A 63,326-nucleotide genomic window follows, 5' to 3' on the forward strand; every position below is an offset into this window, starting at 1 on the left:
AAGTTACGTATTGCTATGTGGAGGCTTAGAGACAGGGGGTACCGGTACAGAGTCAATGTGGGAGGCTATATACAGGGGGAAGGTACTGGTAACAGAGTCAATGCGTGGAGGCTATATAGCAGGGGGTACCAGTTTATTTAATTTATTTCACCTTTATTTAACCAGGTAACAGGTTGAGAACAAGTTCTCATTTACAATTGCGACCTGGCCAAGATAAAGCAAAGCAGTTCGACATACAACGACACAGAGTTACACATGGAGTAAAACAAACATACAGTCAATAATACAGTAAAAAAACAAGTCTATATACAATGTGAGCAAATTAGGTGAGAAGGGAGGTAATGGCAAAAAGGCCATGGTGGCAAAGTAAATACAATGTAGCAAGTAAAACACTGGAATGGTAGTTTTGCAATGGAAGAATGTGAAAGTAGAAATAAAATAATGGGGTGCAAAGGAGCAAAATAAATAAATAAATTAAATACAGTTGGGAAAGAGGTAGTTGTTTGGGCTAAATTATAGGTGGGCTATGTACAGGTGCAGTAATCTGTAAGATGCTCTGACAGTTGGTGCTTAAAGCTAGTGAGGGAGATAAGTGTTTCCAATTTAAGAGATTTTGTAGTTCGTTCCAGTCATTGGCAGCAGAGAACTGGAAGGAGAGGCGGCAAAGAAAGAATTGGTTTTGGGGGTGACTAGAGAGATATACCTGCTGGAGCGTGTGCTACAGGTGGGAGTTGCTATATGGTGACCAGCGAGAGATAAGGGGGACTTTACCTAGCAGGGTCTTGTAGATGACATGGAGCCAGTGGGTTTGGCGACGAGTATGAAGCGAGGGCCAGCAACGAGTGTACAGGTCGCAATGGTGGGTAGTATATGGGGATTTGGTGACAAAACGGATTGCACTGTGATAGACTGCATCCAATTTGTTGAGTAGGGTATTGGAGGCTATTTTGTAAATGACATCGCCAAAGTCGAGGATTGGTAGGATGGTCAATTTTACAAGGGTATGTTTGGCAGCATGAGTGAAGGATGCTTTGTTGCGAAATAGGAAGCCAATTCTAGATTTAACTTTGGATTGGAGATGTTTGATATGGGTCTGGAAGGAGAGTTTACAGTCTAACCAGACACCTAAGTATTTGTAGTTGTCCACGTATTCTAAGTCAGAGCCGTCCAGAGTAGTGATGTTGGACAGGCGGGTAGGTGCAGGTAGCGATCGGTTGAAGAGCATGCATTTAGTTTTACTTGTATTTAAGAGCAATTGGAGGCCACGGAAGGAGAGTTGTATGGCATTGAAGCTTGCCTGGAGGGTTGTTAACACAGTGTCCAAAGAAGGGCCGGGAAGTATACAGAATGGTGTCGTCTGCGTAGAGGTGGATCAGAGACTCACCAGCAGCAAGAGCGACCTCATTGATGTATACAGAGAAGAGAGTCGGTCCAAGAATTGAACCCTGTGGCACCCCCATAGAGACTGCCAGAGGTCCGGACAGCAGACCCTCCGATTTGACACACTGAACTCTATCAGAGAAGTAGTTGGTGAACCAGGCGAGGCAATCATTTGAGAAACCAAGGCTGTCGAGTCTGCCGATGAGGATGCGGTGGTTGACAGAGTCGAAAGCCTTGGCCAGATCAATGAATACGGCTGCACAGTAATGTTTCTTATCGATGGCGGTTAAGATATCGTTTAGGACCTTGAGCGTGGCTGAGGTGCACCCATGACCAGCTCTGAAACCAGATTGCATAGCAGAGAAGGTATGGTGAGATTCGAAATGGTCGGTAATCTGTTTGTTGACTTGGCTTTCAAGACCTTAGAAAGGCATGGTAGGATAGATATAGGTCTGTAACAGTTTGGGTCAAGAGTGTCCCCCCTTTGAAGAGGGGGATGACCGCAGCTGCTTTCCAATCTTTGGGAATCTCAGATGACACGAAAGAGAGGTTGAACAGGCTAGTAATAGGGGTGGCAACAATTTCGGCAGATAATTTTAGAAAGAAAGGGTCCAGATTGTCTAGCCCGGCTGATTTGTAGGGGTCCAGATTTTTCAGCTCTTTCAGAACTTCAGCTGAATGGATTTGGGAGAAGGAGAAATGGGGAAGGCTTGGGCGAGTTGCTGTTGGGGGTGCAGTGCTGTTGACCGGGGTAGGAGTTGCCAGGTGGAAAGCATGGCCAGCCGTAGAAAAATGCTTTTTGAAATTCTCAATTATGGTGGATTTATCAGTGGTGACAGTGTTTCCTATCTTCAGTGCAGTGGGCAGCTGGGAGGAGGTGTTCTTATTCTCCATGGACTTTACAGTGTCCCAGAACTTTTTTGAGTTAGTGTTGCAGGAAGCAAATTTCTGTTTGAAAAAGCTAGCCTTGGCTTTTCTAACTGCCTGTGTATAACGGTTTCTAGCTTCCCTGAACAGCTGCATATCACGGGGGCTGTTCGATGCTAATGCAGAACGCCATAGGATGTTTTTGTGTTGGTTAAGGGCAGTCAGGTCTGGGGAGAACCAAGGGCTATATCTGTTCCTGGTTCTAATTTTCTTGAATGGGGCATGTTTATTTAAGATTGTTAGGAAGGCATTTTTAAAAAATATCCAGGCATCCTCTACTGACGGGATGAGATCAATATCCTTCCAGGACACCCCGGCCAGGTCGATTAGAAAGGCCTGCTCGCTGAAGTGTTTCAGGGAGCGTTTTACAGTGATGAGTGGAGGTCGTTTGACCGCTGACCCATTACGGATGCAGGCAATGAGGCAGTGATCGCTGAGATCTTGGTTGAAGACAGCAGAGGTGTATTTAGAGGGGAAGTTGGTTAGGATGATATCTATGAGGGTGCCCGTGTTTAAGGCTTTGGGGGGGTACCTGGTAGGTTCATTGATAATTTGTGTGAGATTGAGGGCATCAAGTTTAGATTGTAGGATGGCTGGGGTGTTAAGCATGTTCCAGTTTAGGTCGCCTAGCAGCACGAGCTCTGAAGATAGATGGGGGGCAATCACATTTAACATTTACATTTAAGTCATTTAGCAGACGCTCTTATCCAGAGCGACTTACAAATTGGTGCTTTCACCTTATGACATCCAGTGGAACAGCCACTTTACAATAGTGCATCTAGGTCTTTTAAGGGGGAGGGGGAGAAGGATTACTTTATCCTATCCTAGGTATTCCTTAAAGAGGTGGGGTTTCAGATGTCTCCGGAAGGTGATGATTGACTCCGCTGTCCTGGCGTCGTGAGGGAGTTTGTTCCACCATTGGGGGCCAGAGCAGCGAACAGTTTTGACTGGGCTGAGCGGGAACTGTACTTCCTCAGTGGTAGGGAGGCGAGGTAGGCCAGAGGTGGATGAACGCAGTGCCCTTGTTTGGGTGTAGGGCCTGATCAGAGCCTGGAGGTACTGAGGTGCCGTTCCCCCTCACAGCTCCGTAAGCAAGCACCATGGTCTTGTAGCGGATGCGGCTTCAACTGGAAGCCAGTGGAGAGAGCGGTGGAGCGGGGTGACGTGAGACTTGGGAAGGTTGAACACCAGACGGGGCTGATAAAATTCTGGATGAGTTGTAGGGTTTAATGGCACAGGCAGGGGAGCCCAGCCAACAGCGAGTTGCAAACCAGACGGGAGATGACAAGTGCCTGGATTAGGACCTGCGCCGCTTCCTGTGTGAGGCAGGGTCGTACTCTGCGGATGTTGTAGAGCATGAACCTACAGGAACGGGCCACCGCCTTGATGTTATTTGAGAACGACAGGGTGTTGTCCAGGATCACGCCAAGGTTCTTAGCGCTCTGGGACGAGGACACAATGGAGTTGTCAACCGTGATGGCGAGATCATGGAACGGGCAGCCTTCCCGGGAGGAAGAGCAGCTCCGTCTTGCCGAGGTTCAGCTTGAGGTGATGATCCGTCATCCACACTGATATGTCTGCCAGACATGCAGAGATGCGATTCGCCACCTGGTCGTCAGAAGGGGGAAAGGAGAAGATTAATTGTGTGTCGTCTGCATAGCAATGATAGGAGAGACCATGTGAGGTTATGACAGAGCCAAGTGACTTGGTGTATAGTGAGAATAGGGAGAGGGCCTAGAACAGAGCCCTGGGGACACCAGTGGTGAGAGCACGTGGTGAGGAGACGGATTCTCGCCACGCCACCTGGTAGGAGCGACCTGTCAGGTAGGACGCAATCCAAGCGTGGGCCGCGCCGGAGATGCCCAACTCGGAGAGGGTGGAGAGGAGGATCTGATGGTTCACAGTATCGAAGGCAGCCGATAGGTCTAGAAGGATGAGAGCAGAGGAGAGAGAGTTAGCTTTAGCAGTGCGGAGCGCCTCCGTGATACAGAGAAGAGCAGTCTCAGTTGAATGACTAGTCTTGAAACCTGACTGATTTGGATCAAGAAGATCATTCTGAGAGAGATAGCGAGAGCTGGCCAAGGGCGGCATTCAAGAGTTTTGGAGAGAAAAGAAAGAAGGGATACTGGTCTGTAGTTGTTGACATCGGAGGGATCGAGTGTAGGTTTTTTCAGAAGGGGTGCAACTCTCGCTCTCTGAAGACGGAGGGACGTAGCCAGCGGTCAGGGATGAGTTGATGAGCGAGGTGAGGTAAGGGAGAAGGTCACCCGGAGATGGTCTGGAGAAGAGAGGAGGGGGATAGGGTCAAGCGGGCAGGTTGTTGGGCGGCCGGCCGTCACAAGACGCGATGTCATCTGGAGAGAGAGGGGAGAAAGAGGTCAGAGCACAGGGTAGGGCAGTGTGAGCAGAACCAGCGGTGTCGTTTGACTTAGCAAACGAGGATCGGATGTCGTCGACCTTCTTTTCAAAATGGTTGACGAAGTCATCTGCAGAGAGGGAGGAGGGGGAGGGGGAGGAGGATTCAAGAGGAGGAGAAGGTGACAAAGAGCTTCCTAGGGTTAGAGGCAGATGCTTGGAATTTAGAGTGGTAGAAAGTGGCTTTAGCAGCAGAGACAGAGGAGGAAAATGTAGAGAGGAGGGAGTGAAAGGATGCCAGGTCCGCAGGGGAGGCGGTTTTCCTCCATTTCCGCTCGGCTGCCCGGAGCCTGTTCTGTGAGCTCGCAATGAGTCGGTCGAGCCACGGAGCGGGAGGGAGGACCGAGCCGGCCTGGAGGATAGGGGACATAGAGAGTCAAAGGATGCAGAAAGGGAGGAGAGGAGGGTTGAGGAGGCAGAATCAGGAGATAGGTTGGAGAAGGTTTGAGCAGAGGGAAGAGATGATAGGATGGAAGAGGAGAGAGTAGCGGGGAGAGAGAGCGAAGGTTGGGACGGCGCGATACCATCCGAGTAGGGGCAGTGTGGGAAGTGTTGGATGAGAGCGAGAGGGGAAAAGGATACAAGGTAGTGGTCGGAGACTTGGAGGGGAGTTGCAATGAGGTTAGTGGAGGAACAGCATCTAGTAAAGATGAGGTCGAGAGCGTATTGCCTGCCTTGTGAGTAGGGGGAAGGTGAGAGGGTGAGGTCAAAAGAGGAGAGGAGTGAAAGAAGGAGGCAGAGAGGAATGAGTCAAAGGTAGACGTGGGAGGTTAAAGTCGCCCAGAACTGTGAGAGGTGAGCCGTCCTCAGGAAAGGAGCTTATCAAGGCATCAAGCTCATTGATGAACTCTCCGAGGAACCTGGAGGGCGATAAATGATAAGGATGTTAAGCTTCAAAGGGCTGGTAACTGTGACAGCATGGAATTCAAAGGAGCGATAGACAGATGGGTAAGGGGAGAAAGAGAGAATGACCACTTGGGAGAGATGAGGATCCCGGTGCCACCACCCGCTGACCAGAAGCTCTCGGGTGTGCGAGAGCACGTGGGCGGACGAAGAGAGAGCAGTAGGAGTAGCGGTGTTGTCTGTGGTGATCCATGTTTCCGTCAGAGCCAAGAAGTCGAGGGACTGGAGGGAGGCATAGGCTGAGATGAACTCTGCCTTGTTGGCCGCAGATCGGCAGTTCCAGAGGCTACCGGAGACCTGGAACTCCACGTGGGTCGTGCGCGCTGGGACCACCAGATTAGGTGGCCAGGCCATGCGGTGTGGAGCGTTTGTATGGTCTGTGCAGAGAGGAGAGAACAGGGATAGACAGACACATAGTTGACAGGCTAGAGAAGAGGCTACGCTAATGCAGAGGAGATTGGAATGACAAGTGGACTACATCTCGAATGTTCAGAAAGTTAAGCTTACGTAGCAAGAATCTAATTGACTAAAATGATTAAAATGATACAGTACTGCTGGGGTAGGCTAGCTGCGTTGTTGACACTACCTAATCAAGTCGTACCGTTGAGTGTGAAGTTTCTACAATGCTGCTTTTCGGAGCTAGCTGGCTTGGTAGCAGTGTTGGTTACGTTAACGTTGCGTTAGGAGAACGACAATAGCTGGCTAGCTAATCTAGAAAATCGCTCTAGACTACACAATTATCTTGAAACAAAGACGGCTATGTAGCTAGCTATGTAGCTAGCTACGATCAAACAAATCACACCGTTGGGACTGTAATGAAATGAAATGAAAATGTGATACTACCTGTGGAGCAGGCGGAATGCGACGAATGCGAAAGTTCTATTCAGTAGACGTTGGCTGGCTATTGGCTAGCTAGGAGTGTCTCCTACGTTAAGGACGACAAAATAGCTGGCTAGCTAACCTCGGTGAATTAAGATAATCACTCTAAGACTACACACTCTAAACTACACAATTATCTTGGATATGAAGACAGCAAAGACAACTATGTAGCTAGCTAATACTACACTAATCAAGTCGTTCAGTTGAGTGTGATAGTTACTACAGTGCTACGGTAGCCGGTGAACGTAAGCTAGCTGGCTAGCTGCTAGGCAGATAGGAGGGCGACGAAATACGATAATAACGCAATTATCACTCTAAGACTCCACACTCTAAACTACACAATTATCTTGGATACGAAGACAGCAAAGACAACTATGTAGCTAGCTAACACTACACTAATCAAGTTCACATATGGTGTCCAGAGCACAGCTGGGGGCAGAGGGTGGTCTATAGCAGGCGGCAACGGTGAGAGACTTGTTTTTAGAGAGGTGGATTTTTAAAAGTAGAAATTCAAATTGTTTGGGTACAGACCTGGATAGTAGGACAGAACTCTGCAGGCTATCTTTGCAGTAGATTGCAACACCGCCCCCTTTGGCAGTTCTATCTTGTCTGAAAATGTTGTAGTTTGGAATTAAAATTTCTGAATTTTTGGTGGTCTTCCTAAGCCAGGATTCAGACACAGCTAGAACATCCGGGTTGGCAGAGTGTGCTAAAGCAGTGAAAAGAACAAACTTAGGGAGGAGGCTTCTAATGTTAACATGCATGAAACCAAGGCTATTACGGTTACAGAAGTCATCAAAAGAGAGCGCCTGGGGAATAGGAGTGGAGCTAGGCACTGCAGGGCCTGGATTCACCTCTACATCGCCAGAGGAACATAGGAGGAGAAGAATAAGGGTACGGCTAAAAGCAATAAGAATTGGTCGTCTAGAACGTCTGGAACAGAGAGTAAAAGGAGGTTTCTGGGGGCGATAAAATAGCATCAAGGTATAATGTACAGACAAAGGTATGGTAGGATGTGAATACAGTGGAGGTAAACCTAGGTATTGAGTGATGAAGAGAGATATATTGTCTCTAGAAACATCATTGAAACCAGGAGATGTCATTGCATGTGTGGGTGGTGGAACTAATAAGTTGGATAAGGTATAGTGAGCAGGACTAGAGGCTCTACAGTGAAATAAGCCAATAAACACTAACCAGAACAGCAATGGACAAGACATATTGACATTAAGGAGAGGCATCCTTAGTTGAGTGATCAAAAGGGTCCAGGGAGTGGAGAGGTTGGTTTGGGGTCACGGCGATTTAGACAGCTAGCCAGGACATCGGTAGCAAGCTAGCATAGGATGGAGGTCTGTTGTTAGCCACCTCTTGCGTTCCGTCAGTAGATTAGTGGAGTTCCGTGTTGTAGAGGGGATTAGTCCAAATCACACAACAACAAAAAATAAAAACAATAGATATAGTTATAGAGGCCCAAGAAGAAACATAATAATAATAAAAATAAATAAATTGTCCGATTGTCTATTCTGAGAGCAGCCGGTATGACAGCTAACGGTTAGCAGGCCGCAGATGGGCATTCAGGTAACGTCGCGACGGAGGAGCCAGCCGGATCTCCTTCGGGTAGATAACGTCGGCAGTCCAGTTGTGAAGGCCCGGTGGGGCTCCGCGTAGGCAGTAAAACGGGTCCGGATAGGTGACTGCAGCCCAGGAGTGATTGACGGAGCTCAGGAGTGATTGACGGAGCTGGCTAGCTCCGGAGTAATTGATGTTTGCTCCGGAATCGACGAAAGCAGATAGACACACGGATAGCAGCCAGCTAGCTGTGAGATCCGGGAGTGAATGTCCAGAGAGCAGTTGAAATCCAGGGACATGGAGAGAAAAATCGGTCCGGTATGTTCCGTTCCGAGCCGCGCTGCGCCGTACAAAACTGGCGATAGATTTTCGAGTTAAAGGATAGCTGATGACCACAAACCGTGGTTAGCTAAATACTAACGAGTTGCCAGTAAAGAAGCTAACTAGCTTCTGATTAGCTCCTGGCTAGCTTCTGGCTAGCTTCTTGGAGTTTCTGGCTAGCTTCTGGCTAGCTTCTTGGAGGATTGCAGATTTGAGGTAAATAATACGTATTTATACATATCAATTGGTGAGGCAGGTTGCAGGAGAGTGTATTGAAGATGAGTTGATGGAAAATAAAAATAAAATGTATGTGAAAAAAGTTGTAAATATATATATATACAGGACACGACAAGACGAGGACAAAAGACGTCTGAACTGCTATGCAATCTCGGGCAGAGATACCAGTACAGAGTCAATGTGGAGGCTATATACAGGGAGTACCGGTACAGAGTCAATGTGGAGGCTATATACAGGGAGTACCAGTACAGAGTCAATGTGGAGACTATATACAGGGTGTTATGGTACAGAGTCAATGTGGAGGCTATATACAGGGAGTACCGGTACAGAGTCAATGTGGAGGCCATATACAGGGGGTACCGATACAGAGTCAATGTGGAGGCTATATACAGGGGGGTACCGGTACAGAGTCAATGTGGAGGCTATATACAGGGGGTACCGGTACAGAGTCAATGTGGAGGCTATATACAGGGGGGTACAGGTACAGAGTCAATGTGGAGGCTATATACAGGGAGTACCGGTACAGAGTCAATGTGGAGGCTATATACAGGGTGTTACGGTACAGAGTCAATGTGGAGGCTATATACAGGGGGTACAGGTACAGAGTCAATGTGGAGGCTATATACAGGGAGTACCAGTACGGAGTCAATGTGGAGGCTATATACAGGGAGTACAGGTACTTAGTCAATGTGGAGGCTATATACAGGGGGTACAGGTACAGAGTCAATGTGGAGGCTATATACAGGGAGTACCAGTACGGAGTCAATGTGGAGGCTATATACAGGGAGTACAGGTACTTAGTCAATGTGCGGGGTGCACCGGTGTTGAGGTAATATGTACATGTAGGTAGAGTTATTAAAGTGACTATGCATAGATAATAACAGAGTAGCAGCAGCTCAGAAGAGAGGTGGGGTGTGGTGGTGGTGGGGGGGGGGGGGGGGAGTGTGTAGTCATGAACCAACCCTTAAGTGGGCTAAACCAATCATCTTGGAGCGACGGGGGAGCAGGGTTGCAATCATATTACTCATTTATTCCGTTTATAAAGTGATCAGATGAATGTATATATATTTATATATATTGTTTTTATTCAGATGGATTATGTTTATGTATATATAATATATATATGATATTATATTCTCTGGTAGAAAAAGTGGTGCAACAACATCCGTGTTTTAATTTTCTCAAGCGGCCAAGTGTTTGGCTTCGGAGAAAATCTGTTTGGCTCAGCTCAGTCGCTACTTGCAAAGGGGGAAGAATTTTAGCAGGTGTTTCTGATGAGTTAACAGCCTTGCAGCATTCCATCCAGTAAAACCCAAACTGAAAAGTATTAGCACGCCATCTCATAGTGGAGGAACAGGCCATCTCATAGTGGAGGAACAGGCCATCTCATAGTGGAGGAACACGCCATCTCATAGTGGAGAAACAGGCCATCTCATAGTGGAGAAACAGGCCATCTCATAGTGGAGGAACAGGCCATCTCATAGTGGAGGAACACGCCATCTCATAGTGGAGGAACAGGCCATCTCATAGTGGAGGAACAGGCCATCTCATAGTGGAGGAACAGGCCATCTCATAGTGGAGGAACACGCCATCTCATAGTGGAGGAACAGGCCATCTCATAGTGGAGGAACAGGCCATCTCATAGTGGAGGAACACGCCATCTCATAGTGGAGGAACAGGCCATCTCATAGTGGAGGAACAGGCCATCTCATAGTGGAGGAACACGCCATCTCATAGTGGAGGAACACGCCATTGTTTCTATGTCCCCACTTCCCCCCCAAAAATACTTTTGACTAAAACTATTGGCTTATTGACTTCAATCGTTGTGCAACGTCATGGGTACGCTGTGGGTACGCTGTGGGTACGCTGTGGGTATGCTGTGGGTACACTGTGGGTATGCTGTGGTACGCTATGGGTACGCTGTGGTACGCTATGGGTACGCTATGGGTACGCTGTGATATGCTGTGGGTACGCTGTGGGTACGCTGTGGTACGCTGTGGTACGCTGTGGGTACGCTGTGGGCATCATCTTTTCAAATGTTAATTTTCCCTCCTTTTAGTTAAGTTGGCTTCCCGGTTGGTGGGTCTGTGCAAATGCAGCCTCTGCTATTAAATTATATCCTTCAAATATGTCAAAGGTAAAAAAAAATATAAAAAAATAAATGTATTTCAATAATTATATTTAAGCATTTTTTTGTATTCTTCTCTATTTTTCAGTGCCACATAAACCTGTCCAGTTGCTTCTGCGGTGCCATTCCATGTCCTGGTGAGTGAGACAGGGATATTACAGAGTACATGAGTCTCAACTTGCACCCTAATCTCTACTATAGTGCTCTAATATAGTGCTCTAATATAGTGCTCTAATTTAGTGCTCTAATATAGTGCTCTAATATAGTGCTCTACTATAGTGCTCTAATATAGTGCTCTACTATAGTGCTCTAATATAGTGCTCTAATATAGTGCTCTAATATAGTGCTCTAATATCGCGCTCTAATATCGCGCTCTAATATAGTGCTCTAATATAGTGCTCTAATATAGTGCTCTAATATCGCGCTCTAATATAGTGCTCTACTATAGTGCTCTAATATAGTGCTCTAATATAGTGCTCTACTATAGTGCTCTAATATAGTGCTCTAATATAGTGCTCTAATATAGTGCTCTAATATAGTGCTCTACTATAGTGCTCTAATATAGTGCTCTAATATAGTGCTCTAATATAGTGCTCTACTATAGTGCTCTAATATAGTGCTCTAATATAGTGCTCTAATATAGTGCTCTAATATAGTGCTCTACTATAGTGCTCTACTATAGTGCTCTAATATAGTGCTCTAATATAGTGCTCTACTATAGTGCTCTAATATAGTGCTCTACTATAGTGCTCTAATATAGTGCTCTAATATCGCGCTCTAATATAGTACTCTAATATAGTGCTCTAATATAGTGCTCTAATATAGTGCTCTAATATCGCGCTCTAATATAGTGCTCTAATATAGTGCTCTACTATAGTGCTCTAATATAGTGCTCTACTATAGTGCTCTAATATCGCGCTCTAATATCGCGCTCTAATATAGTGCTCTAATATCACGCTCTAATATAGTGCTCTAATATAGTGCTCTAATATAGTGCTCTACTATAGTGCTCTAATATAGTGCTCTAATATCGCGCTCTAATATAGTGCTCTAATATAGTGCTCTAATATGGTGCTCTACTATAGTGCTCTAATATAGTGCTCTAATATAGTGCTCTACTATAGTGCTCTAATATAGTGCTCTAATATAGTGCTCTACTTTGGACCAGAGCACTATCCCACTACATAGCTAAAAGGGTGCCATTTGGCACTGGGCACACAAGCGTCAGGTCACGGTAGGTATAAATAGCTTCATCTGTCATGGCAGGGAACTTCTAACACCCGGAGAGGCCATACAAGTTACAAAGTAAGACATGTTGAAGAGGACACCAGTTGTTGCACAGTCATCGCTTTTTTTTATTTTTTAGTTGTCAGCTTTCAGTTTCATTTTACTGAGCGTTATTTTTCTGTAGTGTTGAACTTGACATGTTTAGTTTTCCAGGTGCTATTGTTTGATTGATCTACTCATTTCTAAATGGCTTGATCAGATATTAGTTATGTCCTTTAACATTTAGTTTAAGCAGCTTCAATCGGCTTTTAGCAAACGTAATGATGCCAAAACACTTGCTTTTTAAAACTGATAGTGAATGTAATCGCTAAGTTGTTTATTTTAATACACTTTTAAGAAATGCAGGTAGACAAAACGAACACCAATACCATCTGGATCAATGCCTGTCTCTGCCTGTCTCTGCCTGTCTCTGTCTGTCTCTGCAGCACCTATCTAAAGCTGAGTCACTGCTGCTTCTTGCCCGTCTCTGCCTGTCTCTGTCTGTCTCTGCCTGTCTCTGCAGCACCTGTCTAAAGCTGAGTCACTGCTGCTTCTTGCCTGTCTCTGCCTGTCTCTGTCTGTCTCTGTCTGTCTCTGTCTGTCTCTGTCTGTCTCTGCCTGTCTCTGCCTGTCTCTGTCTGTCTCTGCCTGTCTCTGCAGCACCTGTCTAAAGCTGAGTCACTGCTGCTTCTTGCCTGTCTCTGCCTGTCTCTGCCTGTCTCTGTCTGTCTCTGTCTGTCTCTGCCTGTCTCTGCCTGTCTCTGCCTGTCTCTGCAGCACCTGTCTAAAGCTGAGTCACTGCTGCTTCTTGCCTGTCTCTGCCTGTCTCTGCCTGTCTCTGCCTGTCTCTGTCTGTCTCTGCCTGTCTCTGCAGCACCTATCTAAAGCTGAGTCACTGCTGCTTCTTGCCTGTCTCTGCCTGTCTCTGTCTGTCTCTGCCTGTCTCTGCAGCACCTATCTAAAGCTGAGTCACTGCTGCTTCTTGCCCGTCTCTGCCTGTCTCTGTCTGTCTCTGTCTGTCTCTGTCTGTCTCTGCAGCACCTATCTAAAGCTGAGTCACTGCTGCTTCTTGCCCGTCTCTGCCTGTCTCTGTCTGTCTCTGCCTGTCTCTGCCTGTCTCAGCAGCACTGATCTCCTTGCCTGTCTCTGCCTGTCTCTGCCTGTCTCTGTCTGTCTCAGCAGCACTGATCTCCTTGCCTGTCTCTGCCTGTCTCTGCCTGTCTCTGTCTGTCTCAGCAGCACTGATCTCCTTGCCTGTCTCTGCCTGTCTCTGTCTGTCTCAGCAGCACTGATCTCCTTGCCTGCTGCTAACCCTGTAGCCTTTCTTGCCCTTTTTATTGCAGGGCTGGTCTACGGACTTGTACACACACACACACACACACACACACACACACACACACACACACACACACACACACACACACACACACACACACACACACACACACACATTATCTCCCCCCCCTCCTTCCCTCTGACAGTCCCCCTCATGCCACAGTCCGCTCCCTCGCTCCCAATTTAGTCCCCGCCGCTCCCAGGGACTGGAGCACAGTTGGATCATGCTCAGGAGGTGACACGAGCAGCCCCAGTAAAACCGTTTCTCTCTCAGCCTGCTCCGTCCACTCCTCTCCCTCTATCCAGCCCAGCCTCTCAGTAAAACCGTCTCTCTCTCAGCCTGCTCCGTCCACTCCTCTCCCTCTATCCAGCCCAGCCTCTCAGTAAAACCGTCTCTCTCTCAGCCTGCGCCGTCCACTCCTCTCCCTCTATCCAGCCCAGCCTCTCCTCTCTTCAGCCTCAGAGCCATGGACTCTTCCCATGAGGTAAGGCAATGAAGCAGAACATTCTCACCTGTCCTCCTGAAGCATGTTGTTGTGTGAGTGTGTTAAACAGGTTTTACGACAGCTGCACGCCTACATGGATGGTTAGGAACTGAAGACTGCTTCACTGTGAGAATCTAGGTCTGCTACAGTTGTAGACGACACCAGTACAGTAGACTGTTGTAAATATATATACTTGTTGTTGTTGTTGAACTGTTAGCACGTTGTGAAATATTATCAAAGTTGATACCGTAGCCTACATCTTCTAACCTCAAGTGTAGAAGTGCCAAGCGTCACAATCCCGGTCTCCAGAGAATTGCAAGCTGCGAAGTCAAATACTTCACTCATTTTTCTCTCACCCTTTTCATGGAGACATTGTCTTGCATCAAAGCAGAAGAAGCCAAGCTTTATATGAAAATCTAGTTCGATGAGTTTGAAACGAGAACAACATTCATTTTTGGGGGGGGGGGGACATAGTTCAGAGAACTGGAACGGGCTCTAAATTTCTTAGCTGTTAGCTAACTGTTAGCTGTTGCTAAGACCCTGTCTCTTTCTAACCCAATACATTCCTTTGGTTTGTAGCTCTCAGTCCCTGCTTGATATGTGTCAAGGCATTCTGTTGACAGTGTTGACAAGCTCTTGTTTTGTATTTAGCTTCCTGGCCCTGTGTGGCAACCCTCACACCTGACTGCTTTACGGTTAAACTAAGCACAATGTATGTCCTTACAACACACTATATGAGTTGGCATACAGTACATACAGTACATACCATGCCAAGTATTGCACATCTATAGAAATAAGTCACTGTTATGTTGCTTCTTACTTAAAACCCATGTATCTATGTTTTTAATGACTGGGTAATGTCTGTGAGATCTACTCTGTGAGTTCTACTCTGTGAGTTCTACTCTGCAAGATCTACTGTGAGATCTTATGTGAGATATTCTGTGAGCTCTGCTGTGAGATATTCTGTGAGCTCTGCTGTGAGATATTCTGTGAGCTCTGCTGTGAGATATTCTGTGAGCTCTGCTGTGAGATATTCTGTGATCTCTGCTGTGAGATATTCTGTGAGCTCTGCTGTGAGATATTCTGTGAGCTCAACTGTGAGATATTCTGTGAGCTCTGCTGTGAGATATTCTGTGAGCTCAACTGTGAGATATTCTGTGCCCATCAGATATGCAGATATGCATCTTCAACCCAGAAATGTAACTCAAATGACATGAAATTCACACAGACACGCATAGGGAGTTGAAGAACAAGTATTTATAGAATCTTCTGTCTTTGTGCAGGTTCCCTTCATGGATGGTCTCACTATGAAGGAGATAGGTAACTCTCATGTGTTTAGTGTGTGTGTTGTTGTATCGATACTGTTGTATTGCTGCTATACCAGACAGACCTTTTCACACTACCGTGCCGACAGAACCAACCAGTCCTGGTTCTACCGTGCCGACAGAACCAACCTGTCCTGGTTCTACCGTGCCGACAGAACCAACCTGTCCTGGTTCTACCATGCTGACAGAACCAACCTGTCCTGGTTCTACCGTGCCGACAGAACCAACCTGTCCTGGTTCTACCGTGCCGACAGAACCAACCTGTCCTGGTTCTACCGTGCCGACAGAACCAACCTGTCCTGGTTCTACCGTGCCCGAAACAAACCAACCTGTCCTGGCTCTACCGTGCCGAAACAAACCCACCTGTCCTGGTTCTACCGTGCCGACAGAGCCGACCTGTCCTGGCTCTACCGTGCCGACAGAACCGACCTGTCCTGGTTCTACCGTGCCGACAGAACCAACCTGTCCTGGTTCTACCGTGCCGAAACAAACCAACCTGTCCTGGTTCTACAAACCCACCTGTCCTGGTTCTACCGTGCCGAAACAAACCCACCTGTCCTGGTTCTACCATGCCGAAACAAACCAACCTGTCCTGGTTATACCGTGCCCGAAACAAACCCACCTGTCCTGGCTCTACCGTGCCGACAGAACCGACCTGTCCTGGTTCTACCGTGCCGACAGAACCAACCTGTCCTGGTTCTACCGTGCCGAAACAAACCTACCTGTCCTGGTTCTACCGTACCGAAACAAACCAACCTGTCCTGGTTCTACCGTACCGAAACAAACCCACCTGTCCTGGCTCTACCGTGCCGACAGAACCGACCTGTCCTGGTTCTACCGTGCCGACAGAACCGACCTGTCCTGGTTCTACCGTGCCGAAACAAACCAACCTGTCCTGGTTCTACCGTACCGAAACAAACCCACCTGTCCTGGCTCTACCGTGCTGACAGAACCGACCTGTCCTGGTTCTACCGTGCCGAAAAACCGACCTGTCCTGGTTCTACCGTGCCGACAGAACCGACCTGCCCTGGTTCTACCGTGCCGACAGAACCGACCTGTCCTGGTTCTACCGTGCCGACAGAACCGACCTGTCCTGGTTCTACCGTGCCGACAGAACCAACCTGTCCTGGCTCCACTCATATTTCACATTGTCCTTCTTCAGCACGGTCCCAGCTGCTACGGTGGATGTGTAACCAGGCCTGGCCAGTTCTGTACACCTTGGTTTGGCCTGGCCTGGTTCGGTTTGGCTCGGTAGTGTGAAAAAGCCTCTCTGAGAGTGTGTTAGGACAGTGGATCTGAAACCTCTTCTCTGGGACCCACCAAGGTTGCACAGTTTTTTGTTCTAACCCTGAACTACCTCATTAACATAACCTAGGGCTTGACGATTTGTTGACATACTGACTCTCGAATGGATCAAATCCATGGTTGGGGGGGTTAAGGTTTTCTTCGGGGTGAGGTTAGAGAAGCCCTGTGTCAGGACACTGACAGACCCGTGGCAGGGTGCTCCACCCCTGTTCCTCCCTGCAGCCCCAGCCTCGGCCCCAGATGCCAACGTCTACACCAAGTTCATGAGGAACCACTGCTGCTACGACGCCATTCCAACCAGCTCCAAACTGGTCATCTTCGACACCACCTTGCAGGTACATTCTAGCTCCCCCCAAAAGCTCAACTTCAACACTGCCATGTTTTTTCGTGGGTTTAATTCCCAGAGGCACCACCCGTATGCACGTATGTCTGTGAGTTACATTGGATAGAATATTTTTTTGTCTTAAATTGGAATCGCTGAAATGTCTTTGCAACATAGCAACGAGCGACCAGACACGACCAGTGTATCAGAGTTTCTGTGGGTTTTTTTGTCTTAAATTGGAATCGCTGAAATGTCTTTGCAATGAGCGACCAGACACGACCAGCGTATCAGAGTTTCTGTTTTTTTTTTGTCTTAAATTGGAATCGCTGAAATGTCTTTGCAATGAGCGACCAGACACGACCAGCGTATCAGAGTTTCTGTGTTTTTTTGTTGTGTTTCAGGTAAAAAAAGCTTTCTTTGCTCTGGTGGCGAACGGTGTTCGTGCGGCGCCGCTGTGGGACAACAAGCTGCAGTGTTTTGTAGGTAAGGAACCCTGGAACCTAAGGTAACCTGGAACCTGAGGTAACCTGGAACCCGAGCATTTCCCAATCTGTTATCTAACCTTTAAAGTCCAATGGGTCAGCTATGAGTTTAGACTCAGATTACAGACAGACACCCCGTAATATCAATGCAGCATTCCTCTCAAACCCCAAGAACCCAACTCCGCTTCCCCTGCTTGGGGATCAGCTAGGCGACTGTCTGGGTTCAGAGGTTAGGGTCCCTGAAATTAGACCGTAGTTGAACCATAAAGTAAGTGCCGGATGGTTTGAAAAGGTGTAAGTTACTGCTGCGTATCTGCGGTTTTGGTTACACGTCTCTCTGTATTCACGTCTAACTGTGTTTCCTGTGAATAAGTATTTTATAAATATATAAATCCCTTGTGAGGCTACTAAACATCCCTCCATGTCTCTGGGAGGGTTATAAACAGAGGTGTTGATATGATTAAATGCAGATCATCAATTAGCTAGACCAATGCTGGCTCCATGCTGGGTCGTTGCTGGCTGGCCTTTCAAGAAACCTTTGAAAGGCAAGTGGGCCGGGTCCGTTCCACCCTTCCCACCCGGCTGGTCTGGTTTCTGGATTAGGTTGCGTCCCAAAATGACACCGTATTCCCTACGTTAGTGCACTACTTTTGACCAGGGGCCCTGCACACTATATAGGGAATGGGATTCCATTTGGACCTTAGCCCTGGGCTGTTTTCTGGGTTAGAGCCAGATCCATCCCCTCTGCAGAATTTGGTGCCAGAGATCTAACTATAGTACAGCACCTGAGCTCCAGTGTCTAGTGGGACTTGTCCTCTATTCTGCATCCCAAACGGCACCCTGTTCCCTCGTCAAAGAAGTAGAACTCTATAGGGAATAGGGTGTTGTCTGGGACAGAATCCTATAATCCCCTTTCTGTGGTTATTTATACACAGCTGCACCACTGAGAATGTCAACGGGCCCTCATACAGGATGATTGAACCTGTCTGTCTGTCTGTCTGTCTGTCTGTCTGTCTGTCTGTCTGTCTGTCTGTCTGTCTGTCTGTCTGTCTGTCTGTCTGTCTGTCTGTCTGTCTGTCTCTGTCTGTCTGTCTGTCTGTCTGCCTGCCTGTCTCTGTCTGCCTGCCTGCCTGCCTGCCTGCCTGCCTGCCTGTCTGTCTGTCTGTCTGTCTGTCTGCCTGCCTGCCTGCCTGCCTGCCTGCCTGTCTGTCTGTCTGTCTGTCTGTCTGTCTGTCTGCCTGCCTGCCTGCCTGCCTGCCTGCCTGCCTGTCTGTCTGCCTGCCTGCCTGCCTGCCTGCCTGCCTGTCTGTCTGTCTGTCTGTCTGTCTGCCTGCCTGCCTGCCTGCCTGCCTGTCTGCCTGCCTGTCTGTCTGCCTGCCTGCCTGCCTGCCTGCCTGCCTGCCTGTCTGTCTGTCTGTCTGTCTGTCTGCCTGCCTGCCTGCCTGCCTGCCTGCCTGCCTGTCTGTCTGTCTGTCTGTCTGTCTGTCTGTCTGTCTGTCTGTCTGTCTGTCTGTCTACCTACAACATAGTTTAGTCCCATTTAAAGCTTCGTTCTTTCCCTTCGTTAAATCCTTCCAGGTATGCTGACCATCACAGACTTTATCAACATTCTCCACCGGTATTGGCAGTCTCCTCTGGTGAGTGATCTGTTGTTGTTGGACCTGGCATCCAGATTACTGGAGCTGGAGTACAAAGCAGGAAGCTCATTGTAATGCAGGACCACAGAAGTAGAAGTTATATAGGACCCTGCTAATGTCTCACTAGACACTAGTCTCACACAGTATACCGCTGTGTTGTATGGTATATATGTGTGTCTCACACGATATACCAGGGCTCTCTAACCCTGTTCCTGGAGAGATACCCTCCTGGAGTATTTATCTCCAACCCTGTCCCTGGAGACATACCCTCCTGTAGGTTTAAACTCCAACCCTGTTCCTGGAGAGAGACCCTCCTGTAGGTTTAAACTCCAACCCTGTTCCTGGAGAGAGACCCTCCTGTAGGTTTAAACTCCAACCCTGTTCCTGGAGAGAGACCCTCCTGTAGGTTTAAACTCCAACCCTGTTCCTGGAGAGAGACCCTCCTGTAGGTTTAAACTCCAACCCTGTTCCTGGAGAGAGACCCTCCTGGAGATTTTAACTCCAACCCTGTCCCTGGAGACATACCCTCCTGTAGGTTTAAACTCCAACCCTGTTCCTGGAGAGAGACCCTCCTGTAGGTTTAAACTCCAACCCTGTTCCTGGAGAGAGACCCTCCTGTAGGTTTAAACTCCAACCCTGTTCCTGGAGAGAGACCCTCCTGTAGGTTTAAACTCTGTTCCTGGAGAGTTTAAACTCCAACCCTGTTCCTGGAGAGAGACCCTCCTGTAGGTTTAAACTCCAACCTTGTTCCTGGAGAGAGACCCTCCTGTAGGTTTAAACTCCAACCTTGTTCCTGGAGATATAAACCTCCTGCTGTACACTTGTGTCTTCCAGGTAGAGATCTACGAACTGGAGGAGCACAAGATAGAAGACTGTAGAGGTGACTATAATACTGTAGAGGTGACTATAATCCTGTAGAGGTGACTATATACCTGTAGAGGTGACTATAAACCTGTAGAGGTGACTATAATCCTGTAGAGGTGACTGTAGACCTGTAGAGGTGACTGTAGACCTGTAGAGGTGACTAGCCACCTGTAGAGGTGACTGTAGACCTGTAGAGGTGACTGTATACCTGTAGAGGTGACTGTATACCTGTAGAGGTGACTGTATACCTGTAGAGGTGACTGTAGACCTGTAGAGGTGACTGTTAACCTGTAGCTACCTAGAAATAGATGGCACAATGGAATCCCCTTGGGGTTTTAGTCTAGGTATCCATAAAACCACTTTGAAACAATTGCTGTAATATAAAGAAGGCTTTATGAAATACATTTGATTGATTCAAAGTCTTGTTTACATTCTCTCTCTGTGTTTCCTCCTGCTCCATGATCCAGAGGAATTGCTGAAGTACTCCAACCATACTCTGATTAGTATCACCCCTGACTCCAGGTAACTAGCGGTGCCTCTGCAGCCGTACCTTCTCCAGCCCCTAGTCCAACCATACTCTGCTCAGTATCACACCTGACTCCAGGTAACTAGTGGTGCCTTACCTTCTCGAGCCCCTAGTCCAACCATACTCTGATTAGTATCACACCTAACTCCAGGTAACTAGCGGTGCCTTACCTTCTCGAGCCCCTAGTCCAACCATACTCTGCTCAGTATCACCCCTGACTCCAGGTAACTAGTGGTGCCTTACCTTCTCCAGCCCCTAGTCCAACCATACTCTGATTAGTATCACACCTGACTCCAGGTAACTAGTGGTGCCGTACCTTCTCGAGCCCCTAGTCCAACCATACTCTGCTCAGTATCACCCCTGACTCCAGGTAACTAGCGGTGCCTCTGCAGCCGTACCTTCTCGAGCCCCTAGTCCCCACATTTCTTTGTGCCGTCTCGCCAACTCCTAAGCCGTTGTCAGGACAACCCGTCTCTTGTTCTCTACAGCCTTTTTGATGCCATCTATTCTCTGCTGAAGTATAAGATCCATCGGCTGCCTGTGATCGACCCAGAGTCTGGCAACGTCCTGCACATCCTCACCCACAAACGTATCCTCAAGTTCCTGCATATCTTTGTGAGAACCTCTTTCACATTAGCCTATCTGATAAACAACATGTAATGATTCTGGACACTTGATAGCCTGGTCCCAGATCTGTTTTTTTGACATATCTTTCCAATTTCTATGGCCATTGTGACAAGGACCATATAGGAGTTGACAAGACATCTCAAACTGATCTGGGACCAGGCTAGAAACCTTTTTCTGACGCCATTCTTTCCTCCCAGGGCACCATGATCCCGAAGCCTCGGTATCTCCAGAAGAGAATTGAGGAGGTGGACATTGGAACATTTAAACAGATTGCTACTGTCCGGGAGACAGACACGGTGTACGACGCCCTGGCCATCTTCGTACAGCGGAGGGTTTCCGCTCTGCCAGTGGTCAATGAGGAGGGTATGTGTCTGGTTTCACCTCAGTGATGAAAACACCTTTAACATTTACTTCCACTAACATTTAGGAAAATTAGAGCTATTTTGTTTTACGATGCCAAATGCCAGGGTTAGCTCTTTAGCTTTAGTTTGAACGACAAAAGCTTGGGTTAGCTCTTTAGCTTTAGTTTGAATGACAAATGCCAGGGTTAGCTCTTTAGCTTTAGTTTGAATGACAAATGCCAGGGTTAGCTCTTTAGCTTTAGTTTGAATGACAAATGCCAGGGTTAGCTCTTTAGCTTTAGTTTGAACGACAAATGCCAGGGTTAGCTCTTTAGCTTTAGTTTGAATGACAAATGCTTGGGTTAGCTATTTAGCTTTAGTTTGAACGACAAATGCTTGGGTTAGCTCTTTAGCTTTAGTATGAATGACAAATGCCAGGGTTAGCTCTTTAGCTTTAGTTTGAATGACAAATGCCAGGGTTAGCTCTTTAGCTTTAGTTTGAATGACAAATGCCAGGGTTAGCTCTTTAGCTTTAGTTTGAACGACAAATGCTTGGGTTAGCTCTTTAGCTTTAGTTTGAACGACAAATGCTTGGGTTAGCTCTTTAGCTTTAATTTGAACGACACATGCTAGGGTTAGCTCTTTAGCTTTATTTTGAACGACAAATGCTTGGGTTAGCTCTTTAGCTTTAGTTTGAACGACAAATGCTTGGGTTAGCTCTTTAGCTTTAGTTTGAACGACAAATGCTTGGGTTAGCTCTTTAGCTTTAGTTTGAACGACAAATGCTAGGGTTAGCTCTTTAGCTTTAGTTTGAATGACAAATGCCAGGGTTAGCTCTTTAGCTTTAGTTTGAACGACAAATGCTTGGGTTAGCTCTTTAGCTTTAGTTTGAACGACAAATGCTTGGGTTAGCTCTTTAGCTTTAATTTGAACGACACATGCTAGGGTTAGCTCTTTAGCTTTAGTTTGAACGACAAATGCGTGGGTTAGCTCTTTAGCTTTAGTTTGAATGACAAATGCCAGGGTTAGCTCTTTAGCTTTAGTTTGAATGACAAATGCCAGGGTTAGCTCTTTAGCTTTAGTTTGAATGACAAATGCCAGGGTTAGCTCTTTAGCTTTAGTTTGAATGACAAATGCCAGGGTTAGCTCTTTAGCTTTAGTTTGAATGACAAATGCCAGGGTTAGCTCTTTAGCTTTAGTTTGAATTACAAATGCTAGGGTTAGCCCTTTAGCTTTAGTTTGAACACTTAATGCTAGGGTTAGCCCTTTAGCCCTAGTTTAAATGCCTAATGCTAGGGTTAGCCCTTTAGCCCTAGTTTAAATGCCTAATGCTAGCGTTAGCCCTTTAGCCCTAGTTTAAATGCCTTATGCTAGGGTTAGCCATTTAGCCCTAGTTTAAATGCCTTATGCTAGTGTTAGCCCTTTAGCCCTAGTTTGAACGCCAGCCTTATCTGTATGTCTTCTGTTTTCAGGGAAAATCAAGGCCCTGTACTCCAGGTTTGATGTGATTGTAAGTGGCACCATGTCAATAACTCTGCATTGAGAAGGAAAACAGCATGCAAATTATTCACATGGGCAATGTTCCCCTCCCCACCTCCCTGTGTTGCTGTAGAATCTGGCCGCTCAGAAGAACTACAATAACCTGAACATGACCATGCAGGAGGCGATCAGTAGCAGGGCCTGCTGTGTGGACGGGGTGCTGAAGTGTTACCCTCACGAGACTCTAGAGACTATCATCGATCGTATTGCTAAGGCAGAGGTAAAGACTACTTTTTTATATTTAGTGTGGTACTTTACTGAAGTTGTTTCCCTGCTGGTTGTGGTGTACTGTCCCCGCTGTGTCCCTCCTGTCACAGTCCTGTATATAGTAGTATAGTACAGTAGTATAGTATAGTATAGTAGTACAGTATAGTACAGTAGTATAGCATAGTAGAATACAGTAGTATAGTATAGTATAGTAGTACAGTATAGTATAGTAGTAAAGCATAGTACAGTAGTATATTATAGTACAGTAGTATAGCATAGTACAGTAGTATATTATAGTACAGTAGTATAGTATAGTATAGTAGTACAGTATAGTACTGTAGTATAGCATAGCTAAGTAGTATATTATAGCACAGTAGTATAGTATAGTACAGTAGTATAGCATAGTACAGTAGTATAGTATAGTACAGTAGTAGAGTATAGTATAGTAGTACAGTATAGTACAGTAGTATAGCATAGTAGAGTACAGTAGTATAGCATAGTAGAGTACAGTAGTAGAGTATAGTATAGTAGTACAGTATAGTACAGTAGAATAGCATAGTAGAGTACAGTAGTATAGTATAGTATAGTAGTACAGTATAGTACAGTAGTATAGCATAGCTAAGTAGTATATTATAGTACAGTAGTATAGTATAGTACAGTAGTATAGTATAGTAGTATAGTACAGTAGTATAGCATAGTATAGTACAGCAGTATAGTATAGTACAGTAGTATAGTACAGTAGTATATTATAGTACAGTAGTATATTATAGTACAGTAGTATAGTATAGTACCGTAGTATAGTACAGTAGTATATTATAGTACAGCAATATAGTACAGTAGTATATTATAGTACAGTAGTATAGTGTTGTACAGTTGTATAGTATAGTACTGTAGTATAGTGTAGTACAGTAGTATAGTAGTACAGTATAGTACAGTAGTATAGCATAGTAGAGTACAGTAGTATAGTATAGTATAGTATAGTAGTACAGTATAGTACAGTAGTATAGCATAGTAGAGTACAGTAGTATAGTATAGTATAGTAGTACAGTATAGTATAGTAGTAAAGCATAGTACAGCAGTATATTATAGTACAGTAGTATAGCATAGTACAGTAGTATATTATAGTACAGTAGTATATTATAGCACAGTAGTATAGTATAGTACCGTAGTATAGTACAGTAGTATATTATAGTACAGCAATATAGTACAGTAGTATATTATAGTACAGTAGTGTAGTGTTGTACAGTAGTATAGTATAGTACTGTAGTATAGTGTAGTACAGTAGTATAGTACAGTACAGTAGTATAGTATAGTACTGTAGTATAGTACAGTAGTATAGTCTAGTACAGTAGTATAGTACAGTACAGTAGTATAGTATAGTACTGTAGTATAGTGTAGTACATTAGTATAGTCTAGGACAGTAGTATAGTATAGTACAGTAGTATAATATAGTACAGTAGTATATTATAGTACAGTAGTATAGTCTAGTACAGTAGTATAATATAGTACAGTAGTATAATATAGTAGAGTAGTATATTATAGTACAGTAGTATAGTCTAGTACAGTAGTATAATATATAGTACAGTAGTATATTATAGTTCAGTAGTATAGTCTAGTACAGTAGTATAATATAGTACAGTAGTATATCACAGTACAGTAGTATAGTCTAGTACAGTAGTATAATACAGTACAGTAGTATAATATAGTACAGTAGTATATTATAGTACAGTAGTATAGTCTAGTACAGTAGAATAATATATAGTACAGTAGTATAGTATAGTATAGTAGTACAGTATAGTACAGTAGTATAGCATAGCTAAGTAGTATATTATAGCACAGTAGTATAGTATAGTACAGTAGTATAGCATAGTACAGTAGTATATTATAGTACAGTAGTATAGTATAGTACAGTAGTAGAGTATAGTATAGTAGTACAGTATAGTACAGTAGTATAGCATAGTAGAGTACAGTAGTATAGCATAGTAGAGTACAGTAGTAGAGTATAGTATAGTAGTACAGTATAGTACAGTAGTATAGCATAGCTAAGTAGTATATTATAGCACAGTAGTATAGTATAGTACAGTAGTATAGCATAGTACAGTAGTATATTATAGTACAGTAGTATAGTATAGTACAGTAGTAGAGTATAGTATATTAGTACAGTATAGTACAGTAGTATAGCATAGCTAAGTAGTATATTATAGTACAGTAGTATAGTATAGTACAGTAGTATAGTATAGTAGTATAGTACAGTAGTATAGCATAGTATAGTACAGCAGTATAGTATAGTACAGTAGTATAGTACAGTAGTATATTATAGTACAGTAGTATATTATAGCACAGTAGTATAGTATAGTACCGTAGTATAGTACAGTAGTATATTATAGTACAGCAATATAGTACAGTAGTATATTATAGTACAGTAGTATAGTGTTGTACAGTAGTATAGTATAGTACTGTAGTATAGTGTAGTACAGTAGTATAGTCTAGTACAGTAGTATAGTACAGTACAGTAGTATAGTATAGTACTGTAGTATAGTGTAGTACAGTAGTATAGTTAGTACAGTAGTATAGTACAGTACAGTAGTATAGTATAGTACTGTAGTATAGTGTAGTACAGTAGTATAGTCTAGTACAGTAGTATAGTATAGTACAGTAGTATAATATAGTACAGTAGTATATTATAGTACAGTAGTATAGTCTAGTACAGTAGTATAATATAGTACAGTAGTATAATATAGTACAGTAGTATATTATAGTACAGTAGTATAGTCTAGTACAGTAGTATAATATATAGTACAGTAGTATATTATAGTTCAGTAGTATAGTCTAGTACAGTAGTATAATATAGTACAGTAGTATATCATAGTACAGTAGTATAGTCTAGTACAGTAGTATAATATAGTACAGTAGTATATTTATAGTACAGTAGTATAGTCTAGTACAGTAGAATAATATATAGTACAGTAGTATAGTATAGTATAGTAGTACAGTATAGTACAGTAGTATAGCATAGCTAAGTAGTATATTATAGCACAGTAGTATAGTATAGTACAGTAGTATAGCATAGTACAGTAGTATGTTATAGTACAGTAGTATAGTATAGTACAGTAGTAGAGTATAGTATAGTAGTACAGTATAGTACAGTAGTATAGCATAGCTAAGTAGTATATTATAGTACAGTAGTATAGTATAGTACAGTAGTATAGTATAGTAGTATAGTACAGTAGTATAGCATAGTATAGTACAGCAGTATAGTATAGTACAGTAGTATAGTACAGTAGTATATTTTAGTACAGTAGTATATTATAGCACAGTAGTATAGTATAGTACCGTAGTATAGTACAGTAGTATATTATAGTACAGCAAAATAGTACAGTAGTATATTATAGTACAGTAGTATAGTGTTGTACAGTAGTATAGTATAGTACTGTAGTATAGTGTAGTACAGTAGTATAGTCTAGTACAGTAGTATAGTACAGTACAGTAGTATAGTATAGTACTGTAGTATAGTGTAGTACAGTAGTATAGTTAGTACAGTAGTATAGTACAGTACAGTAGTATAGTATAGTACTGTAGTATAGTGTAGTACAGTAGTATAGTCTAGTACAGTAGTATAGTTTAGTACAGTAGTATAATATAGTACAGTAGTATATTATAGTACAGTAGTATAGTCTAGTACAGTAGTATAATATAGTACAGTAGTATATTATAGTACAGTAGTATATTATAGTACAGTAGTATAGTCTAGTACAGTAGAATAATATATAGTACAGTAGTATAGTATAGTATAGTAGTACAGTATAGTACAGTACAGTAGTATAGCATAGCTAAGTAGTATATTATAGCACAGTAGTATAGTATAGTACAGTAGTATAGCATAGTACAGTAGTATATTATAGTACAGTAGTATAGTATAGTACAGTAGTAGAGTATAGTATAGTAGTACAGTATAGTACAGTAGTATAGCATAGCTAAGTAGTATATTATAGTACAGTAGTATAGTATAGTACAGTAGTATAGCATAGTATAGTACACCAGTATAGTATAGTACAGTAGTATAGTATAGTACAGTAGTATAGCATAGTATAGTACACCAGTATAGTATAGTACAGTAGTATAGTACAGTAGTATATTATAGTACAGTAGTATATTATAGCACAGTAGTATAGTATAGTACCGTAGTATAGTACAGTAGTATATTATAGTACAGCAATATAGTACAGTAGTATATTATAGTACAGTAGTATAGTGTAGTACAGTAGTATAGTATAGTACTGTAGTATAGTGTAGTACAGCAGTATAGTCTAGTACAGTAGTATAGTACAGTAGTATAGTATAGTACTGTAGTATAGTGTAGTACAGTAGTATAGTCTAGTACAGTAGTATAGTACAGTACAGTAGTATAGTATAGTACTGTAGTATAGTGTAGTACAGTAGTATAATCTAGTACAGTAGTATAGTATAGTACAGTAGTATAATATAGTACAGTAGTATATTATAGTACAGTAGTATAGTCTAGTACAGTAGTATAATATAGTACAGTAGTATAATATAGTACAGTAGTATATTATAGTACAGTAGTATAGTCTAGTACAGTAGTATAATATAGTACTGTAGTATATCATAGTACAGTAGTATAGTCTAGTACAGTAGTATAATATAGTACAGTAGTATAATATAGTACAGTAGTATATTATAGTACAGTAGTATAGTCTAGTACAGTAGTATAATATATAGTACAGTAGTATATTATAGTACAGTAGTATAGTCTAGTACAGTAGTATAATATAGTACAGTAGTATAATATAGTACAGTAGTATACCTATTGACTCTAGTAATAAACTACATAGGGTGCAATTTGCCGTGTCTCTTCCCTTCCTCCTCTTCTTCCACCCTCTCTCTTCTTCTTCCACACTCTCTCCTCTTCATCCACCCTCTCTCCTCTTCCTCCAGGTTCACCCTCGCTCCTCTTCTTCCACCCTCGCTCCTCTTCTTCCACCCTCTCTCCTCTTCTTCCACACGCTCTCCTCTTCATCCACCCTCTCTCCTCTTCCTCCAGGTTCACCCTCGCTCCTCTTCTTCCACCCTCTCTCCTCTTCTTCCACACGCTCTCCTCTTCATCCACCCTCTCTCCTCTTCCTCCAGATTCACCCTCTCTTCTCTTCCTCCCAGGTTCACCTTCTCTCCTCTTCCTCCCAGGTTCACCCTCTCTCCTCTTCCTCCAGATTCACCCTCTCTTCTCTTCCTCCCAGGTTCACCTTCTCTCCTCTTCCTCCAGGTTCACCCTCTCTCCTCTTCCTCCCAGGTTCACCCTCTCTCCTCTTCTTCCCAGGTTCACCCACTCTCCTCTTCCTCTACCCTCTCTCCTCTTCATCCACCCTCTCTCCTCTTCCTCCAGGTTCAACCTCGCTCCTCTTTTTCCACCCTCTCTCCTCTTCTTCCACACGCTCTCCTCTTCATCCACCCTCTCTCCTCTTCCTCCAGGTTCACCCTCTCTCCTCTTCCTCCAGGTTCACCCTCTCTCCTCTTCCTCCAGGTTCACCCTCGCTCCTCTTCCTCCAGGTTCACCCTCTCTCCTCTTCCTCCAGGTTCACCCTCGCTCGTCTTCCTCTACCCTCTCTCCTCTTCCTCCAGGTTCACCCTCTCTTCTCTTCCTCCCAGGTTCACCCTCTCTCCTCTTCCTCTACCCTCTCTCCTCTTCCTCCCTGGTTCACCCTCTCTCCTCTTCCTCCCAGGTTCACCCTCTCTCCTCCTCCTCCAGGTTCACCCTCTCTTCTCTTCCTCCCAGGTTCACCCTCTCTCCTCTTCCTCTACCCTCTCTTCTCTTCCTCCAGGTTCACCCTCTCTCCTCTTCCTCTACCCTCTCTCCTCTTCCTCCAGGTTCACCCTATCTCCTCTTCCTCCCAGGTTCACCCTCTCTCCTCTTCCTCCCAGGTTCACCCTCTCTCCTCTTCCTCTACCCTCTGTCCTCTTCCTGCAGGTTCACCCTCTCTCCTCTTCCTCCAGGTTCACCCTCTCTCCTCTTCCTCCAGGTTCACCCTCTCTCCTCTTCATCCAGGTTCACCCTCTCTCCTCTTCCTCCAGGTTCACCCTCTCTCCTCTTCCTCCAGGTTCACCCTCTCTCCTCTTCCTCCAGGTTCACCCTCTCTCCTCTTCCTCTACCCTCTCTCCTCTTCCTCCAGTTTCACCCTCTCTTCTCTTCCTCCCAGGTTCACCCTCTCTCCTCTTCCTCTACCCTCTCTCCTCTTCCTCCCAGGTTCACCCTCTCTCCTCTTCCTCCCAGGTTCACCCTCTCTCCTCTTCCTCCCAGGTTCACCCTCTCTCCTCTTCATCCAGGTTCACCCTCTCTCCTCTTCCTCCCAGGTTCACCCTCTCTTCTCTTCCTCCAGGTTCACCCTCTCTCCTCTTCCTCCAGGTTCACCCTCTCTCCTCTTTCTCCAGGTTCACCCTCTCTCCTCTTCCTCCAGGTTCACCCTCTCTCCTCTTCCTCCAGGTTAGCCCTCTCTCCTCTTCCTCCAGGTTCACCCTCTCTCCTCTTCCTCCAGGTTCACCCTTGCTCCTCTTCCTCCAGGTTCACCCTCTCTCCGCTTCCTCCAGGTTCACCCTCTCTCCTCTTCCTCCAGGTTCACACTCGCTCCTCTTCCTCCAGGTTCACCCTCTCTCCTCTTCCTCCAGGTTCACCCTCTCTCCTCTTCCTCCAGGTTCACCCTCTCTCTTCCTCCAGGTTCACCCTCGCTCCTCTTCCTCCAGGTTCACCCTCTCTCCTCTTCCTCCAGGTTCACCCTCTATCCTCTTCCTCCCAGGTTCACCCTCGCTCCTCTTCCTCCAGGTTCACCCTCTCTCCGCTTCCTCCAGGTTCACCCTCTCTCCTCTTCCTCCAGGTTCACACTCGCTCCTCTTCCTCCAGGTTCACCCTCTCTCCTCTTCCTCCAGGTTCACCCTCTCTCCTCTTCCTCCAGGTTCACCCTCTCTCCTCTTCCTCCAGGTTCACCCTCGCTCCTCTTCCTCCAGGTTCACCCTCTCTCCTCTTCCTCCAGGTTCACCCTCTCTCCTCTTCCTCCAGGTTCACCCTCTCTCCTCTTCCTCCAGGTTCACCCTCGCTCCTCTTCCTCCAGGTTCACCCTCTCTCCTCTTCCTCCAGGTTCACCCTCTATCCTCTTCCTCCCAGGTTCACCCTCGCTCCTCTTCCTCCAGGTTCACCCTCTCTCCTCTTCCTCCCAGGTTCACCCTCACTCCTCTTCCTCCAGGTTCACCCTCTCTCCTCTTCCTCCCAGGTCCACCGTCTCGTGCTGGTGGATAAAGATGACGTGGTGGGGGGGATCGTCTCACTCTCTGACCTCCTCCAGGCCCTGGTCTTGACCCCGGCAGGTATTGATGCCCTTTTCTCTTAGCACCTGACTGTGGGTTGGGGGGTCCATCTATCACTACCCACCACCTCCCAGCCCCTCCCACCACCTCCCAGCCCCTCCCCAGCCCCAACCCCAGGTAAGCCCACTGGCTGTCGGTCACCCTCTAGTCCTGTCCTGCCTTGCTAGTCCTGCCCTGTCTTTTCCTGCCTTGCCATGTCTTGTCTCGCTTCCCCCTCTCCTCTACTCTTCCCTCACTTCCCCCTCTCCTCTACTCTCCCTCCTTTCCCTCTCCCCTCCCCCCTCCTTTCCCCTTTCCCTCCCCTCCTTTCCCCTTTCCCCTCCCCTCCTTTCCCCTTTCCCCTCCCTCCCCCTCCTTTCCCCTCTCCCCTCCCCTCCTCCCCTTTCCTCTCGCCTAACCCCTCGCTTCCTCCCCTCCTTTCCTTCCCCCCTCGCTTCCTCCCCCTCCTTTCCTTCCCCCCTCCGCTTCCTCCCCTCCTCTCCCTCCTCCTCTCTACACTCCCCTTCCCTCCTCCCTGCCATCTCTTCTCCTCCCTCCTCTCTCCTCCTTTCCACTCCCCTCTTCCCTCCTTTTCCCTTCTCCTCTCACCTCATCCCCTCTTCTCCCCTCCTCTCCTCCCTGCCACCTCCTCTCCTCTCCTTTCCTTTCCACTCCCCTCCTCCCTTCTTTCTTCCCTGCTTGCCTGCTGCCCTGTCCGCCTGCTGTCCTGTCCGCCTGCTGTCCTGTCCGCCTGCTGTCCTGTCCGCCTGCTGTCCTGTCCGCCTGCTGCCCTGTTGGCCTGCTGCCCTGTTGGCCTGCTACCCTGTCCGCCTGCTGTCCTTTCCGCCTGCTGCCCTGTCCGCCTGCTGTCCTGTCCGCCTGCTGTCCTTTCCGCCTGCTGCCCTGTCCGCCTGCTGCCCTGTCCGCCTGCTGTCCTGTTGGCCTGCTGCCCTGTCCGCCTGCTGTCCTGTTGGCCTGTGGGACAATTCTTTCAAACCCAAGAATCTACAGAACTTGATGATTCTTGGTCAATCATTTTTCCAGCATCTGTCATCGACTCACTCTGCCTTGGCTCATCATGCTCCTCACTGTGGCCTGATCAGAGTAGAGTAGAGGCAGTGGTCTCTGACCAGAGTAGAGTAGTGGCAGTGGTCTCTGACCAGAGTAGAGTAGAGGCAGTGGTCTCTGACCAGAGTAGAGTAGTGGTCTCTGACCAGAGTAGAGGCAGTGGTCTCTGACCAGAGTAGAGTAGTGGCAGTGGTCTCTGACCAGAGTAGAGTAGAGGCAGTGGTCTCTGACCAGAGTAGAGTAGAGGCAGTGGTCTCTGACCAGAGTAGAGTAGTGGCAGTGGTCTCTGACCAGAGTAGAGTAGAGGCAGTGGTCTCTGACCAGAGTAGAGGCAGTGGTCTCTGACCAGAGTAAAGGCAGTGGTCTCTGACCAGAGTAGAGTAGTGGCAGTGGTCTCTGACCAGAGTAGAGTAGAGGCAGTGGTCTCTGACCAGAGTAGAGTAGAGGCAGTGGTCTCTGACCAGAGTAGAGTAGAGGCAGTGGTCTCTGACCAGAGTAGAGTAGTGGTAGTGGTCTCTGACCAGAGTAGAGTAGTGGCAGTGGTCTCTGACCAGAGTAGTGGCAGTGGTCTCTGACCAGAGTAGAGTAGTGGCAGTGGTCTCTGACCAGAGTAGAGTAGTGGCAGTGGTCTCTGACCAGAGTAGAGTAGTGGTAGTGGTCTCTGACCAGAGTAGAGTAGTGGCAGTGGTCTCTGACCAGAGTAGTGGTAGTGGTCTCTGACCAGAGTAGAGTAGTGGTAGTGGTCTCTGACCAGAGTAGAGTAGTGGCAGTGGTCTCTGACCAGAGTAGAGTAGTGGCAGTGGTCTCTGACCAGAGTAGAGTAGTGGTAGTGGTCTCTGACCAGAGTAGAGTAGTGGCAGTGGTCTCTGACCAGAGTAGAGGCAGTGGTCTCTGACCAGAGTAGAGTAGTGGCAGTGGTCTCTGACCAGAGTAGAGGCAGTGGTCTCTGACCAGAGTAGAGTAGAGGCAGTGGTCTCTGACCAGAGTAGAGGCAGTGGTCTCTGACCAGAGTAGAGTAGTGGTAGTGGTCTCTGACCAGAGTAGAGTAGTGGCAGTGGTCTCTGACCAGAGTAGAGTAGAGGCAGTGGTCTCTGACCAGAGTAGAGTAGTGGCAGTGGTCTCTGACCAGAGTACAGGCAGTGGTCTCTGACCAGAGTAGAGGCAGTGGTCTCTGACCAGAGTAGAGGCAGTGGTCTCTGACCAGAGTAGAGGCAGTGGTCTCTGACCAGAGTAGAGGCAGTGGTCTCTGACCAGAGTAGAGTAGAGGCAGTGGTCTCTGACCAGAGTAGAGTAGTGGTAGTGGTCTCTGACCAGAGTAGAGGCAGTGGTCTCTGACCAGAGTAGAGGCAGTGGTCTCTGACCAGAGTAGAGGCAGTGGTCTCTGACCAGAGTAGAGTAGTGGTAGTGGTCTCTGACCAGAGTAGAGTAGAGGCAGTGGTCTCTGACCAGAGTAGAGGCAGTGGTCTCTGACCAGAGTAGAGTAGAGGCAGTGGTCTCTGACCAGAGTAGAGTAGAGGCAGTCTTCTCTGACCAGAGTAGAGTAGAGGCAGTGGTCTCTGACCAGAGTAGAGTAGAGGCAGTGGTCTCTGACCAGAGTAGAGGCAGTGGTCTCTGACCAGAGTAGAGTAGTGGCAGTGGTCTCTGACCAGAGTAGAGTAGAGGCAGTCTTCTCTGACCAGAGTAGAGTAGAGGCAGTCTTCTCTGACCAGAGTAGAGTAGAGGTAGTGGTCTCTGACCAGAGTAGAGTAGTGGCAGTGGTCTCTGACCAGAGTACAGGCAGTGGTCTCTGACCAGAGTACAGGCAGTGGTCTCTGACCAGAGTAGAGTAGAGGTAGTGGTCTCTGACCAGAGTAGAGTAGAGGCAGTGGTCTCTGACCAGAGTAGAGTAGAGGCAGTGGTCTCTGACCAGAGTAGAGTAGTGGCAGTGGTCTCTGACCAGAGTAGAGTAGAGGTAGTGGTCTCTGACCAGAGTAGAGTAGTGGCAGTGGTCTCTGACCAGAGTAGAGTAGAGGTAGTGGTCTCTGACCAGAGTAGAGTAGTGGTAGTGGTCTCTGACCAGAGTACAGGCAGTGGTCTCTGACCAGAGTACAGGCAGTGGTCTCTGACCAGAGTAGAGTAGAGGTAGTGGTCTCTGACCAGAGTAGAGTAGAGGTAGTGGTCTCTGACCAGAGTAGAGTAGTGGCAGTGGTCTCTGACCAGAGTAGTGGTAGTGGTCTCTGACCAGAGTAGAGTAGTGGTAGTGGTCTCTGACCAGAGTAGAGTAGTGGCAGTGGTCTCTGACCAGAGTAGAGTAGTGGCAGTGGTCTCTGACCAGAGTAGAGTAGTGGTAGTGGTCTCTGACCAGAGTAGAGTAGTGGCAGTGGTCTCTGACCAGAGTAGAGGCAGTGGTCTCTGACCAGAGTAGAGTAGTGGCAGTGGTCTCTGACCAGAGTAGAGGCAGTGGTCTCTGACCAGAGTAGAGTAGAGGCAGTGGTCTCTGACCAGAGTAGAGGCAGTGGTCTCTGACCAGAGTAGAGTAGTGGTAGTGGTCTCTGACCAGAGTAGAGTAGTGGCAGTGGTCTCTGACCAGAGTAGAGTAGAGGCAGTGGTCTCTGACCAGAGTAGAGTAGTGGCAGTGGTCTCTGACCAGAGTACAGGCAGTGGTCTCTGACCAGAGTAGAGGCAGTGGTCTCTGACCAGAGTAGAGGCAGTGGTCTCTGACCAGAGTAGAGGCAGTGGTCTCTGACCAGAGTAGAGGCAGTGGTCTCTGACCAGAGTAGAGTAGAGGCAGTGGTCTCTGACCAGAGTAGAGTAGTGGTAGTGGTCTCTGACCAGAGTAGAGGCAGTGGTCTCTGACCAGAGTAGAGGCAGTGGTCTCTGACCAGAGTAGAGGCAGTGGTCTCTGACCAGAGTAGAGTAGTGGTAGTGGTCTCTGACCAGAGTAGAGTAGAGGCAGTGGTCTCTGACCAGAGTAGAGGCAGTGGTCTCTGACCAGAGTAGAGTAGAGGCAGTGGTCTCTGACCAGAGTAGAGTAGAGGCAGTCTTCTCTGACCAGAGTAGAGTAGAGGCAGTGGTCTCTGACCAGAGTAGAGTAGAGGCAGTGGTCTCTGACCAGAGTAGAGGCAGTGGTCTCTGACCAGAGTAGAGTAGTGGCAGTGGTCTCTGACCAGAGTAGAGTAGAGGCAGTCTTCTCTGACCAGAGTAGAGTAGAGGTAGTGGTCTCTGACCAGAGTAGAGTAGTGGCAGTGGTCTCTGACCAGAGTACAGGCAGTGGTCTCTGACCAGAGTAGAGTAGAGGTAGTGGTCTCTGACCAGAGTAGAGTAGAGGCAGTGGTCTCTGACCAGAGTAGAGTAGAGGCAGTGGTCTCTGACCAGAGTAGAGTAGTGGCAGTGGTCTCTGACCAGAGTAGAGTAGAGGTAGTGGTCTCTGACCAGAGTAGAGTAGTGGCAGTGGTCTCTGACCAGAGTAGAGTAGAGGTAGTGGTCTCTGACCAGAGTAGAGTAGTGGTAGTGGTCTCTGACCAGAGTACAGGCAGTGGTCTCTGACCAGAGTACAGGCAGTGGTCTCTGACCAGAGTAGAGTAGAGGTAGTGGTCTCTGACCAGAGTAGAGTAGAGGTAGTGGTCTCTGACCAGAGTAGAGTAGTGGCAGTGGTCTCTGACCAGAGTAGAGTAGTGGCAGTGGTCTCTGACCAGAGTACAGGCAGTGGTCTCTGACCAGAGTAGAGTAGTGGCAGTGGTCTCTGACCAGAGTAGAGGCAGTGGTCTCTGACCAGAGTAGAGTAGTGGCAGTGGTCTCTGACCAGAGTAGTGGCAGTGGTCTCTGACCAGAGTACAGGCAGTGGTCTCTGACCAGAGTACAGGCAGTGGTCTCTGACCAGAGTAGAGTAGTGGCAGTGGTCTCTGACCAGAGTACAGGCAGTGGTCTCTGACCAGAGTAGAGTAGAGGCAGTGGTCTCTGACCAGAGTACAGGCAGTGGTCTCTGACCAGAGTAGAGTAGTGGCAGTGGTCTCTGACCAGAGTAGAGTAGTGGCAGTGGTCTCTGACCAGAGTACAGGCAGTGGTCTCTGACCAGAGTAGAGTAGAGGTAGTGGTCTCTGACCAGAGTAGAGTAGAGGCAGTGGTCTCTGACCAGAGTAGAGTAGAGGCAGTGGTCTCTGACCAGAGTAGAGGTCGATCGATTCTGATTTTTCAACACTGATACCGATTTATTGGAGGACCAAAAAAAGCAGATGAATCTGCCGATTTGTATTTTATATATATATATTTTATTTTTTATTTTATATATATATATTTTATTTGTATTTTATATATTTCAATTTGGTTTTAATAATGCAAAAACACAGTGTTGGAGAAGAAAGTAAAAGTGCAATATGTGCCATGTAAGAAAGCTAACGTTTCAGTTCCTTGCTCAGAACATGAGAACATATGAAAGCTGGTGGTTCCTTTTTTATTTATTTATTTTATTTCACCTTTATTTAACCAGGTAAGCAAGTTGAGAACAAGTTCTCATTTACAATTGCGACCTGGCCAAGATAAAGCAAAGCAGTTCGACACATACAACGACACAGAGTTACACATGGAGTAAAACAAACATACAGTCAATAATACAGTATAAACAAGTCTATATACAATGTGAGCAAATGAGGTGAGATAAGGGAGGTAAAGGCAAAAAAGGCCATGGTGGCAAAGTAAATACAATATAGCAAGTAAAACACTGGAATGGTAGTATTGCAATGGAAGAATGTGCAAAGTAGAAATAAAAATAATGGGGTGCAAAGGAGCAAAATAAATAAATAAATTAAATACAGTTGGGAAAGAGGTAGTTGTTTGGGCTAAATTATAGGTGGGCTATGTACAGGTGCAGTAATCTGTAAGATGCTCTGACAGTTGGTGCTTAAAGCTAGTGAGGAGATAAGTGTTTCCAATTTAAGAGATTTTTGTAGTTCGTCCAGTCATTGGCAGCAGAGAACTGGAAGGAGAGGCGGCCAAAGAAAGAATTGGTTTTGGGGGTGACTAGAGAGATATACCTGCTGGAGCGTGTGCTACAGGTGGGAGATGCTATGGTGACCAGCGAGCTGAGATAAGGGGGACTTTACCTAGCAGGGTCTTGTAGATGACATGGAGCCAGTGGGTTTGGCGACGAGTATGAAGCGAGGGCCAGCCAACGAGAGCGTACAGGTCGCAATGGTGGGTAGTATATGGGGCTTTGGTGACAAAACGGATAGCACTGTGATAGACTGCATCCAATTTGTTGAGTAGGGTATTGGAGGCTATTTTGTAAATGACATCGCCAAAGTCGAGGATTGGTAGGATGGTCAATTTTACAAGGGTATGTTTGGCAGCATGAGTGAAGGATGCTTTGTTGCGAAATAGGAAGCCAATTCTAGATTTAACTTTGGATTGGAGATGTTTGATATGGGTCTGGAAGGAGAGTTTACAGTCTAACCAGACACCTAAGTATTTGTAGTTGTCCACGTATTCTAAGTCAGAGCCGTCCAGAGTAGTGATGTTGGACAGGCGGGTAGGTGCAGGTAGCGATCGGTTGAAGAGCATGCATTTAGTTTTACTTGTATTTAAGAGCAATTGGAGGCCACGGAAGGAGAGTTGTATGGCATTGAAGCTTGCCTGGAGGGTTGTTAACACAGTGTCCAAAGAAGGGCCGGAAGTATACAGAATGGTGTCGTCTGCGAGAGGTGGATCAGAGACTCACCAGCAGCAAGAGCGACCTCATTGATGTATACAGAGAAGAGAGTCGGTCCAAGAATTGAACCCTGTGGCACCCCCATAGAGACTGCCAGAGGTCCGGACAGCAGACCCTCCGATTTGACACACTGAACTCTATCAGAGAAGTAGTTGGTGAACCAGGCGAGGCAATCATTTGAGAAACCAAGGCTGTCGAGTCTGCCGATAAGGATGTGGTGGTTGACAGAGTCGAAAGCCTTGGCCAGATCAATGAATACGGCTGCACAGTAATGTTTCTTATCGATGGCGGTTAAGATATCGTTTAGGACCTTGAGCGTGGCTGAGGTGCACCCATGACCAGCTCTGAAACCAGATTGCATAGCAGAGAAGGTATGGTGAGATTCAAATGGTCGGTAATCTGTTTGTTGACTTGGCTTTCAAGACCTTAGAAAGGCATGGTAGGATAGATATAGGTCTGTAGCAGTTTGGGTCAAGAGTGTCCCCCCTTTGAAGAGGGGGATGACCGCAGCTGCTTTCCAATCTTTGGGAATCTCAGATGACACGAAAGAGAGGTTGAACAGGCTAGTAATAGGGGTGGCAACAATTTCTCAGATAATTTTAGAAAGAAAGGGTCCAGATTGTCTAGCCCGGCTGATTTGTAGGGGTCCAGATTTTTCAGCTCTTTCAGAACTTCAGCTGAATGGATTTGGGAGAAGGAGAAATGGGGAAGGCTTGGGCGAGTTGCTGTTGGGGGTGCAGTGCTGTTGACCGGGGTAGGAGTTGCCATGTGGAAAGCATGGCCAGCCGTAGAAAAATGCTTATTGAAATTCTCAATTATGGTGGATTTATCAGTGGTGACAGTGTTTCCTATCTTCAGTGCAGTGGGCAGCTGGGAGGAGGTGTTCTTATTCTCCATGGACTTTACAGTGTCCCAGAACTTTTTAGAGTTAGTGTTGCAGGAAGCAAATTTCTGCTTGAAAAGCTAGCCTTGGCTTTTCTAACTGCCTGTGTATAACGGTTTCTAGCTTCCCTGAACAGCTGCATATCACGGGGCTGTTCGATGCTAATGCAGAACGCCATAGGATGTTTTTGTGTTGGTTAAGGGCAGTCAGGTCTGGGGAGAACCAAGGGCTATATCTGTTCCTGGTTCTAATTTTCTTGAATGGGGCATGTTTATTTAACATTGTTAGGAAGGCATTTTTAAAAATATCCAGGCATCCTCTACTGACGGGATGAGATCAATATCCTTCCAGGACACCCCGGCCAGGTCGATTAGAAAGGCCTGCTCGCTGAAGTGTTTCAGGGAGCGTTTACAGTGATGAGTGGAGGTCGCTTTGACCGCTGACCCATTACGGATGCAGGCAATGAGGCAGTGATCGCTGAGATCTTGGTTGAAGACAGCAGAGGTGTATTTAGAGGGGAAGTTGGTTAGGATGATATCTATGAGGGTGCCCGTGTTTAAGGCTTTGGGGGTACCTGGTAGGTTCATTGATAATTTGTGTGAGATTGAGGGCATCAAGTTTAGATTGTAGGATGGCTGGGGTGTTAAGCATGTTCCAGTTTAGGTCGCCTAGCAGCACGAGCTCTGAAGATAGATGGGGGCAATCAGTTCACATATGGTGTCCAGAGCACAGCTGGGAGCAGAGGGTGGTCTATAGCAGGCGGCAACGGTGAGAGACTTGTTTTTAGAGAGGTGGATTTTTAAAAGTAGAAGTTCAAATTGTTTGGGTACAGACCTGGATAGTAGGACAGAACTCTGCAGGCTATCTTTGCAGTAGATTGCAACACCGCCCCTTTAGCAGTTCTATCTTGTCTGAAAATGTTGTAGTTTGGAATTAAAATTTCTGAATTTTTGGTGGTCTTCCTAAGCCAGGATTCAGACACAGCTAGAACATCCGGGTTGGCAGAGTGTGCTAAAGCAGTGAAAAGAACAAACTTAGGGAGGAGGCTTCTAATGTTAACATGCATGAAACCAAGGCTATTACGGTTACAGAAGTCATCAAAAGAGAGCGCCTGGGGAATAGGAGGGAGCTAGGCACTGCAGGGCCTGGATTCACCTCTACATCGCCAGAGGAACATAGGAGGAGAAGAATAAGGGTACGGCTAAAAGCAATAAGAATTGGTCGTCTAGAACGCCTGGAACAGAGAGTAAAAGGAGGTTTCTGGGGGCGATAAAATAGCATCAAGGTATAATGTACAGACAAAGGTATGGTAGGATGTGAGTACAGTGGAGGTAAACCTAGGTATTGAGTGATGAAGAGAGAGATATTGTCTCTAGAAACATCATTGAAACCAGGAGATGTCATTGCATGTGTGGGTGGTGGAACTAATAAGTTGGATAAGGTATAGTGAGCAGGACTAGAGGCTCTACAGTGAAATAAGCCAATAAACACTAACCAGAACAGCAATTGACAAGACATATTGACATTAAGGAGAGGCATCCTTAGTCGAGTGATCAAAAGGGTCCAGGGAGTGGAGAGGTTGGTTTGGGGGTCACGGCGATTTAGACAGCTAGCCAGGACATCGGTAGCAAGCTAGCATAGGATGGAGGTCTGTTGTTAGCCACCTGTTGCGTTCCGTCAGTAGATTAGTGGAGTTCCGTGTTGTAGAGGGGATTAGTCCAAATCACACAACAACAAAAAAATAAAAACAATAGATATAGTTATAGAGGCCCAAGAAGAAACATGTTAATAATAAAAATAAATAAATTGTCCGATTGTCTATTCTGAGAGCATCCGGTAAGACAGCTAACGGTTAGCAGGCCGCAGATGGGCATTCAGGTAACGTCGCGACGGAGGAGCCAGCCGGATCTCCTTCGGGTAGATAACGTCGGCAGTCCAGTTGTGAAGGCCCGGAGGGGCTCCGTAGGCAGTAAAACGGGTCCGGATAGGTGACTGCAGCCCAGGAGTGATTGACGGAGCTCGCTAGCTCGGAGTAATTGATGTTTGCTCCGAATCGACGAAAGCAGATAGACACACGGATAGCAGCCAGCTAGCTGTGAGATCCGGGAGTGAATGTCCAGAGAGCAGTTGAAATCCAGGGACATGGAGAGAAAAAAAATCGGTCCGGTATGTTCCGTTCCGAGCCGCGCCGTACAAAACTGGCGATAGATTTTCGAGTTAAAGGATAGCTAATGACCACAAACCGTGGTTAGCTGAATACGAACGAGTTGCCAGTAAAGAAGCTAACTAGCTTCTGATTAGCTTCTGGCTAGCTTCTTGGAGTTTCTGGCTAGCTTCTTGGAGGATTGCAGATTTGATTGCAGATTTGAGGTAAATAATACGTATTTATACATATCAATTGGTGAGGCAGGTTGCAGGAGAGTGTATTGAAGATGAGTTGATGGAAAATAAAAATAAAATGTATGTGAAAAAAAAGTTGTAAATATATATATATATACACGACACGACAAGACGAGGACAAAAGACGTCTGAACTGCTATGCCATCTTGGAAACTTTTAACATGTGTCTTCAATATTCCCAGTTAAGAAGTTTTAGGTTGTTGACTATTTCTCTCTATACCATTTGTAATTTCAAATACCTTTGACTATTGGATGTTCTAATAGGCACTTTAGTTTTGCCTCTCAGGAGTTGATAGGCTTGAAGTCATAAACAGAGCGGTGTTTCAAGCACAGCGAAGAGCTGCTGGCAAAACACAGGAAAGTTTAAATGAATGCTTACGAGCCTGCTGCCTACCACCACTCAGTCAGACTGCTCTATCAAATATCAAATCAGAGACTTAATTATAATATAATAAACACAGAAATACGAGCCTTTGGTCATTAATATGGAAAAATCTGGAAACTATCATTTCGTGCAACGATTGTGCTTTTTTCCGTGAATGTGTTTTTGTTAAATGATCCCCCGTGTGGCGTAGTAGGCTGTGATTCGATGATAAATTAACAGGCACCACATTGCTTATATGCAACGCAGGACAAGCTAGTTAACCTCGTAATATCATCAACCATGTGTAGTTAACTAGTGATTATGTGAAGATTGATTGGAATTTTATAAGATAAGTTTAATGCTATCTAGCACCTTACCTTGGCTCCTTGCTGCACTTGCGTAACAGGTGGTCAGCCTGCCACGCAGTCTCCCCGTGGAACACAATGCCATCATGCCGATTACCGATTGTTATGGAAACTTCAAATCGGCCACGCCGATTTAATCGGTCGACCTCGAGACCAGAGATCTGTCTCTGTGTCTGTGAATAACCTCTGTAGAGTCAACATGGTATTTTATCTCTGAATGGTCTGCATCCCAAATGGCACCCTATTCCCTATGTAGTGCACTTACATTGGACCATATTCCCTATATTTCACTACTTTTGACCAAATATGGGCCCTGGTCAAAAGTAGTGCACTATGTATGGAATTGGGTGCGAATTGGCAGCCTCTGTGTGAGAGGGAGGCTGTTGTCAGTCAGCTCTGTGTGAGAGGGAGGCTGTAGTCAGTCAGTTCTGTGTGAGAGGGAGGCTGTTGTCAGTCAGTTCTGTGTGAGAGGGAGGCTGTAGTCAGTCAGCTCTGTGTGAGAGGGAGGCTGTAGTCAGTCAGTTCTGTGTGAGAGGGAGGCTGTAGTCAGTCAGCTCTGTGTGAGAGGGGGGCTGTTGTCAGTCAGCTCTGTGTGGGAGGGAGGCTGTTGTCAGTCAGCTCTGTGTGAGAGGGAGGCTGTTGTCAATCAGCTCTGTGTGAGAGGGAGGCTGTAGTCAGTCAGTTCTGTGTGAGAGGGAGGCTGTTGTCAGTCAGCTCTGTGTGAGAGGGAGGCTGTTGTCAGTCAGCTCTGTGTGAGAGGGAGGCTGTAGTCAGTCAGCTCTGTGTGAGAGGGAGGCTGTAGTCAGTCAGTTCTGTGTGAGAGGGAGGCTGTTGTCAGTCAGTTCTGTGTGAGAGAGAGGCTGTAGTCAGTCAGCTCTGTGTGAGAGGGAGGCCGTAGTCAGTCAGTTCTGTGTGAGAGGGGGGCTGTTGTCAGTCAGTTCTGTGTGAGAGGGAGGCTGTAGTCAGTCAGTTCTGTGTGAGAGGGAGGCTGTAGTCAGTCAGTTCTGTGTGAGAGGGAGGCTGTAGTCAGTCAGTTCTGTGTGAGAGGGAGGCTGTAGTCAGTCAGCTCTGTGTGAGAGGGAGGCTGTAGTCAGTCAGTTCTGTGTGAGAGGGAGGCTGTAGTCTTTCAGCTCTGTGTGAGAGGGAGGCTGTAGTCAGTCAGCTCTGTGTGAGAGGGAGGCTGTAGTCAGTCAGTTCTGTGTGAGAGGGGGGCTGTAGTCAGTCAGCTCTGTGTGAGAGGGAGGCTGTAGTCAGTCAGTTCTGTGTGAGAGGGGGGCTGTAGTCAGTCAGCTCTGTGTGAGAGGGAGGCTGTAGTCAGTCAGCTCTGTGTGAGAGGGAGGCTGTAGTCAGTCAGCTCTGTGTGAGAGGGAGGCTGTTGTCAGTCAGCTCTGTGTGAGAGGGAAGCTGTTGTCAGTCAGTTCTGTGTGAGAGGTAAGAGGTGACTGCAGTCTGCTTGACCCATTTCTTCTTGTTTGCACAGCGTTTGTTTTGATCAGGAAAACACCATCTTTGTCTTTGATGTTTCTGAGCTGCCGAACTGCATAAAATGAAACGAGGACAAAAATGAAACCATTTAATTAAGACAGCACATCTTTCATATTGGAGGTGAACACAGACGTGATTGATTTTTGTAAAGTCTCTGTCAAAAATAATGATTTGTTGATCTGGTTCTTTTTTTTTTACAGAGATTTCCCGAAGAGCTCAATCTCTGACCACTGAAGACAAATTGGGACACAAATTGGGACACTAATAATGAATGAAGACAGAAACTCTGTAAATATTTTTAGATTGTGCTCGGTAACTTTAAAATGCTTTTTAAAAGGTTTATTATTTTCTGCAGGAATACTAATAATACACCAATACTTTCATATTTTTATATTCTTGTGTTTGTTTAGTACTTGTTTGTATACATTTTTGTATACATTAATGTACATTTGATAAAATCTCTCCTATCCCGTTCAAAACTATTATTTATTTACATATATATACATATATATATATATATACAGTACCAGTCAATAGCTTTGACACACCTACTCATTCCAGGGTTTTCTTTATTTTGTACTATTTGCTACATTGTAGAATAACAGTGAAGACATCAACAACTATGAAATAACACATGGAATCATGAAGTGACCAAAAACAGTGTTAAACAAATCTAAATATATTTAATATTTTGAGATTCTTCAAAGTAGCCACCCTTTGCCTTGATGACAGCTTTGCATAGTCTTGGCATTCTCTCAACCAGTTTCACCTGGAATGCCTTTTCAACAGTCTTGAAGGAGTTCCCACTTATGTTGAGCGCTTGTTGGCTGCTTTTCCTTCACTCTGCGATCAAACTCATCCCAAACTATCTCAATTTGGTTGAGGTCGGGTGATTGTGGAGGCCAGGTCATCTGCTGCAGCACTCCATCACTCTCCTTCTTGGTCAAATAGCCTTTACACAGCCTGGAGGTGTGTTGGGTCATTGTCCTGTTGAAAAACAAATGATAGTTCCACTAAGCACAAACCAGATGGGATGGTGTATTGCTGCAGAATGCTGTGGTAACCATGCTGGTTAAGTGTGCCTTGAATTCTAAATAAATCACTGACAGTGTCACCAGCAAAGCACCATCACACCTCCTCCTCCATGCTTCACGGTGGGAACCACACATGCGGAGATCATCCGTTCACCTACTCAAAAAGACGGTTGGAACCAAAAATCTTAAATTTGAACTCATCAGACCAAAAGGCAAATTTCCACCGTTCCAATGTCCATTCCTCATGTTTCTTGGCCCAAAAAAAGTATATTTTTCTTATTCGTGTCCTTTAGTAGTGGTTTCTTTGCAGCAATTTGACCATGAAGGCCGCGGTCATGCAGTCTCCTCTGAACAGTTGATGTTGAGATGCGTCTGTTACTTGAACTCTGTGAAGCATTGATTTGGGCTCCAATCTGAGGCTGGTAACTCTAATGAACGTATCCTCTGCAGCAGAGGTAACTCTGGGTCTTCCATCCCTGAGGCTGGGTCCTCATGAGAGCCAGTTTCATCGTAGCGCTTGATGATTTTTGCGACTGCACTTGAAGAAACTTTCAAAGTTCTTGAAATGTTGTGTATTGACTGACCTTCATGTCTTAAAGTAATGATGGACTGTCGTTTCTCTTTGCTTATTTGAGCTGTTCTTGCCATAATACGAACTTGGTCTATTAGCAAATAAGGCCATCTTCTGTATACCATAACTTGAATGAGTAGGTGTGTCCAAACATTTGACCACTACTGTAAATATTATGTATCTTTAAATAATGTTCTTCTTGTCCATAAATATTATGTCATCTTTAATTAATAGGTACAGTACCAAATTAACAATGTACAGGGATACTGGAGTGATGGAGGTAGATATGTATAGGGGGAAGGTGACTATATACAGGGTCAGTACCATATTAACAATGTACAGGGATACTGGAGTGATGGAGGTACATATGTATAGGAGTAAGGAGACTAGATATCAGGAGTAGCAGCAGCGTATATGATGATTCTACAGTAGTGTGTATGCGTGCATATGTGTAGAGTCAGTAGGAATGTGTTTGTGAGCAAATGTGTGTTGGAGTCTCAGTGTGAGTGTGTCGAGTCCTTTTGAGTGCATAGAGTCACCGCAAAAATTAAATTAAAGGGTCAATGCAGATAGGCCATGTAGGTATATTTGTTAGATGTTCAGCAGTCTGATGGCTTGGGGGGTTAGAAGATGTTCAGCAGTCTGATGGCTTGGGGATAGAAGCTGTTCAGCAGTCTGATGGCTTGGGGGTAGAAGCTGTTCAGCAGTCTGATGGCTTGGGGGTAGAAGTTGTTCAGCAGTCTGATGGCTTGGGGGTAGAAGCTGTTCAGCAGTCTGATGGCTTGGGGATAGAAGTTGTTCAGCAGTCTGATGGCTTGGGGGTAGAAGCTGTTCAGCAGTCTGATGGCTTGGGATTAGAAGCTGTTCAGCAGTCTGATGGCTTGGGGGTAGAAGCTGTTCAGCAGTCTGGTGTCTTGGGGGTAGAAGCTGTTCAGCAGTCTGATGGCTTGGGGGTAGAAGCTGTTCAGCAGTCTGATGGCTTGGGGGTAGAAGCTGTTCAGCAGTCTGGTGGCTTGGGGGTAGAAGCTGTTCAGCAGTCTGGTGGCTTGGGGGTAGAAACTGTTCAGCAGTCTGATGGCTTGGGGATAGAAACTGTTCAGCAGTCTGATGGCTTGGGGGTAGAAGCTGTTCAGCAGTCTGATGGCTTGGGGGTAGAAGCTGTTCAGCAGTCTGGTGTCTTGGGGTTAGAAGCTGTTCAGCAGTCTGGTGTCTTGGGGGTAGAAGCTGTTCAGCAGTCTGGTGGCTTGGGGGTAGAAGCTGTTCAGCAGTCTGATGGCTTGGGGTTAGAAGGTGTTCAGGAGCCTGTTGGTATCAGACTTGGCGCTCCGGTACCTCTTGCCATTCGGTAGCAGAGAGAACAGTTGCTTGAGTCTTAGACATATTTCCAGGTCTTCCTTTCCCACCGTTTTGATATGGAGGTACTGAATGGAAAGGAACTCGACCCCAACACTGTACTGGGCTGTCCGCACCACCATCTGTAGCGCAATGGGGTCGACGGTGGTGCACTTACCGTACCAAGCAGTGATGCCGTCAGTCAAGATGCTCTCAATGATCCAGCTGGATACATTTTTTTGAGGACCTGATACCAAATATTTTCAACCTTAGTGGGAAGAACATTTTCTTTGGGAACAGTAGAAACAGAAAGGTGTTAGGGGGGTGAGTGGGAGGGAGTCTGCCAGGAAGGACAGCAGTCTGCCAGGAAGGACAGCAGTCTGCCAGGACGGACAGCAGTCTGCCAGGAAGGACAGCAGTCTGTCAGGACTTGAGGCTGCCAGGACAGGAGTCTCCTGATGAAGAAGGAGCCTCACCTATGACCTTACCTACACCCTGACCCTGGCCTCGCCTGCTGCACAGATATATACCCCTCTTTATCCTGTCTACCCCCTGACCCTGCCTACCCCCTGACCCTGCCTACCCCCTGACCCTACCTACCCCCTGACTCTGTCTAAACCCTGACCCTACCTACCCCCTGACCCTACCTACCCCCTGACCCTGCCTAACCCCTGACCCTGCCTACCCCCTGACTCTGCCTAAACCCTGACCCTACCTACCCCATGACCCTGCCTAACCCCTGACCCTGCCTACCCCCTGACCCTACCTACCCCTGACCCTGCCTAACCCCCTGACCCTGCCTACCCCTGACCCTGCCTACCCCCTAACCCTACCTACCCCTGACCCTGCCTACCCCCTGACCCTACCTACCCCCTGACCCTGCCTACCCCCTGACCCTGCCTACCCTGCCTACCCCCTGACCCTACCTACCCCCTGACCCTGCCTACCCCCTGACCCTGCCTACCCCTAACCCTACCTACCCCTGACCCTGCCTACCCCCTGACCCTACCTACCCCCTGACCCTGCCTACCCCCTGACCCTGCCTAACCCCTGACCCTGCCTACCCCCTGACCCTGCCTACCCCCTGACCCTACCTACCCCCTGACCTGGATACTACTGTCTGTGCCTCATAACAGTCTTGAAATGTAAACTTTTTAAAAAGTGTAATACTTGGATCAATGTAAAGTATTTTCAGACAAACATTAAACATGTAACTAAATTGAAATTAAAATTGCCTTACAATTGGATTGTCATAGCAATATTCATAACAATTGAACCGTTTAATATTGTAGTGGTGTTGAGTCTCTCTCTACCTCAGGAACGTAAAGTGTACAAATCGTTTGCAGTTTATTATATATATATATCATTAGTATTATATATATCATTAGTATTATATATATCATTAGTATTATATATATCATTAGTATTATATATATATATCATTAGTATTATATATATCATTAGTATTATATATATCATTAGTATTATATATATCATTAGTATTATATATATCATTAGTATTATATATATCATTAGTATTATATATATCATTAGTATTATATATATCATTAGTATTATATATATCATTAGTATTATATATATATCATTAGTATTATATTTGTTTCTGCCTTACATACTATTTGTTCTTTATGCAATATTCAATTACACAGTTGCAGTCATATCCATTGTAAACCAGTCAGCCGAAAAGGCACATAAACAGTGTTGTTTAAAGTTTGCCACAAGCCACCTGGGAGACACACCAAACATGTGGAAGAAGGTGCTCTGGTCAGATGAAACCAAAATTGAACTTTTTGGCAACAATGCAAAACGTTATGTTTGACGTAAAAGCAACACAGCTCATCACTCTGAACACACCATCCCCACTGTCAAACATGGTGGTGGCAGCATCATGGTTTGGGCCTGCTTTTCTTCAGCAGGGACAGGGAAGATGGTTAACATTGATGGAAAGATGGATGGAGCCAAATACAGGACCATTCTGGAAGAAAACCTGATGGAGTCTGCAAAAGACCTGAGACTGGGATGGAGATTTGTCTTCCAACAAGACAATGATCCAAAACATAAAGCAAAATCTACAATGGAATGGTTCAAAAATAAACATATCCAGGTGTTAGAATGGCCAAGTCAAAGTCCAGACCTGAATCCAATTGAGAATCTGTGGAAAGAACTGAAAACTGCTGTTCACAAATGCTCTCCATCCAACCTCACTGAGCTCGAGCTGTTTTGCAAGGAGGAATGGGAAAAAATGTCAGTCTCTCGATGTGCAAAACTGATAGAGACATACCCCAAGCGACTTACAGCTGTAATCGCAGCAAAAGTTGGCACTACAAAGTATTAACTTAAGGGGGCTGAATCATTTTGCACACCCAATTTTTCAGTTTTTGATTTGTTAAAAAAGTTTGAAATATCCAATAAATGTAAAACACACCAAGCATTAGGCTGAGACCGTGTGTTTTGGTAAACACACCAAGCATTAGGCTGAGACTGTGTGTTTTGGTAAACACACCAAGCATTAGGCTGAGACCGTGTGTTTTGGTAAACACACCAAGCATTAGGCTGAGACTGTGTGTTTTGGTAAACACACCAAGCATTAGGCTGAGACCGTGTGTTTTGGTAAACACACCAAGCATTAGGCTGAGACCGTGTGTTTTGGTAAACACACCAAGCATTAGGCTGAGACCGTGTGTTTTGGTAAACACACATAGCATTAGGCTGAGACTGTGTGTTTTGGTAAACACACCAAGCATTAGGCTGAGACCGTGTGTTTTGGTAAACACACCAAGCATTAGGCTGAAACCGTGTGTTTTCGTAAACACACCAAGCATTAGGCTGAGACCGTGTGTTTTGGTAAACACACCAAGCATTAGGCTGAGACCGTGTGTTTTGGTAAACACACCAAGCATTACGCTGAGACTGTGTGTTTTGGTAAACACACCAAGCATTAGGCTGAGACCGTGTGTTTTGGTAAACACACCAAGCATTAGGCTGAGACCGTGTGTTTTGGTAAACACACCAAGCATTAGGCTGAGACTGTGTGTTTTGGTAAACACACCAAGCATTAGGCTGAGACCGTGTGTTTTGGTAAACACAACCAAGCATTAGGCTGAGACCGTGTGTTTTGGTAAACACACCAAGCATTAGGCTGAGACCGTGTGTTTTGGTAAACACACCAAGCATTAGGCTGAGACTGTGTGTTTTGGTAAACACACCAAGCATTAGGTTGAGACCGTGTTTTGGTAAACACACCAAGCATTAGGCTGAGACCGTGTGTTTTGGTAAACACACCAAGCATTAGGCTGAGACTGTGTGTTTTGGTAAACACACCAAGCATTAGGCTGAGACCGTGTGTTTTGGTAAACACACCAAGCATTAGGCTGAGACTGTGTGTTTTGGTAAACACACCAAGCATTAGGCTGAGACCGTGTGTTTTGGTAAACACACCAAGCATTAGGCTGAGACCGTGTGTTTTGGTAAACACACCAAGCATTAGGCTGAGACTGTGTGTTTTGGTAAACACACCAAGCATTACGCTGAGACTGTGTGTTTTGGTAAACACAACCAAGCATTAGGCTGAGACCGTGTGTTTTGGTAAACACACCAAGCATTAGGCTGAGACCGTGTGTTTTGGTAAACACACCAAGCATTAGGCTGAGACTGTGTGTTTTGGTAAACACACCAAGCATTAGGCTGAGACCGTGTGTTTTGGTAAACACACCAAGCATTAGGCTGAGACCGTGTGTTTTGGTAAACACACCAAGCATTAGGCTGAGACTGTGTGTTTTGGTAAACACACCAAGCATTAGGCTGAGACCGTGTGTTTTGGTAAACACACCAAGCATTAGGCTGAGACCGTGTGTTTTGGTAAACACACCAAATGCAACATTCATATGGACAGAATATCACAGAAAAACAGGTGGTGTTAAACAGAACCAAGAATTAGAACTGGACAACTGAACCCTATTGATAGAACTGGACAACAGAACCCTGTTGATAGAACTGGACAACAGAACCCTGTTGATAGAACTGGACAACAGAACCCTGTTGATAGAACTGGACAACAGAACCCTATGGATAGAACTGGACAACAGAAACTGATAGAACTGGACAACAGAACCCTGTTGATAGAACTGGACAACAGAACCCTGTTGATAGAACTGGACAAAATAACCCTATAGATAGAACTGGACAACAGAACCCTGTTGATAGAACTGGACAACAGAACCCTGTTGATAGAACTGGACAAAATAACCCTATAGATAGAACTGGACAACAGAACCCTGTTGATAGAACTGGACAACAGAACCCTATAGATAGAACTGGACAACAGAACCCTGTTGATAGAACTGGACAACAGAACCCTGTTGATAGAACTGGACAACAGAACCTGATAGAACTGGACAACTGAACCCTGTTGATAGAACTGGACAACAGAACCCTGTTGATAGAACTGGACAACAGAACCCTATTGATAGAACTGGACAACAGAACCCTGTTGATAGAACTGGACAACAGAACCCTATTGATAGAACTGGACAACAGAACCCTGTTGATAGAACTGGACAACAGAACCCTATGGATAGAACTGGACAACAGAAACTGATAGAACTGGACAACAGAACCCTGTTGATAGAACTGGACAACAGAACCCTGTTGATAGAACTGGACAAAATAACCCTATAGATAGAACTGGACAACAGAACCCTGTTGATAGAACTGGACAACAGAACCCTATAGATAGAACTGGACAACAGAACCCTGTTGATAGAACTGGACAACAGAACCCTGTTGATAGAACTGGACAACAGAACCTGATAGAACTGGACAACTGAACCCTGTTGATAGAACTGGACAACAGAACCCTGTTGATAGAACTGGACAACAGAACCCTATTGATAGAACTGGACAACAGAACCCTGTTGATAGAACTGGACAACAGAACCCTATTGATAGAACTGGACAACAGAACCCTATAGATAGAACTGGACAACAGAACCCTGTTGATAGAACTGGACAACAGAACCTGATTCTAATAGTCCAGAGTGAACTGAATCCATGTCTGACTCCAGATTCTAATGGTCCAGAGTGAACTGAATCCATGTCTGACTCCAGATTCTAATGGTCCAGAGTGAACTGAATCCATGCCTGACTCCAGATTCTAATGGTCCAGAGTGAACTGAATCCATGTCTGACTCCAGATTCTAATGGTCCAGAGTGAACTGAATCCATGTCTGACTCCAGATTCTAATGGTCCAGAGTGAACTGAATCCATGTCTGACTCCAGATTCTGATGGTCCAGAGTGAACTGAATCCATGTCTGACTCCAGATTCTAATGGTCCAGAGTGAACTGAATCCATGTCTGACTCCAGATTCTAATGGTCCAGAGTGAACTGTATATAGCCATGTTATTGTCTACTTATTGTTATTGGTTATTCACTGGTTATTCCTTGGGTCCTTACTGTAGTTGCTGTAGGTTTTACATCTTTAACTCTGCATTGTTGGTAAAGGACCATGTAACTAAAGATTCTAATGTCTTATTACTGAATCTTGTGACAAATAAGATTAGATGTGTCCATATGTGAAGCTGAATCCATAGCCTGAACCAGATTCTAATAGCCAGATAACTGAATCTATAGCCTGATACCAGATTCTAATAGCCAGATACTGAATCCATGTAGCTCTAGATTCTAATGCCTCCAGATACCTGAATAGCCTATAGATTCTATAGCCAGATACCTGAATAGCCTGTACCTTCTAATAGCCAGATAACTGAATCCATAGCCTGATACCTCTAAGCCTCCATACTGTATATAGCCTATACCTACTTATAGCCTATACCTCTTATAGCCTGTCCTTACTGTAGCCTGTACGTTTTATAGCCTTTACCTCTATAGCCTATAAAGGACCAGTAGCCTATACCATTTAAGCCTATACGTCTAAGCCTGTACCTCTATAGCCTGTACCTCTATAGCCTGTACCTCTATAGCCTGATACGTCCATAGCCTATACCTCTATAGCCTATACCTCTATAGCCTGTACCTCTATAGCCTATACCTCTATAGCCTATACCTCTATAGCCTGTACCTCTATAGCCTGTACCTCTATAGCCTATACCTCTATAGCCTGTACCTCTATAGCCTGTACCTCTATAGCCTATACGTCTATAGCCTATACCTCTATAGCCTATACCTCTATAGCCTGTACCTCTATAGCCTATACATCTATAGCCTATAACTGTATATAGCCTGTACCTCTATAGATCTACTTATAGCCTATACGTCTATAGCCTATATTCCTATAGCCTATACCTCTATAGCCTGTACCTCTATAGCCTATACCTCTATAGCCTGCACCTCTATAGCCTATACCTCTATAGCCTATACCTCTATAGATGTACCTCTATAGCCTGTACCCTATAGCCTATACCATTGTTTAGCCTAGATGTAACTGAATAGCCTGTACCTCTATAGCCTGTACTCTATAGCCTGTACCATATAGCCTATACCTTGGGATAGCCTATACCTCTATAGCCTATACCTCTATAGCCTGTACCTCTATAGCCTATACCTCTATAGATGTACCTCTATAGCCTGTACCTCTATAGCCTATACCTCTATAGCCTATACCTCTATAGCCTATACGTCTATAGCCTATACCTCTATAGCCTATACCTCTATAGCCTGTACCTCTATAGCCTATACCTCTATAGCCTATACCTCTATAGCCTATACCTCTATAGCCTATACCTCTATAGATGTACCTCTATAGCCTATACCTCTATAGCCTATATCTCTATAGCCTATACCTCTATAGCCTGTACCTCTATAGCCTATACCTCTATAGCCTGTACCTCTATAGCCTATACGTCTATAGCCTATACATCTATAGCCTATACCTCTATAGCCTGTACTTCCCCATCTGATTTCCACCATTGTTTTATCTGTCCAGAGTGAACTGAATCCATGAGTGAACTGAATCCATGTCTGACTCCAGATTCTCTGGGAACATATTTTCCTCCTGTTGGGACACAAATGCCGAAGAATTAATGTAAAATAGTCCAACTAGACAGCTAGCTAATGTTACGAAGTTAAATGTTGTGCACGTTGGCCCACCGGTTGTCTCATTGTAGTAGAGATTAATCTTCTCTTTCCTCACCACATCCAGAACAGAGTCCCAAAAAGTATTAATAGAAAATATTATAATTTCCCAAATTTTTTGCACGTACAATATACATTAGCTCAGTATACAGTACAGTACAATATACAGTAGCTCAGTATACAGTACAGTACAATATACAGTAGCTCAGTATACAGTACAGTACAATATACAGTAGCTCAGTATACCGACAATATACAGTAGCTCAGTATACAGACAATATGCAGTATTTCAGTATACAATACAGTACAATATACAGTAGCTCAGTATACAGTACAGTACAATATACAGTAGCTCAGTATACAGTACAGTACAATATACAGTAGCTCAGTATACAGTACAGTACAATATACAGGAGCTCAGTATACAGTACAGTACAATATACAGTAGCTCAGTATACAGTACAGTACAATATACAGGAGCTCAGTATACAGAAAATATACATTAGCTCAGTATACAGTACAGTACAATATACAGGAGCTCAGTATACAGTACAGTACAATATACAGTAGCTCAGTATACAGTACAGTACAATATACAGTAGCTCAGTATACAGTACAGTACAATATACAGTAGCTCAGTATACAGTACAGTACAATATACAGTAGCTCAGTATACAGTACAGTACAATATACAGTAGCTCAGTATACAGTACAGTACAATATACAGTAGCTCAGTATACAGTACAGTACAATATACAGTAGCTCAGTATACAGTACAGTACAATATACAGTAGCTCAGTATACAGTACAGTACAATATACAGTAGCTCAGTATACAGTACGGTACAATATACAGTAGCTCAGTATACAGTACAGTACAATATACAGTAGCTCAGTATACAGTACAGTACAATATACAGTAGCTCAGTATACAGTACAGTACAATATACAGGAGCTCAGTATACAGTACAGTACAATATACAGTAGCTCAGTATACAGTACAGTACAATATACAGGAGCTCAGTATACAGTACAGTACAATATACAGTAGCTCAGTATACAGTACAGTACAATATACAGGAGCTCAGTATACAGTACAGTACAATATACAGTAGCTCAGTATACAGTACAGTACAATATACAGTAGCTCAGTATACAGTACAGTACAATATACAGTAGCTCAGTATACAGTACAGTACAATATACAGTAGCTCAGTATACAGTAGCTCAGTATACAGTAGCTCAGTATACAGTACAGTACAATATACAGTAGCTCAGTATACAGTACAGTACAATATACAGTAGCTCAGTATACAGTACAGTACAATATACAGTAGCTCAGTATACAGTACAGTACAATATACAGGAGCTCAGTATACAGTACAGTACAATATACAGTAGCTCAGTATACAGTACAGTACAATATACAGTAGCTCAGTATACAGTACAGTACAATATACAGTAGGTCAGTATACAGTACGGTACAATATACAGTAGCTCAGTATACAGTACAGTACAATATACAGTAGCTCAGTATACAGTACAGTACAATATACAGTAGGCAAATGTGTTTAACTCAGTTATTAAATATAGACATTTTAAAATCAAATGTTCTTGACATTTCTTCTATGTGAAAGGTATGACATGACAAAAATAAAGTTTAGTCTGTTTTTAATTTTAATCTTTGTCTGTCCTGAGTGTGTTTAAACTGTGCGGGTCAGTCTGATCCATAGAACAATGGATGTCGTTGTCATTTCCAGCAAAGCACAAAGGGTTAAAGGTTACACGGAATGTTTCAATGAGACATTTAATAACTCTGACAGCTTGTTTTGGTTGATCTGTTTTGAACTCCAAGCACAGACAGGACACATGGAAGTTCATTTCCTGAGGCATGAATCATTGAAAAACATTTATTTATTTTATTGTGACAAGGCATATTTAGTCCACTGTGCCACAAGGATGGCGTTAGCATACGAAGCTGTTCGTTTTCGTTTATTCAAACGGACCCCATTTCAAACGAAACAAACACTCATTTAAAAAGATCAGGTCAGTCAGCCAATCGGTGGGCGTGGCCAATAAGTGGGCGCGGCCAATCAGTGGGCGCGGCCAAACACACCTGAACACACTTAACAAGATGGGGGACAGACAGGAATTTGATTGACGCTGAGAACGGAATGTAATATGTTTTTAAATAAGATTCTTAGAATGTTCTCTGAACCTTACTAACGTTTCCTTGTGGGTTCTTAAATAAGATTCTTAGAATGTTCTCTGAACCTTACTAACGTTTCCTTGTGGGTTTTAAATAAGATTCTTAGAATGTTCTCTGAACCTTACTAACGTTTCCTTGTGGGTTTTTAAATAAGATTCTTAGAATGTTCTCTGAACCTTACTAACGTTTCCTTGTGGGTTTTTAAATAAGATTCTTAGAATGTTCTCTGAACCTTACTAACGTTTCCTTGTGGGTTTTTAAATAAGATTCTTAGAATGTTCTCTGAACCTTACTAACGTTTCCTTGTGGGTTCTTAAATAAGATTCTTAGAATGTTCTCTGAACCTTACTAACGTTTCCTTGTGGGTTCTTAAATAAGATTCTTAGAATGTTCTCTGAACCTTACTAACGTTTCCTTGTGGGTTTTTAAATAAGATTCTTAGAATGTTCTCTGAACCTTACTAACGTTTCCTTGTGGGTTCTTAAATAAGATTCTTAGAATGTTCTCTGAACCTTACTAACGTTTCCTTGTGGGTTTTAATGGAACGTTTTTTTAAAACATTCTCAGAACAATTTGAGACCGTGACTTTTTAAAAATAGAACGATGAGGGAACCTGCAGTAAACTTTATACTGAAGTCCTGAAATTTCCCACAGAAAAACATGTTGTTTCTTAAATGTTCTTTTGAACTATTTGAGAACATTCCCTTTGTCAAACCAGTTGGAGAAAAATAAGGTGTTTTTTGACAAGTTCCTTAAATGTGCTGAGAATGTTCCTAAAACAAGCAACTACCCTGCACCATTCCCAGAACATTGTGGGAAGATTGTATGTAAAATAACCACAGAACAACCACACTCTCACCAAGCCCTAGAAACATATGGTTCTCAGAACACTGTGTACTAGCTGGGACACACACACACACACACACACACACACTCAAAACCACAATGTTATATTTTTAGGTTTTGCTGAGATTGCTAAAGTCCATAGTAATCCATGGAAATAATGAACGAACAGAAATCTATCACGGCTCCAAGCATCCTCAACAAAGATCAGTTTAAACTTGTTAAACTCTGGCTCCCTCTGGTGGCTCTTTATAATACCTTCAGGAAATACATTTCAAACTATAATTCTTACAAATACCTGGTTAGTACTGTTAGAAAGGTCAGACCTGTGGGATTCTGAGACAGTTGCATTCAACTGTGACTATTACAGAACCAGAGCAACAACAGGCAAAGAAAAGCAATATTTTTTCTTATATTTTGGTTCCTTCTTTTTGGGGAGTGTTTTGGCTCCCCATTTGTCCCCATGTTAGGGAATAAGAGATTTGACAGTCTAGGTCTGATATAAAAATTGTCACCAATTACTGTTTTCTAATGAAGTAAAGGGTTGGTGCTATGCCTTTTTTGGGGGGGGGGGCCTTGAATGATGTACAGTTGCTTAAAAAACTATTCATCTCCTTTGACTTTTTCAAAATGTCGTAACAGCCTGAATATACAATGGATAACATTTCTAAAAGTGTACTAGCTGGGACACAATACCCCATAACATCAACATGGAATTCTTGTTTTTTGACATTTTTACAAATTAAAATAAAATAAAAAGTTTAAAGTATTTAACCCCTTTGTTATGGCAGAAATACATTCTGGGAAGATTTTGTTTTTAACAAAAATTGAAAACGCATGTTTTTCTGTTTTGTATTGTCTTTTAACAGATCTTAATGTGTTATATTCTCCTACATGAATTTCACGTTTCCACAAACTACAAAAGAGTGTTTCCTTTCAAATGGTATCAAGAATATTCATATCCTTGCTTCAATTCCTGAGCAACAGGCAGTTAGATTTGGGTATGTAATTTTAGGCGGAAAATTGAAAGGAAAAGTGTCTGATCCATAAGATGTTTTAAAGCCATTTAAGCTACGGCCATTATCAGTAAAAAAAATAAAAAATAATAAATAAAAGCGTAATAAAAGTTGGAAATTAAATGCAGTCGACTCAAGTTCTGCAAGAATGCATTGACGACGTGAAGCTAACTGGACCGGAAAGGAAAAGTGTCTGATCCATAAGATGTTTCGAAGCCATTTAAGCTACGGCCAGTAAAAAATATTTAAAAAAATAAAAGCGTAATAAAAGTTGGACGTGAAGCTAACTGGACTTGAAAGGATGCCATGCACGTGGTTTTGTTTTCCACACTACAAACTACAAACAGATCGCACGCTGCTGTCTGACGTGTCACAAGGTGGATCAAATCATTATACTTGGTTAGACGGTTACGGGATGGAATGTTTATCCGTTGTTTTGTGTGTGGTGAAGTTTTGGAGAATTGCTAACTTTTTAATATCCCCGTTAAGATACTGTACCTTGATATTTCAACTATTTCCAATCTTCATCTCCCCGTTAAGATACTGTACCTTGATATTTCAACTATTTCCAATCTTCATCTCCCCGTTAAGATACTGTACCTTGATATTTCAACTATTTCCAATCTTCATCTCCCCGTTAAGATACTGTACCTTGATATTTCAACTATTTCCAATCTTCATCTCCCCGTTAAGATACTGTACCTTGATATTTCAACTATTTCCAATCTTCATCTCCCCGTTAAGATACTCTACCTTGATATTTCAACTATTTCCAATCTTCATCTCCCCGTTAAGATACTGTACCTTGATATTTCAACTATTTCCAATCTTCATCTCCCCATCAACTACATTTTTTCCAAATAGGAGATATCATGTCATTTGTTGGAGATTATTTAGCAAATCTAAGTAACTTTTGTCATTTGACTTTTGTTTGACTGCCATTACAAAGTATGCATGATTTGACAACGCTATAGCCTTCTCGGTGTGCGCTCTGCGGGTCCTGATCACGCTCTCTGGGTCCTGATCACGCTCTGTGGATCCTGATCACGCTCTCTGGGTCCTGATCACGCTCTGTGGGTCCTGATAACGCTCTCTGGGTCCTGATCACGCTCTGTGGGTCCTGATCACTCTCTCTGGGTCCTGATCACGCTCTGTGGGTCCTGATCACGCTCTCTGGGTCCTGATCACGCTCTCTGGGTCCTGATCACGCTCTCTGGGTCCTGATCACGCTCTCTGGGTCCTGATCACGCTCTGTGGGTCCTGATCACGCTCTGTGGGTCCTGATCACGCCCTGTGAGTCCTGATCACGCTCTGTGGGTCCTGATCACGCTCTGTGGGTCCTGATCACGCTCTGTGGGTCCTGATCACGCTCTGTGGGTCCTGATCACGCCCTGTGGGTCCTGATCACGCCCTGTGGGTCCTGATCACGCTCTGTGGGTCCTGATCACGCCCTGTGTTGAAATAGCCTAGGCTACTACATACTACTGTACCAACTACACACTACTGTACAAACGAGGCTTACTGCTGAATTAACTGGGGAACATGGTAAAGATCAGAATTTATGAACAACCTTTTTTTTCCGCAATTCACAACAATGTCATTTGCGATCAAAAGTTACTGTACCATTTATTAAATATCAGTTTCACTTAATCTTTACATAGTGGCACCACCAAGACGGACAGGTGGCGCAGCGACAATGGTATTTTTGGAGAACCCTGGAATAGTGACCCTATCTTTAAACGCTTTAAATGGGCACTTTCCCATTTCCCAGGACTTTTGGGATAAGAATTATTCCTCATGTTAAAAACTTGGGAGATTTTCAGGAAAATATGAATCCCTACCTCTCCTCTCCTCCTTTTTGTTCTTCCTCGCTTCCTCTCTTCCTCTCCTCTCCTCCTTTCTGTTCTTCCTCTCTTCCTCTCCTCCTTTCTGTTCTTCCTCTCTTCCTCTCCTCTCCTCCTTTCTGTTCTTCCTCGCTTCCTCTCTTCCTCTCCTCTCTGTTCTTCCTCTCCTCTCCTCCTTTCTGTTCTTCCTCGCTTCCTCTCTTCCTCTCCTCTCTGTTCTTCCTCTCCTCTCCTCCTCTCTGTTCTTCCTCTCCTCTCCTCCTTTCTGTTCTTCCTCGCTTCCTCTCTTCCTCTCCTCTCTGTTCTTCCTCTCCTCTCCTCCTTTCTGTTCTTCCTCTCCTCTCCTCCTCTCTGTTCTTCCTCTCCTCTCCTCCTCTCTGTTCTTCCTCTCCTCTCCTCCTTTCTGTTCTTCCTCTCCTCTCCTCCTCTCTGTTCTTCCTCTCCTCTCCTCCTTTCTGTTCTTCCTCTCCTCTCCTCCTCTCTGTTCTTCCTCTCCTCTCCTCCTTTCTGTTCTTCCTCTCTTCCTCTCCTCCTTTCTGTTCTTCCTCGCTTCCTCTCTTCCTCTCCTCTCTGTTCTTCCTCTCTTCCCCTTTTCCTCTCATCTTCTCCCCTTTGCTCCCCCTCCCTTCATCTCCTCTCCTTTGTTTTCACCCTCTCTTCCTCTCCGCCTCTTCCTCTCCTCCTCTTCCTCTCCCCTCTCTTTCTCTCCTCTTCTAATTGACAGGCCCAGTGGGAATGTGGCTCTCCCCGCCACCTCTCTCTCTTCCCCTCTCTTTCTCTCCAGTCTAATTGACAGGCCCAGTGGGAATGTGGCTCTCCCTGCCACCTCTCTCTCTTCCCCTCTCTTTCTCTCCAGTCTAGTTGACAGGCCCAGTGGGAATGTGGCTCTCCCTGCCACCTCTCTCTCTTCCCCTCTCTTTCTCTCCAGTCTAATTGACAGGCCCAGTGGGAATGTGGCTCTCCCCGCCACCTCTCTCTCTTCCCCTCTCTTCCTCTCCTCCTCTTCTAATTGACAGGCCCAGTGGGAATGTGGCTCTCCCCGCCACCTCTCTCTCTTCCCCTCTCTTTCTCTCCTCCTCTTCTAATTGACAGGCCCAGTGGGAATGTGGCTCTCCCCGCCACCTCTCTCTCTTCCCCTCTCTTCCTCTCCTCCTCTTCTAATTGACAGGCCCAGTGGGAATGTGGCTCTCCCCGCCACCTCTCTCTCTTCCCCTCTCTTTCTCTCCAGTCTAATTGACAGGCCCAGTGGGAATGTGGCTCTCCCCGCCACCTCTCTCTCTTCCCCTCTCTTTCTCTCCAGTCTAATTGACAGGCCCAGAAGGAATGTGGCTCTCCCCGCCACCTCTCTCTCTTCCCCTCTCTTTCTCTCCAGTCTAATTGACAGACCCAGTGGGAATGTGGCTCTCCCCGCCACCTCTCTCTCTTCCCCTCTCTTTCTCTCCTCCTCTTCTAATTGACAGGCCCAGTGGGAATGTGGCTCTCCCTGCCACCTCTCTCTCTTCCCCTCTCTTTCTCTCCTCCTCTTCTAATTGACAGGCCCAGTGGGAATGTGGCTCTCCCGCCACCTCTCTCTTCCCCTCTCTTTCTCTCCAGTCTAATTGACAGGCCCAGAAGGAATGTGGCTCTCCCCGCCACCTCTCTCTTTCCCTCTCTTTCTCTCCAGTCTAATTGACAGGCCCAGTGGGAATGTGGCTCTCCCGCCACCTCTCTCTCTTCCCCTCTCTTTCTCTCCTCCTCTTCTAATTGACAGGCCCAGTGGGAATGTGGCTCTCCCTGCCACCTCTCTCTCTTCCCCTCTCTTTCTCTCCTCCTCTTCTAATTGACAGGCCCAGTGGGAATGTGGCTCTCCCCGCCACCTCTCTCTCTTCCCCTCTCTTTCTCTCCTCCTCTTCTAATTGACAGGCCCAGTGGGAATGTGGCTCTCCCCGCCACCTCTCTCTCTTCCCCTCTCTTTCTCTCCAGTCTAATTGACAGGCCCAGTGGGAATGTGGCTCTCCCCGCCACCTCTCTCTCTTCCCCTCTCTTTCTCTCCAGTCTAATTGACAGGCCCAGTGGGAATGTGGCTCTCCCCGCCACCTCTCTCTCTTCCCCTCTCTTTCTCTCCAGTCTAATTGACAGACCCAGTGGGAATGTGGCTCTCCCCGCCACCTCTCTCTCTTCCCCTCTCTTTCTCTCCTCCTCTTCTAATTGACAGGCCCAGTGGGAATGTGGCTCTCCCTGCCACCTCTCTCTCTTCCCCTCTCTTTCTCTCCTCCTCTTCTAATTGACAGGCCCAGTGGGAATGTGGCTCTCCCCGCCACCTCTCTCTCTTCCCCTCTCTTTCTCTCCAGTCTAATTGACAGGCCCAGTGGGAATGTGGCTCTCCCCGCCACCTCTCTCTCTTCCCCTCTCTTTCTCTCCAGTCTAATTGACAGGCCCAGTGGGAATGTGGCTCTCCCTGCCACCTCTCTCTCTTCCCCTCTCTTTCTCTCCAGTCTAGTTGACAGGCCCAGTGGGAATGTGGCTCTCCCTGCCACCTCTCTCTCTTCCCCTCTCTTTCTCTCCAGTCTAATTGACAGGCCCAGTGGGAATGTGGCTCTCCCCGCCACCTCTCTCTCTTCCCCTCTCTTCCTCTCCTCCTCTTCTAATTGACAGGCCCAGTGGGAATGTGGCTCTCCCCGCCACCTCTCTCTCTTCCCCTCTCTTTCTCTCCTCCTCTTCTAATTGACAGGCCCAGTGGGAATGTGGCTCTCCCCGCCACCTCTCTCTCTTCCCCTCTCTTTCTCTCCAGTCTAATTGACAGGCCCAGTGGGAATGTGGCTCTCCCCACCACCTCTCTCTCTTCCCCTCTCTTCCTCTCCTCCTCTTCTAATTGACAGGCCCAGTGGGAATGTGGCTCTCCCCCGCCACCTCTCTCTTCCCTCTCTTTCTCTCCAGTCTAATTGACAGGCCCAGTGGGAATGTGGCTCTCCCCGCCACCTCTCTCTCTTCCCCTCTCTTTCTCTCCAGTCTAATTGACAGGCCCAGAAGGAATGTGGCTCTCCCCGCCACCTCTCTCTCTTCCCCTCTCTTTCTCTCCAGTCTAATTGACAGACCCAGTGGGAATGTGGCTCTCCCCGCCACCTCTCTCTCTTCCCCTCTCTTTCTCTCCTCCTCTTCTAATTGACAGGCCCAGTGGGAATGTGGCTCTCCCTGCCACCTCTCTCTCTTCCCCTCTCTTTCTCTCCTCCTCTTCTAATTGACAGGCCCAGTGGGAATGTGGCTCTCCCCGCCACCTCTCTCTCTTCCCCTCTCTTTCTCTCCAGTCTAATTGACAGGCCCAGAAGGAATGTGGCTCTCCCCGCCACCTCTCTCTCTTCCCCTCTCTTTCTCTCCAGTCTAATTGACAGGCCCAGTGGGAATGTGGCTCTCCCCGCCACCTCTCTCTCTTCCCCTCTCTTTCTCTCCTCCTCTTCTAATTGACAGGCCCAGTGGGAATGTGGCTCTCCCTGCCACCTCTCTCTTCCCCTCTCTTTCTCTCCTCCTCTTCTAATTGACAGGCCAGTGGGAATGTGGCTCTCCCGCCACCTCTCTCTCTTCCCCTCTCTTTCTCTCAGTCTAATTGACAGGCCCAGTGGGAATGTGGCTCTCCCCGCCACCTCTCTCTCTTCCCCTCTCTTTCTCTCCAGTCTAATTGACAGGCCCAGTGGGAATGTGGCTCTCCCCGCCACCTCTCTCTCTTCCCCTCTCTTTCTCTCCAGTCTAATTGACAGGCCCAGTGGGAATGTGGCTCTCCCCGCCACCTCTCTCTCTTCCACTCTCTTTCTCTCCAGTCTAATTGACAGGCCCAGAAGGAATGTGGCTCTCCCCACCACCTCTCTCTCTTCCCCTCTCTTTCTATGCAGCTGACTCTTTTGTAATTCATCTCAACCAGGAAAATGTAATTAAGAGGAGAAGAAGGGAGAGCAGGAAAAGAGGTGAAAACCAAACTAATCCCCAGGGAGACAGGTCTGTCGGATGGGAAGAAAGAGACAAGTCGTTTGGATAGATGATTGGTATTTTCCTGAGCCGAGCCCAGAAGGGGTGCAGTAGGAGGCTTATTCCTCCATCTCACTCAGTCTCTGTCCCATTCTGAAAATCACCTCGCTGTCTGCGTCACTTCTTTATGTACATGCCTTTCTTCTACCAGCAGAGATCATCTTTCTGCATTTACACAGTCCCCCTTCTTTTTTTTACCTCTTCTTCTTCTGTCTTCTTCTCCTTCTTCTGTCTTCTTCTTTTTCTTCTTCTGTCTTCTTCTTCCTCTTCTTCTGTCTTCTTCTTCTTCTCCTTCTTCTGTCTTCTTCTTCTTCTTCCTCTTCTTCTTCTTCTTCTTCTTCTTCTTCTGTCTTCTTCTTCTTCTCCTTCTTCTTCTTCTGTCTTCTTCTTCTTCTTCTTCTTCTTCTGTCTTCTTCTTCTTCTTCTGTCTTCTTCTTCTTCTCCTTCTTCTGTCTTCTTCTTCTTCTTCTGTCTTCTTCTTCTTCTTCTTCTGTCTTCTTCTTCTTCTTCTTCTGTCTTCTTCTTTCTTCTTCTTCTTCTTCTTCTGTCTTCTTCTTCTTCTTCTTCTTCTTCTTCTTCTTCTTCTGTCTTCTTCTTTCTTCTGTCTTCTTCTCTTCTTCTTCTTCTTCTTCTTTCTTCTGTCTTCTTCTTCTTCTTCTCTTCTTCTGTCTTCTTCTCCTTCTTCTGTCTTCTTCTCTTCTTCTTCTTCTTCTTCTTCTTCTTCTTCTTCTTCTGTCTTCTTCTCCTTCTTCTT

The 63,326-nt window shown here is 45.5% G+C and overlaps 1 protein-coding gene across 4 annotated transcripts; it reads left to right on the forward strand.

Annotated features, from left to right (window-relative positions):
* The first annotated feature begins 13,514 nt into the window (after positions 1 to 13,514).
* On the forward strand, positions 13,515 to 44,263 carry LOC115127966 (5'-AMP-activated protein kinase subunit gamma-1-like). Of its 4 annotated transcripts, none has more exons than XR_010462378.1 (13): positions 13,518 to 13,842; positions 15,126 to 15,162; positions 16,695 to 16,807; positions 17,196 to 17,277; positions 18,855 to 18,913; positions 19,748 to 19,793; positions 20,245 to 20,299; positions 20,792 to 20,918; positions 21,128 to 21,293; positions 22,744 to 22,781; positions 22,884 to 23,030; positions 30,295 to 30,505; positions 42,816 to 44,263. XR_010462378.1 is itself a non-coding variant. In XM_065014937.1 (13 exons), the coding sequence occupies exons 1-13, from the start codon at positions 13,825 to 13,827 to the stop codon at positions 42,878 to 42,880; spliced, it is 1,047 nt and encodes a 348-aa protein (XP_064871009.1). In that variant the 5' UTR covers positions 13,518 to 13,824; the 3' UTR covers positions 42,881 to 44,263. The 4 variants fall into 4 exon arrangements, 3 of the variants coding, with proteins under 3 accessions (XP_064871011.1, XP_064871009.1, XP_064871010.1); XM_065014937.1 differs by having other exon boundaries at positions 30,295 to 30,388; XM_065014938.1 differs by having other exon boundaries at positions 13,519 to 13,842; positions 16,667 to 16,807; positions 30,295 to 30,388.
* The last annotated feature ends 19,063 nt before the right edge of the window (positions 44,264 to 63,326 follow it).

Source organism: Oncorhynchus nerka, unplaced genomic scaffold, assembly GCF_034236695.1.
Source record: "Oncorhynchus nerka isolate Pitt River unplaced genomic scaffold, Oner_Uvic_2.0 unplaced_scaffold_1901, whole genome shotgun sequence".
NCBI lineage: Eukaryota > Metazoa > Chordata > Actinopteri > Salmoniformes > Salmonidae > Oncorhynchus > Oncorhynchus nerka.

Bases quoted from the DNA above. Each gene is read 5' to 3' on its own strand.
- LOC115127966 (XM_065014937.1), top strand. The intron at 15,163-16,694 runs GTAACTCTCATG...TCCTCCCTGCAG, and splicing joins TCTCACTATGAAGGAGATAG to CCCCAGCCTCGGCCCCAGAT. The intron at 21,294-22,743 runs GTATGTGTCTGG...TTCTGTTTTCAG, and splicing joins GCCAGTGGTCAATGAGGAGG to GGAAAATCAAGGCCCTGTAC.